Source organism: Oncorhynchus nerka, linkage group LG20 (genome assembly GCF_034236695.1).
Source record: "Oncorhynchus nerka isolate Pitt River linkage group LG20, Oner_Uvic_2.0, whole genome shotgun sequence".
In the NCBI taxonomy this organism is placed as follows: domain Eukaryota; kingdom Metazoa; phylum Chordata; class Actinopteri; order Salmoniformes; family Salmonidae; genus Oncorhynchus; species Oncorhynchus nerka.
In genome coordinates, this window is record NC_088415.1 from 86,362,653 (window position 1) to 86,434,741 (window position 72,089).

Sequence of the window (72,089 nt, forward strand, 5' to 3'; positions counted from 1 at the left end):
TTCGTGTGGCGGTCCTCATGAGAGCCAGTTTCATCAGGGGGCTTGATGGATTTTGCGACTTGAGGAAACTTTCTGCCTTGGCTACTTGGCCAATAAAACAGATAAGGACTTGTCCTTAGTGTGTGGGTCGCTGAGGTGGGTGTCTAAGGTACAGGGTTGGGCACTGCTCCATCACAATAAATCAACTATATTTATAATCTATTATAAAATGTATATATCTCATATCTGCACCAAATTGAAAGTTCTCTCTGTCACAACTCCTGCTCACAGACACATGGGCTCTGGCCGTTTTCCTTTTTCACTCAACTCCACACTTTTCCAAAACACAAAAACACACACCCCACCTTCCATCACAATACACCTACACATACTCACATACTGTGCCTTCTATATCCTCTGCTGTGTTTTCATCTCTACCATGTTGATTCCTACCTCATTTCGGGCTTTTAAATACTTTTGTGTTCCGGTTCCTTATTTTTGAAGATGTATTATTTAAATATTGATCTATGTATAAATACTACGACTAGAAAGTTGAATACTAATTATTTTTCAACATTCCCTTTGTTGAATGTTGTTGTATTTGTAGTTGATTTCATTATCAATTGTTGTATTTTATTGTTTTTCTGTTTTTTTTTATTACAATCCCTACCATGGATAGTGTATTGGGTGTTCCATTATTACAATCCCTACCATGCATAGTGTATTGAGTGTTCCATTATTACCATCCCTACCATGGATAGTGTATTGGGTGTTGCATTATTACAATCCCTACCATGGATAGTGTATTGGGTGTTCCATTATTACAATCCCTACAATGCATAGTGTATTGGGTGTTCCATTATTACAATCCCTACCATGGATAGTTTATTGGGTGTTCCATTATTACAATCCCTACCATGGATAGTGTATTGGGTGTTCCGTTATTACAACCCCTACCATGAATACTATTGGGTGTTCCATTATTACAATCCCTACCATGGATAGTGTATTGGGTGTTCCATTATTACAATCCCTACCATGGGTAGTGTATTGGGTGTTCCATTATTACAATCCCTACCATGGATACTATTGGGTGTTCCATTATTGCAATGCCTACCATGGGTAGTGTATTGGGTGTTCCATTATTACAATCCCTACCATGGATAGTGTATTGGGTGTTCCATTATTACAATCCCTACCATGGGTAGTGTATTGGGTGTTCCATTATTACAATCCCTACCATGGATACTATTGGGTGTTCCATTATTACAATCCCTACCATGGTAACTATTGGGTGTTCCATTATTACAATCCCTACCATGGATACTATTGGGTGTTCCATTATTCCATCCCTACCATGGATAGTATTGGGTGTTCCATTATTCCATCACTACCATGGATAGTACTGGGTGTTCCATTATTCAAACCCTACCATGGATAGTATTGGGTGTTCCATTATTCAAACCCTACCATGGATAGTATTGGGTGTTACATTATTCAAACCCTACCATGGATAGTATTGGGTGTTCCATTATTCCATCCCTACCGTGGATAGTATTGGGTGTTCCATTATTCCAACCCTACCATGGATAGTGTACTGGGTGTTCCATTATTCTAGCTCTACCATGGATAGTATTGGGTGTTCCATTATCAAACCCTACCATGGATAGTATTGGGTGTTCCATTATTCTAACCCTACCATGGATAGTGTATTGGGTGTTCCATTATTCCATCCCTACCATGGATACTATTGGATGTTCCATTATTCAATCCCTACCATGGATAGTATTGGGTGTTCCATTATTCCAACCCTACCATGGATAGTACTGGGTGTTCCATTATTCCATCCCTACCATGGATACTATTGGGTGTTCCATTATTCAATCCCTACCATGGATAGTATTGGGTGTTCCATTATTCCATCCCTACCATGGATAGTATTGGGTGTTCCATTATTCCATCCCTACCGTGGATAGTATTGGGTGTTCCATTATTCCATCCCTACCATGGATAGTATTGGGTGTTCCATTATCAAACCCTACCATGGATAGTATTGGGTGTTCCATTATTCCAACCCTACCATGGATAGTGTATTGGGTGTTCCATTATTCCATCCCTACCATGGATACTATTGGGTGTTCCATTATTCAATCCCTACCATGGATAGTATTGGGTGTTCCATTATTCCAACCCTACCATGGATAGTGTATTGGGTGTTCCATCATTACAAACCCTACCATGGATAGTATTGGGTGTTCCATTATTCCAACCCTACCATGGATAGTGTATTGGGTGTTCCATTATTCCATCCCTACCATGGATACTATTGGGTGTTCCATTATTCAATCCCTACCATGGATAGTATTTGGTATTCCATTATTCAATCCCTACCATGGATAGTATTGGGTGTTCCATTATTCCAACCCTACCATGGATAGTATTGGGTGTTCCATTATTCCATCCCTACCATGGATAGTGTACTGGGTGTTCCATTATCAAACCCTACCATGGATAGTATTGGGTGTTCCATTATTCCAACCCTACCATGGATAGTGTATTGGGTGTTCCATTATTCCATCCCTACCATGGATAGTGTATTGGGTGTTCCATTATTCAATCCCTACCATGGATAGTATTGGGTGTTCCATTATTCGACTCCTCTATGGGAACTATGCATTATTTAGAATAGCCACGTAGTAGTCTTGAAACCATTCTAATGATGACACAAATGCATTGTCACAGACATATTTTTGAAGTGTAATTTTTCTTATCTTTTGTATGTCAAATGATGACATTTCTGAAATGTTCAAAGTAGAAAAAGCATTGACAGCTGCGACACATTTATCTTTGCAAATTTTGGTACTTCAATTTTTTTAAATTTTGAGTACTGGGAAAACACACCCTAACAGTTCACAGAAGATTCAACATGCATTGTTTCACCAACACAAGTCTCTTAATATCTCTATTAAAATAAAAATGCCTTTTAACCTTTGAATCCAATTCAAGGTTTGGGCAATTTTGGAACATTCTAACAAATACTTACACACCAAGACAGACATAATTGATTCTATGTATTCCATTTGATGTAAAAATGACTTGTCAATCAATTATTTTCATTGTGAAATATACTTATATCTCCTGGGCAACACGCTCAACCAAATTAACATTTTAGACAAACTGTACAACACATTTCCAAAAAGTGTTAGATGCAGATATTGATCAAGATAAAAACTCTATACTTCTTTTACGGAATTACCCCCAAAAGGGTCTTTGTGGAGTATAATTACTGTACAATCAGTTGTGAAAATGTATTTCTCAATCCCAAAAGACAGATGAACTACCATTTCCATCAAAAAAATAGTTTTAGATTCAGAGTCAGATTGAAGATTCGGTTGAGACATGTAGAATGTCCTTAGATACACCTAGGTCCTTTGCGGTCTTGCCTGGCTGTAAGCATGACAATCAGTCTATTTCCTCATGAAGAAGACACTCAGCCATTTTCATCCGCAGACCAAACAACAGTGCAATACAGAGTTTATGACTTAATAGACATTCGTTAGGACCATGGTCAGAGTTCAGAGGTTAGAGATTGTCCATGGTGATCATTGACCACTCACCTCCAAATGTACATCTCTTCCATATGTTTATATACAGTTGAAGTCGGAAGTTTACACTTAGGTTGGAGTCATTAAAACTTGTTATTCAACCACTCCACACATTTCTTGTTAACAAACGATAGTTTTGGCAAGTCGGTTAGGACATCTACTTTGTGCATGACACAAGTCATTTTTCCAACAATCGTTTACAGACGGATTATTTCACTTATAATTCACTGCTTCACAATTCCAGTGGGTCAGACGTTTACATACACTAAGTTGACTGTGCCTTTAAGCAGCTTGGAAAATTCCAGAAAATTATGTCATGGCTTTAGAAGCTTCTGATGGGCTAATTGACATAATTTGAGTCAATTGGAGGTGTAGCTGTGGATGTATTTCAAGGCCTACCTTTAAACTCGGTGCCTCTTTGCTTGACATCATGGGAAAATCAAATGAAATCAGTCATGACCTCAGAAAAAAAATTGTAGACTTCCACAAGTTTGGTTCATCCTTGGGAGCAATTTCCAAACGCCTGAAGGTACCATGTTCATCTGTACAAACAATAGTAAGCAAGTATAAACACCATGGGAACACGCAGCCGTCATAACGCTCAGGAAGGAGACTCATTCTGTCTCCTAGAGATGAACGTACTTTGGTGTGAAAAGTGTAAATCAATCCCAGAACAACAGCAAAGGACCTTGTGAAGATGCTGGAGGAAACAGGTACAAAAGTATCTATATCCACAGTAAAACACGTCCTATATCGATACAACTTGAAAGGCCACTCAGCAAGGAAGGAGCCACTGCTCGAAAAACACCATAAAAAAAGCCAGACTACAGTTTGCAACTACACATGGGGGGGACAAAGATCGTACTTTTTGGAGAAATGTCCTCTGGTCTGATGAAACAAAAATAGAACTGTTTGGCCATAATGACCATTGTTATGTTTGGAGGAGAAAGGGGGAGGCTTGCAAGCCGAAGAACACCACCCCAACAGTGAAGCATGGGGGTGGCAGCATCATATTGTGGGGGTGTTTTGCTCCAGGAGGGACTGGTGCACTTCACAAAATAGATGGCATCATGAGGGTGGAAAATGACGTGCATATATTGAAGCAACATTTCAAGACATCAGTTAAAGCTTGGTCGCAAATTGGTTTTCCAAATTGACAATGATCCCCAAGTATACTTCCAAAGTTGTGGCAAAATGGCTTAAGGACAACAAAGTCAAGGTATTGGAGTGGCCATCACAAAGCCCTGACCTCAATCCTGAAAAAGCACTGGTGAGCAAGGAGGCCTACAAACCTGACTCAGTTACACCAGCTCTGTCAGGAGGAATGGGCCAAAATTCACCCAACTTATTGTGGGAAGCTTGTGGAAGGCTACCAGAAACGTTTGACCCAAGTTAAACAATTTAAAGGCAATGCTACCAAATACTAACTGAGTGTATGTAAACTTCTGACCCACTGGGAATGTGAATAAATAAATAAAAGCTGAAATAAATTATTCTCTCTACTATTATTCTGACATTTCACATTCTTAAAATAAAGTGGTGATCCTAAGTGACCTAAAACAGGGATTTTGTACTAAGATTAAATGTCAGGAATTGTGAAAAACTGAGTTTAAATGTATTTGGCTAAGGTGTATGTAAACTTCCGACTTCAACTGTACAGTATGTGTGATTGACAGGTTGAAAAGGATCCTTTTTTGTGATTCATTGGTCCTTTAACACACTCATTCCAAAACAAGTGAACATCTAGCCCCCTTATAAGGGGTCCTTCCAAGTGCTCCTAAGAAGGGCCCTCCATGTTGACAGTTGTGACGGTTGCCATGAAGCACTTCTGGAACAGTCTCTCAGGGTCGGGAGGCTGGTTGTCACAGTCCAGCTTCCGGCTGAGGAAGTTCTTCCTGAAGCCCTGGGGACCACTGGGAGGCCGCGCACCGGAGTGACTGCTGGGTTCCTCACTGGGAATGGGAACCACTCCTGGAATTACACACACACACACACACACACACACACACACACACACACACACACACACACACACACACACACACACACACACACACACAAACATACAGTACACACACACACACACACACGAGCACACGCTCACAAAAAGCAGGCAGACACGCAGGGATGGACACACACACAAACATACAGTACACACACACACACAGTGTTGAATATTTTCCCAGTAATTTACAAATGTTCCATCTCACGAATAAATCACTTTTCTCCCGGGTAACCCGGTATTTCCCACCCAAACCGGAAATGGCATTCTACAGCATATAAAGAATATTTAAAAAATAATAAGAATTTGATGAGTGCTTTGATCAGCATTAAACATTCAAACCTGATGCTACCTGAGCCTGACAACCCATGCATTAAAGACATTTGATGAGCCCTACATTAAATCAAATCAAATCAAATTTATTTATATAGCCCTTCGTACATCAGCTGATATCTCAAAGTGCTGTACAGAAACCCAGCCTAAAACCCCAAACAGCAAGCAATGCAGGTGTAAAAGCACGGTGGCTAGGAAAAACTCCCTAGAAAGGCCAAAACTTAGGAAGAAACCTAGAGAGGAACCAGGCTATGTGGGGAGGCCAGTCCTCTTCTGGCTGTGCCGGGTAGAGATTATAACAGAACATGGCCAAGATGTTCAAATGTTCATAAATGACCAGCATGGTCAAATAATAATAAGGCAGAACAGTTGAAACGAGCAGCAGCACAGTCAGGTGGACTGGGGACAGCAAGGAGTCATCATGTCAGGTAGTCCTGGGGCACGGTCCTAGGGCTCAGGTCCTCCGAGAGAGAGAAAGAAAGAGAGAATTAGAGAGAGCATATGTGGGGTGGCCAGTCCTCTTCTGGCTGTGCCGGGTGGAGATTATAACAGAACGTGGCCAAGATGTTCAAATGTTCATAAATGACCAGCATGGTCGAATAATAGTAAGGCAGAACAGTTGAAACTGGAGCAGCAGCATGGCCAGGTGGACTGGGGACAGCAAGGAGTCATCATGTCAGGTAGTCCTGGGGCATGGTCCTAGGGCTCAGGTCCTCCGAGAGAGAGAAAGAAAGAGAGAAGGAGAGAATTAGAGAACGCACACTTAGATTCACACAGGACACCGAATAGGACAGGAGAAGTACTCCAGATATAACAAACTGACCCTAGCCCCCCCGACACATAAACTACTGCAGCATAAATACTGGAGGCTGAGACAGGAGGGGTCAGGAGACACTGTGGCCCCATCCGAGGACACCCCCGGACAGGAAGGATATGACCCCACCCACTTTGCCAAAGCACAGCCCCCACACCACTAGAGGGATATCTTCAACCACCAACTTACCATCCTGAGACAAGGCCGAGTATAGCCCACAAAGATCTCCGCCACGTCACAACCCAAGGGGGGGGCGCCAACCCAGACAGGCTGACCACAACAGTGAATCAACCCACTCAGGTGACGCACCCCCCGCAGGGACGGCATGAGAGAGCCCCAGTAAGCCAGTGACTCAGCCCCTGTAACAGGGTTAGAGGCAGAGAATCCCAGTGGAAAGAGGGGAACCGGCCAGGCAGAGACAGCAAGGGCGGTTCGTTGCTCCAGAGCCTTTCCGTTCACCTTCCCACTCCTGGGCCAGACTACACTCAATCATATGACCCACTGAAGAGATGAGTCTTCAGTAAAGACTTAAAGGTTGAGACCGAGTTTGCGTCTCTGACATGGGTAGGCAGACCGTTCCATAAAAATGGAGCTCTATAGGAGAAAGCCCTGCCTCCAGCTGTTTGCTTAGAAATTCTAGGGACAATTAGGAGGCCTGCGTCTTGTGACCGTAGCGTACGTGTAGGTATGTACGGCAGGACCAAATCAGAGAGATAGGTAGGAGCAAGTCCATGTAATGCTTTGTAGGTTAGCAGTAAAACCTTGAAATCAGCCCTTGCTTTGACAGGAAGCCAGTGTAGAGAGGCTAGCACTGGAGTAATATGATCAAATTTTTTGGTTCTAGTCAGGATTCTAGCAGCCGTATTTAGCACTAACTGAAGTTTATTTACTGCTTTATCCGGGTAGCCGGAAAATAGAGCATTGCAGTAGTCTAACCTAGAAGTGACAAAAGCATGGATACATTTTTCTGCATCATTTTTGGACAGAAAGTTTCTGATTTTTGCAATGTTACGTAGATGGAAAAAAGCTGTCCTCGAAATGGTCTTGATATGTTCTTCAAAAGAGAGATCAGGGTCCAGAGTAACGCCGAGGTCCTTCACAGTTTTATTTGAGACAACTGTACAACCATGAAGATTAATTGTCAGATTCAACAGAAGATCTCTTTGTTTCTTGGGACCTAGAACAAGCATCTCTGTTTTGTCCGAGTTTAAAAGTAGAAAGTTTGCAGCCATCCACATTTGATGAGCCCAACCCCAAATGATTGTGCAGTTATCCTATACATAGCCTATGATATAGGCAATCTCACATTACACACAACAGAAAAACAAAAAAGCCCATAGATGTAGCAATATCTTTTTGGTAGAAAATGATTAAACATGCTTTAGCAGGCTAATCTTTTTGAGTGTGGACTGTATTATACTGTATTACTGGACTGTATTATACTGTATTAGTGGACTGTATTATACTGTATTACTGTACTGTATTATACTGTATTACTGGACTGTATTATACTGTATTACTGGAAAGTATTTTACTGTATTATACTGTATTACTGGACTGTATTATACTGTATTACTGGACTGTATTATACTGTATTACTGGACTGTATTATACTGTATTACTGGACTGTATTTTACTGTATTACTGGACTGTATTATACTGTATTACTGTACTGTATTATACTGTATTATACTGTATTACTGGACTGTATTTTACTGTATTACTGGACTGTATTATACTGTATTACTGGACTGTATTATACTGTATTACTGGACTGTATTATACTGTATTACTGGACTGTATTGTACTGTATTACTGGACTGTATTATACTGTATTACTGGACTGTATTGTACTGTATTACTGGACTGTATTATACTGTATTACTGGACTGTATTGTACTGTATTACTGGACTATATTATACTGTATTACTGGATGGAATTATACTGTATTACTGGACTGTATTGTACTGTATTACTGGACTGTATTATACTGTATTACTGGATGGAATTATACTGTATTACTGGACTGTATTATACTGTATTACTGAACTGTATTATACTGTATTACTGGACTGTATTATACTGTATTACTGCACTGTATTGTACTGTATTACTGGACTGTATTATACTGTATTACTGGACTGTATTATACTGTATTACTGGACTGTATTGTACTGTATTACTGGACTGTATTATATTGTATTACTGGACTGTATTGTACTGTATTACTGGACTGTATTATACTGTATTACTGGACTGTATTGTACTGTATTACTGGACTGTATTATATTGTATTACTGAACTGTATTGTACTGTATTACTGGACTGTATTGTACTGTATTACTGGACTGTATTGTACTGTATTACTGGACTGTATTATACTGTATTACACGGACTGGAATTACGCCCCTCGTCCTGCACCAGCATGTATGCGGGTGCAGGACACGCGGCCTACCAAGTTACAATAATAGGCTAGAGAATTTGAATTCTGAAATATACAGTATATACAGTAATAGGCCTATTTATCATTTCTTATAGGCTGATTAGTAGGTTGACTAATTCGTTTTCAGAATATTTCCCTAATGTTGTGCGATGTGCTTATTAGCCTACATTAGCTGCTCCTAAACTATGGGTTGCTTCCCAAACTCGCCTGATATGAAAGCAGGGTGGGCTGGAGAATTTCCAAAATCCAGATTTTTTTTATATATATATATATTATATATATATATATATATATAATATCGTCTTTTTTTCTCAAAAGCATTGTAATGTGGTTAAACTTAAAAATCGAATTGAAAATTATTCAAATCTAAAAGACAAAATTCAACCAGAGAGCGCCATTAGATCCTGGGATAAGGCCGCACTTGAATCATTCCCACAATGAAATGCTCGGCCTCCTAAACTCTGAAACCACACACTATTGCAGAGACTTTGATATCACCGGCTGCAATTGATATGGTGAAAACAATGTGAAAACAAGGCAGCAGAGGCAGGACCAAGTCACTATATGAGTCCCAGGTAGAAACGGGTCCAGACTCGACTCAAGTCCAAGTCGTACGTTCTAAGAGCAAGTCGAGTTGAGTCACAAGTTTTCAAGTCAAGTAAAAAAAAATCTATACCTGTAACACCTTGTTCAACTACAAATCTGTGTCTACTTATTGAGGCTACTAGACAGGCCATTTTTATTACTTTGTCTGCAACAGACTTTTTGATTAGACCTTGCAGCAGTCACATGAAATCAGCAGAAGGCAAGGCAGGTGGACGTGCTCAGAGTGTAGAGGTATTTACAGGTCTTGGTGATCCAAAGGTGAAAGCGTCACATCATACAAAATATACATGTAGAATGTACAAATATACACTGGCAACAGCCCTAAAGACAGGCTTGACCTGTCCTATCTGAACGGACACTGGTAGAGGGCAAGACAGTACAGCCTCGCCTTGAATCTGTCTAACAGGTGCTCAAACACATAGAGGCCTACATAATATAAGCACTAGGCCCCCATACAAATGACCAAATTGTCAATTACAACCAATAAACTGGTTCTACAATGTAAAAGGCAATTTTCACATCCATTGTTACATTCGTCTCAATCAGACTTAATGATTATGAATGATATTTCAACACAATGCATTCATGGAACATTAATTTGTTCACGCAGAACAAAAATGACATACTGTAGGACACACACACACACCTCCGACATAACCCGGGCAATATGAACCAAGGGAACCATACAATGATTTAAATAAACAGAACTTCTACCTCATGAGTCTTGCGAAGGTTAATGTGCACTATCGTTCTAAACATACCTCCAACTCAGAGCAGAGTAAGAAGTGGTTGGCTAAATGAAAAGGTATCATAGGCATATCAGACATTTAACAAATCAAATCACATTTATTTATATAGCCCTTCGTACATCAGCTGATATTTCAAAGTGCTGTACAGAAACCCAGCCTAAAACCCCAAACAGCAAGCAATGCAGGTGTAGAAGCACGGGTTGCGATAAACGGTACTGGGATGGAATGATGAAAAGCTAGCAATTATTGGAGTATTCGATTGAATATAGATTTACCACATAGGGCCTATGTATTTAAACGTCTGAAAGCAACAGCAAACATTTAAACAATAGAAGAAGAAAACAAATCGCTCTCCATTGGCTGCGGTTTGGAGCGCGCGAGTGGTGCATCTTCGCCACATTAATAATTCATTCGAACAACAAATTCCAAATGCAAGCTTCATAAATAGATGATCAATTTCAAGCATTTGTTACATACTAAAATACCAGTGCTAGTAATGGTTGCCACCTTGCTGGTGAGTTTACAAAGTAAAAAGTTAATATTCTCGATCCCCAAACAAGTTGTATTATTATGACAATCCTCTCATCCTACAATTTGACATTTGCGCTGTAAAACAAATCAGCAAGGTCACAGATAGAACAATGACAACACTAGAACACTAGAAGATCTTTGGCAATGTCTTTGCTGACTCACCCTTAGCCAATCTGTTGCAGTCTTTTGTTGCTTGGGCGATGCTGCGGACTGTCTCTGGCTACAATATGTGTAGAGTAATCAATCCACGTTTATACTCTGTGACAAAACATTACAAAACCTGGCCAGATCATTTCAAGTCATCAGTCTCAAGTCAATGACGAGTCCCGAGTCTTGAGGCTCCAAGTTAAGTCTCAAGTTGTTTTCTTTTCTGTCAAGTCGCGTGTCGTCAACAAAGTTGTGATTTCAAATCAAATCAAATCAAATTTTATTTGTCACATACACATGGTTAGCAGATGTTAATGCGAGTGTGGCGAAATGCTTGTGCTTCTAGTTCCGACAATGCAGTAATAACCAACAAGTAATCTAGCTAACAATTCCAAAACTACTATCTTATAGACACAAGTGTAAGGGGATAAAGAATATGTACATAAAGATATATGAATGAGTGATGGTACAGAGCAACATAGGCAAGATACAGTAGATGGTATCGAGTACAGTATATACATATGAGATGAGTATGTAAACAAAGTGGCATAGTTAAAGTGGCTAGTGATACATGTATTACATAAAGATGCAGTAGATGATATATAGTACAGTATATACATGTACATATGAGATGAATAATGTAGGGTATGTAAACATTATATTAGGTAGCATTGTTTAAAGTGGCTAGTGATATATTTTACATCATTTCCCATCAATTCCCATTGTTAAAGTGGCTGGAGTTGAGTCAGTGTGTTGGCAGCAGACTGTTTAACAGTCTGATGGCCTTGAGATAGAAGCTGTTTTTCAGTCTCTCGGTCCCAGCTTTGATGCACCTGTACTGACCTCGCCTTCTGGATGATAGCGGGGTGAACAGGCAGTGGCTCGGGTGGTTGTTGTCCTTGATGATCTTTATGGCCTGTGACATCGGGTGGTGTAGGTGTCCTGGAGGGCAGGTAGTTTGCCCCCGGTGATGCGTTGTGCAGACCTCACTACCCTCTGGAGAGCCTTACGGTTGTGGGCGGAGCAGTTGCCGTACCAGGCGGTAATACAGCCCGACAGGATGCTCTCGATTGTGCATCTGTAGAAGTTTGTGAGTGCTTTTGGTGACAAGCCAAATTTCTTCAGCCTCCTGAGGTTGAAGAGGCGCTGCTGCGCCTTCTTCACGATGCTGTCTGTGTGGGTGGACCAATTCAGTTTGTCTGTGATGTGTACGCCGAGGAACTTAAAACTTACTACCCACAGTCAGACTCGAGTTTAAGTCATGTGACTTGAGTCCACAACTTTGGGAGGCAGAGGCACAGAAACACCTTTGTCAGATAACACTTTTAAACAAAGAATTTATGCTATTGCTAGCAATCAATGGGAAACTAACTGAACTACCCACATTCAGGGGTCACCACAGAGGAGATTTGATTCCTCATGTCTGTCGCCCACTGAGCATTAATGCCGCGTTCAAAACATCTGGGATCTCGGAACTGGGTACTCGGAAATCTGGGTTCAGACTTCAGTGTATTCAAGACAACTGGGAACTCTGAAAAAACGAGCTCAGAATGGGAAAAATATTTTTGAACGGTCATCCAACTCGGAATTCCAACTCGGGAACTCGGGTCTCGTTATAGAGCTCCACATTTCCGATCTGAAGACCACAGATGTCAAGATTTGACCTCGTATTTTGTGTAAAGCTGTTCAGTGCATTCGTCTGCATTCAAACCAAAAAGAGATGAGGTGCGCACTATCGACCACGCACCCTGAATTGAGAAGCTCCTAGGCAACATGCATCAAACACATCCATCTCATTCGTGGTGAGATAAGGGAAATCATGTCAGACTAACTGGCAATTGACTGTCATAGCCCCACATTAAAAGTCAGTGATGGTGAGTTAAGAAGACAATCAGAAATACTGTTAGAATGTTTTTCAATTGACTACCATATTACCAAATAAAAAAAGTCAACATTGGCTGTTAATTACATACTCTTTTCACATTAATTTTCAGATATCATAATGGGGTAGTGGGCCAAAAAGGTTTGGGAATCCCTGGCCTACGTCTTCTCTCTCTATTGTTGCTTCATCCCTTCAACATTGAAATGAAATACGTTTTGTTGTCCTAATCTTCATCATTGTAATGACATGCTTAAAATGCAGACGGCATTCAGTTCTCTTCACGAATGGTTATGGTTTGGAACACATCACTGCTTTAAACTCCCCGTGAGTTCTACTGGCTACTGTATATAACATTCAGCAAACAAGAGCTTGCATCCTCTTCGAATAGTCTATTAGCCCAAGAAATGCAACAAAAAAAGCTATTACAGTCTAGCTTTTCCTGGGACTCCTATATGCGTGTTTTAAGGAGAGAGACCAGGGGAGCACAGGAGTGTACTGCGCAAGAGACAGAGGCTAGAAGCATATTAATAAAACTGGTTGTAGGCTAGAAGTGTATTTATAAAACGGGTTGTAGGCTAGAAGTGTATTTATTAAACTGGTTGTAGGCTAGAAGTGTATTTATTAAACCGGTTGTAGGCTAGAAGTGTATTTATTAAACCGGTTGTAGGCTAGAAGTGTATTTATTAAACCGGTTGTAGGCTAGAAGTGTATTTATAAAACTGGTTGTAGGCTAGAAGTGTATTTATTAAACCGGTTGTAGGCTAGAAGTGTATTTATAAAACTGGTTGTAGGCTAGAAGTGTATTTATAAAACTGGTTGTAGGCTAGAAGTGTATTTTTAAAACTGGTTGTAGGCTAGAAGTGTATTTATTAAACTGGTTGTAGGCTAGAAGTGTATTTATTAAACTGGTTGTAGGCTAGAAGTGTATTTATTAAACTGGTTGTAGGCTAGACGTGTATTTATACAACTGGTTGTAGGCTAGAAGTGTATTTATTAAACTGGTTGTAGGCTAGAAGTGTATTTATAAAACTGGTTGTAGGCTAGAAGTGTATTTATTAAACCGGTTGTGGGCTAGAAGTGTATTTATAAAACTGGTTGTAGGCTAGAAGTGTATTTATTAAACTGGTTGTAGGCTAGAAGTGTATTTATTAAACTGGTTGTAGGCTAGAAGTGTATTTATTAAACTGGTTGTAGGCTAGAAGTTATTTATAAAACTGGTTGTAGGCTAGAAGTGTATTTATTAAACCGGTTGTAGGCTAGAAGTGTATTTATAAAACCGGTTGTAGGCTAGAAGTGTATTTATTAAACTGGTTGTAGGCTAGAAGTGTATTTATTAAACTGGTTGTAGGCTAGAAGTGTATTTATACAACTGGTTGTAGGCTAGAAGTGTATTTATAAAACTGGTTGTAGGCTAGAAGTGTATTTATTAAACCGGTTGTAGGCTAGAAGTGTATTTATAAAACCGGTTGTAGGCTAGAAGTGTATTTATTAAACTGGTTGTAGGCTAGAAGTGTATTTATTAAACCGGTTGTAGGCTAGAAGTGTATTTATTAAACTGGTTGTAGGCTAGAAGTGTATTTATTAAACTGGTTGTAGGCTAGAAGTGTATTTATTAAACTGTTTTTTGTGTCGAGACTCTATCTTGTGTCGAGACTATATCTTGTGGAAGGATGAAATAGTATGAATAAATTCATAAAAATAACGTTTTTAATGAAAATATGTCAATTATTATTTGAATATATTGGTAACCCCATGTTTAACAGTGATAATGTTCTCGAAGCCAGTGCTTGGAGGATACATCGGCACAGTCGTTGCTCCCTGATGTTTCCACTTCACAATAACAGCACTTACAGTTGACCGGGGAAGCTCTAGCAGGGCAGACATTTTACCAAATAACTTGTTGGAAAGGTGGCATCCTATGACGGTACCCAGCGATGGAAAAGTACCCAGTTGTCATACTTGAATAAAAGTATAGATACCGTTACAAACGATGCATTTGTGTTTAGTAAGTCAGCCAGATCAGAAGCAGTAGGGATGACCATATGTTGTCTTGATAAGATTGTGAATTGGACCATTTTCCTGTCCTGCTAAGAATTCAAAATGTACTTTTGTACTTTTGGGTGTCAAGGAAAATGTATGAAGTAAAAAGTACATTATTATCTTTAGGAATGTAGTGAGGTAAAAGTTGTCAAAAATATCAATAGTAAAGTAAAGTGCAGATACCCCCCAAAAAACGACTTCAGTAGTTGTTTAAAGTATTTTTGCCTAAGTACTTTACATTGAAAGTCACTGAGCTCTTGAGTATGGGCCATTCTACTGCCAATGTTTGTCTATGGAGATTGCATGGCTGTGTGCTCGATTTCATACAACCGTCAGCTACAGGTGTGGTTGAAATAGCTGAATCCACTAATTGGCCGTGTAGTGTATATTTGTAAGGGATAATCAACAAGGACCAATATGTTCTATGGAAAATAAGGAACGACGTTGAAGGTGTGTTCCATGAAGCACTAGCGAAGTGAGCCCTGAGTTGATTATCTCTTCTATACCATCGCTATAATAATAAGGCACGAGGGGGTGTGGTAAATAGCCAATATACCACGACTAAGGGTTGTTCTGATGCACGAAGCAACGCGGAGTACCTGGATACAGCCCTTAGCCGTGGTGTTGGCCATATACCACAAACCCCCAAGGTGCCTTATAGCTATTATAAACTGGTTACCAACTTAATTAGAACACTTTTTGTTGTTGTTGTCTTACCCTTGATATGTGGCCTAACATACCATGGCTTTCAGCCAATCAGCATCCAGGAGCCAAACTACCTGGTTTATATGGTGTTTGTATAAACACCTTCTGGTGTAAAAACCATGGAACCTCTTAAGGATCCGACCCTTTCTTTCAATTTTCACCTAAAATGACATACTCAAATCTAACTGCCTGTACAAGGATAACAAGCATATGGATATTATTGATACCATTTGAAAGGAAACACTTTGAAGTTTGTGGAAATGTTAAATTAATGTAAGAGAATATAACACATTAGATCTGGTAAAATATTATACAAACAAAAATACAATACATTTTTTCATCATCTTTGAAATTCAAGAGAAAGGCCAAACTTTCAGATTGGAGACTAGGTGTAATTTAGATTTTGGCCACCAGACGGCAGCAGTGGGTGTGCAAAGTTTCACACCGATCCAGTGAAGAATTTCATGACTGCACAATATTTTGTATCAAGTCTGCCAGGAGTTTGCCCAAATGTGTCGAATTGGTCAATTGATACATACATAAATGATATGGTAATAAAACAATTATGTTTACACACTCCCAGGAATGTCATAAATTATAGATCATTAGCTTATACACTAACTTTCACACATCTAGGTGGCCGGGCGTGGTGGGTGTGGAGCCAGAGACAGCAGTGGGGTCAAACTGTAGACCCCATTTCCTACATTTGGACATAAACATTTATTTTATCAAACAAACCTATGCTACATTTTATCTCTGGGACCCTCAGGATGACAAATCAGAGCAAGATTACCGAATGTAAGTACATTATTTACCTTCAGAGGTGAATGTATCAAACCAGTTGCAGTGATTAAGTGTTTTGAGGTTGTGCACTCTCCTCAAACAATAGCATGGTATTTTTTCACCGTAATAACTACTATTATTTGGACACTACAGTTAGTTTAACAAGAATTTAATATTTTCTGTTCAGGAATGTTGGCTGTGGTATACAACGTCGTTCTAGTCACATTAGTGCACGTTAGCAACAACCGTCCCAGTTTAGGGACATCCATCCTGAAGAGGGTTATATAGTAGCCAGGTGTCTGGAGCCGAAAAAAAAGAAAGGAAATTTATATGAGCATCATAATGCGTAAAGTACAGTAAAAGTACACAATAATGACAAATGGCAACAGAAATAATGTAGTTATTAGTATTTATTTAATATTAATATACTTTCCGAATGTACTGTAGGTGCTATTGTACAATGTACTGTGTGCATATGAATAAGCAAGCGGAAGTCGTTTGTCAGCTCCACGTGGGTCAGCTTGACAAAACGTCTTTTCTTCTCAAATGATAGAAAGTGGCTCCTGAAAAGGAGGGACATTTACAACCTGTGCAATTTATCGTGTGCATAGAGATGGCGTGCATCTGGCGGATGAGGGCAGCGACGTCTTCCTAGAGAGATTGAGAGTTGGTCTTTCCACCGTTCTCTCCTCCTCCATAGGCGCACACTAGTACTAATACACACTCACTCTCCCCTCCCACTCAGCCCAACGAACCCCAAGTGTCTTTTAAAGGACACCTAATAAATTCAAATGTGCACACATGGTGAGTGCCGGTGTGTGTGTCTGTCAGGAAAGGGGGGAGGGGGTGAGCAAAAACTGTACAAGACAGAGAATGGTCAAAATATTCCCTCTGGTAAGCAAACCCAGGACCTTCAAATCCCAGGGTGGTGATGTAGCGCACTGGGCATTTACTAGTCCTGTATCAGCTGACCAATATAACCGTCAGTATCGCAGGCAGAAATGTTTTTCAAGTCAATCTGACCTCAGACGTGTTACATGTATATGATGCTATTTTCCAGAAATAAATCTGTTAAAATGATGAAATTGTAATCCAGTAGCACTTGAGCTTTCTCTCGATGTGATTAGCCAAACCAAGGGAACTCTAGCTATGTAAGTGTGCTGATTGGCCGACTTCTTTACATTTTCTTGACATTTGGCTGCATTGATTTGCTCTGGTATATAACATTGCCTTTATGTAACAGCATAACTTTAGACCATCCCCTCGCCCATACCCGGGCGCGAACCAGGTACCCTCTGCACACATCAACAACTGACACCCACGAAGCATCGTTACCCATCGCTCCACAAAAGCGAGTGACGTCACAGATTGAAACGCTATTAACGCGTTAACTAAACTAGCCGTTTCACATCCGTTACACCTATAATGCTTGTCATTACGCAACTGTTATTGGATTACAGTTGACCAATTTGGTCCCACTTTAAATGAAGTGCAGCTTTTAAAGGCTTCATAAAGCCTTCATAAGCACTACACAAATCCATCACAAATCATCTATAACTGCCTTGTATACTGTTGTTCAGGTTAGTTATAATTGTTTTAGTTCACAATGGAGCCCCTAGACCCACTCTGCATACCCCTGTTACCTCCTTTGTCCCACCTCCCACACATGCGGTGACCTCAGCCATTACAACCAGCATGTCCAGAGATACAACCTGTCTCTGGTAAGCCTGGGCTTACCTCCGCTGTACCCGCACCCCACCATACCCCTGTCTGCGCATTATGCCCTGAATATATTCTACCATGCCCAGAAACCTGCTCCTCTTATCCTCTGCCCCCAACGCTCTAGGCGACCAGTTTTGATAGCCTTTAGCCGCACCCTCATACTACTCCTTCTCTGTTCCGCGGGTGATGTGGAGGTAAACCCAGGCCCTGCATGTCCCCAGGTACCCTCATTTGTTGACTTCTGTGATCGAAAAAGCCTTGGTTTTATGCATGTCAACATCAGAAGCCTCCTCCCTAAGTTTGTTTTACTCACTGCTTTAGCACACTCTGCTAACCCTGATGTCCTTGCCGTGTCTGAATCCTGGCTCAGGAAGGCCACCAAAATTCAGAGATTTCCATACCCAACTATAACATCTTCCGTCAAGATAGAACTACCAAAAGGGGGCGGAGTTGCAGTCTACTGCAGAGATAGCCTGCAAAGTAATGTCATACTTTCCAGGTCCATACCCAAACAGTTCGAACTACTAATTTTGAAAATTACCCTCTCCAGAAATAAGTCTCTCACTGTTGCCGCCTGCTACCGGCCACCCTCAGCTCCCAGCTGTGCCCTGGACACCATTTGTGAATTGATCGCCCCCCATCTAGCTTCAGAGTTTGTTCTGTTAGGTGACCTAAACTGGGATATGCTTAACACCCCGGCAGTCCTACAATGTAAGCTAGATGCCCTCAATCTCACTCAAATCATCAAGGAACCCACCAGGTACAACCCTAACTCTGTAAACAAGGGCACCCTCATAGACGTCATCCTGACCAACTGGCCCTCCAAATACACCTCCGCTGTCTTCAACCAGGATCTCAGCGATCACTGCCTCATTGCCTGTATCCGCCACGGAGCCGCAGTCAAACGACCACCCTCATCACTGTCAAACGCTCCCTAAAACACTTCTGTGAGCAGGCCTTTCTAATCGACCTGGCCCGGGTATCCTGGAAGGACATTGACCTCATCCCGTCAGTTGAGGATGCCTGGTCATTCTTTAAAAGTAACTTCCTCACCATTTTAGATAAGCATGCTCGGTTCAAAAATGCAGAACCAAGAACAGATACAGCCCTTGGTTCACTCCAGACCTGACTGCCCTCGACCAGCACAAAAACATCCTGTGGCGGACTGCAATAGCATCGAATAGCCCCGTGATATGCAACTGTTCAGGGAAGTCAGGAACCAATACACGCAGTCAGTCAGGAAAGCTAAGGCCAGCTTCTTCAGGCAGAAGTTTGCATCCTGTAGCTCCAACTCCAAAAAGTTCTGGGACACTGTGAAGTCCATGGAGAACAAGAGCACCTCCTCCCAGCTGCCCACTGCACTGAGGCTAGGTAACACGGTCTCCACCGATAAATCCACGGTTATCGAAAGCTTCAATAAGCACTTCTCAACGGCTGGCCATGCCTTCCGCCTGGCTACTCCAACCTCGGCCAACAGCCCGCCCCCCCGCAGCTCCTCGCCCAAGCCTCCAGGTTCTCCTTACCCAAATCCAGATAGCAGATGTTCTGAAAGAGCTGCAAAACCTAGACCCGTACAAATCAGCTGGGCTTGACAATCTGGACCCTCTATTTCTGAAACTATCTGCCGCCATTGTCGCAACCCCTATTACCAGCCTGTTCAACCTCTCTTTCATATCGTCTGAGATCCCCAAGGATTGAAAGCTGCCGCAGTCATCCCCTCTTCAAAGGGGGAGACACCCTGGACCCAAACTGCTATAGACCTATATCCATCCTGCCCTGCCTATCTAAGGTCTTCGAAAGCCAAGTCAACAAACAGGTCACTGACCATCCCGAATCCCACCGTACCTTCTCCGCTGTGCAATCTGGTTTCCGAGCCGGTCACGGGTGCACCTCAGCCACGCTCAAGGTACTAAACGATATCATAACCGCCATCGATAAAAGACAGTACTGTGCAGCCGTCTTCATCGACCTCGCCAAGGCTTTCGACTCTGTCAATCACCATATTCTTATCGGCAGACTCAATAGCCTCGGTTTCTCGGATGACTGCCTTGCCTGGTTCACCAATTACTTTGCAGACAGAGTTCAGTGTGTCAAATCGGAGGGCATGCTGTCCGGTCCTCTGGCAGTCTCTATGGGGGTGCCACAGGGTTCAATTCTCGGGCCGACTCTTTCTCTGTATATATCAATGATGTTGCTCTTGCTGCGGGCGATTCCCTGATCCACCTCTACGCAGACGACACCATTCTATATACTTTGGGCCCGTCATTGGACACTGTGCTATCTAACCTCCAAACGAGCTTCAATGCCATACAGCACTCCTTCCGTGGCCTCCAACTGCTCTTAAACGCGAGTAAAACCAAATGCATGCTTTTCAACCGATCGCTGCCTGCACCCGCATGCCCGACTAGCATCACCACCCTGGATGGTTCCGACCTTGAATATGTGGACATCTATAAGTACCTAGGTGTCTGGCTAGACTGCAAACTCTCCTTCCAGACTCACATCAAACATCTCCAATCGAAAATCAAATCAAGAGTCGGCTTTCTATTCCGCAACAAAGCCTCCTTCACTCACGCCGCCAAGCTTACCCTAGTAAAACTGACTATCCTACCGATCCTCGATTTTGGCGATGTCATCTACAAAATGGCTTCCAACACTCTACTCAGCAAACTGGATGCAGCTATCATAGTGCCATCCGTTTTGTCACCAAAGCACCTTATACCACCCACCACTGCGACTTGTATGCTCTAGTCGGCTGGCCCTCGCTACATATTCGTCGCCAGACCCACTGGCTCCAGGTCATCTACAAGTCCATGCTAGGTAAAGCTCCGCCTTATCTCAGTTCACTGGTCACGATGGCAACACCCATCCGTAGCACACGCTCCAGCAGGTGTATCTCACTGATCATCCCTAAAGCCAACACCTCATTTGGCCGCCTTTCGTTCCAGTACTCTGCTGCCTGTGACTGGAACGAACTGCAAAAATCGCTGAAGTTGGAGACTTTTATCTCCTCACCAACTTCAAACATCAGCTATCCGAGCAGCTAACCGATCGCTGCAGCTGTACATAGTCTATTGGTAAATAGCCCACCCATTTTCACCTACCTCATTCCCATACTGTTTTTATACTGTTTTTTTTATTTATTTATTTACTTTTCTGCTCTTTTGCACACCAATATCTCTACCTGTACATGACCATCTGATCATTTATCACCCCAGTGTTAATCTGCAAAATTGTATTATTCGCCTACCTCCTCATGCCTTTTGCACACATTGTATATAGACTGCCCATTTTTTTTTCTACTGTGTTATTGACTTGTTAATTGTTTACTCCATGTGTAACTCTGTGTTGTCTGTTCACACTGCTATGCTTTATCTTGGCCAGGTCGCAGTTGCAAATGAGAACTTGTTCTCAACTAGCCTACCTGGTTAAATAAAGGTGAAATAAAAAAAATAAAAAAAATAACTGTATGTCATGCTCTATAAAGGGTTCATAAAATGTGGCATAACTGTGTGACATAACAACCTAAGTCAAATGTGACATAACCCACTATATAAAATATGACATAAACCTGTGCTTTGTAAAAGGTGACATAAGCACTACTTAATAAAGGCTTTATAAATCATATTAAATCGAGGCTTCACAAGCATCTATAACTTTGTCATGCATGTTGTTAGAGCGTTGCAAGGCCAGGATAGTGGGTTCGATTCCTGGGACCACCCATAAGTAAAAGTGTATGTGTAAACATATTGCTTTACGTTCCTCTCCTTGCCCCCAACATGGGCTCTAACCAAGGACCCTCTGAACACATCGACAACAGTCACCCACGAAGCCACAAGGAAACAACGACTTCAAGTTCTCAGGGCGAGCGATCTTCTCACCCGTTACATATGCACTTGCTTTGGACAAAAGTGTCTGCTAAATGGCATATATTATATTATATTACTAAGCTGTCATTGTAAATGAGAATTAGTTCTTAAACTGACTTGACTAGTTAAATAAAGGTTCAATGAAAAAAATACAAAAAGACAACTAAAAATCCATCTTAGGTGTATAGCCAATATGGGGCGTGACCTCAACTTTCCTCAAAGATGCTGTGCTGCAGGATGACACACACTCTAAAGTGCAGTCACGCACACCAAAACATGATGGTAGGGCCCTTTAATAAAATTACATTTCCTGTTTTTGTTTTTCCAGGTGTCTGATCTCCTCAATTTTTTTCTGGATTTCGGTCTGAAAAATCACAACATTCTTAAAAGAAAAAACACAGAATTGGATGTTCTATGATCACAACAATGCTTAAACCACATCAGGGGACCACTTTTGAGGTGTTGATTTTTGAGAAAAACAGTAGCGAGGCTATATACAGTAGCGAGGCTATAAAAGTAGTGAGGATACATACAGACACCGGTTAGTCAGGCTGATTGAGGTAGTATGTACATGTAGATATGGTTAGAGTGACTATGCATATATGATGAACAGAGAGTAGCAGTAGCGTAAAAGAGGGGTTGGCGGGTGGTGGGTGGCGGGTGGCTGGACACAATGCAGATTGCCCGGTTAGCCAATGTGCGGGAGCACTGGTTGGTCGGCCCAATTGAGCCAGTATGTACATATGTACATGAATATATAGTTAAAGTGACTGTGCATATTTGATAAACAGAGAGTAGCAGCAGCGTAAAAGAGGGGTTTGGGGAGGCACACAATGCAAATAGTCCGGGAAGCCATTTGATTACCTGTTCAGGAGTCTTATGGCTTGGGGGTAAAAACTGTTGAGAAGCCTTTTTATCCGAGACTTGGCACTCCGGTACCGCTTGCCATGCGGTAAAAGAGAGAACAGTCTATGACTGGGGTGGCTGGGGTCTTTAACAATTTTTAGGGCCTTCTTCTGACACTGCCTGGTGTAGAGGTCCTGGATGGCAGGCAGCTTAGCCCCAGTGATGTACTGGGCTGTACACACTACCCTCTGGAGTGCCTTGTGGTCAGAAGCCGAGCAATTGCTGTACCAGGCAGTGATGCAACCAAAATGCTCTCGATGTTGCAGCTGTATAACTTTTTGAGGATCTCAGGACCCATGCCAAATCTTTTTAGTTTCCTGGGGGGGGAATAGGCTTTGTCATGCCCTCTTCACAACTGTCTTGGTGTGTTTGGATTATTCTAGTTTGTTGGTAATGTGGACACGTGATGGAGTTTGCAAATCAAATGCCCAGTTGTGGTGCCACTGGACAGGGATAAACTGATAAATTTAACTTTATTTATATTAATTTAAATGTAAATTATTTATCTAGATTACATGGATACCTCAATCGTTATTTCAAATAATTTTGCTAACTTCACTGCAACTGCTGTGATAGATAGCTAGTTAATGTTAGCATAATAAATTTTGGTAGCTAACTAGCAGGCTCAGATAAAAACAAATACCCCTAGATACTTTACTACATTTACATTTACATTTAAGTCATTTAGCAGACGCTCTTATCCAGAGCGACTTACTACAGCATATCTCATAGCCGCGTGCTTGAGATGTCCTCCTCTACCTCATCCCATTTGTCAACAACTTCATCCCCAGACTGCTGCACCGGTTAGATCAGACAGAGACCTGTCATTTAAGATGTTTAATAACGTAATGGTTTAAGTTTATTTTTGAGCATCCATCTCTTTTACTCTTGGAGATAGTTTAAAAATATGTATCTTTTGTGTTTCTTCAGGGGTGACCAGTGACGGCATGGGATCAGACGTGAGTTGTCAGTCTTCCATTGGAGGAGAAGAGGGCAAGTGACCTGGCAGAGGATGGCTGAAACACTTCTAATGGTAAGACAACCTGAAAAATATACCAGGCTGATGATAATTCTGCTGTTGACATCATATGTTATTTGTTCCAAAGTAGTTTGACATAATGGCTTGATCCAATACATTTTCCTGATCACATCAGGATGGGTCATGTGAGTACCTATGCGATGTTTCAGCTTTTGTGCTGCGTGTTTTGTGCACAGGTATCGTCCCGTGTCTTTCTACGAGGTTTACCTCGCTCTTTTGTTTCCCTTCCTGTTCGGGTGGTGCTCGGCGGTCGTCGTCACCGGTCTACTAGCTGCCACCGAAGGTGGCTCCCCTTCCTGTTCGGGTGGCGCTCGGCGGTCGTCGCCGGTCTACTAGCTGCCACCGATCCCTTTTCCTTTTCGTTTGGTTTTGTCTAATTGTTTTCACCTGTTCCTTGTTGGGGTTTTGGGATGGGTGTTATTTAAGTTAGTTTTGCCCGCTGGTGTTTGTGCTGGTTTATTGTTATTGTTACGTTTGTGGTTATCGTTGTCTTTTGGGTTTTCGCTGTCTGGGTTTTGTAACTAAGGTTTTGGGTTTGTTTGCACCTGTTCCTTGTTGGGGTTTTGGGATGGGTGTTATTTAAGTTAGTTTTGCCCGCTGGTGTTTGTGCTGGTTTATTGTTATTGTTACGTTTGTGGTTATCGTTGTCTTTTGGGTTTTCGCTGTCTGGGTTTTGTAACTAAGGTTTTGGGTTTGTTTGCACCTGTGTTTAGGGCTTCACTCATGTTTGGACCGGTTACTTTGTAGAGGACATTAAAGCGTTTTTCCCCGTTTACTTTTGCTCTCTGCGTCTGACTCCACACCCATCACTCACCCACCGTTACATGTTGTTTGGGGTGTATTAAAAAAAAAAAAAAGTATTTCTGTGACACTACTTACAATAAGTCGTTTTTTGGGGGGGTATCTGTACTTTACTATTTATATTTTTGACAACTTTTACTTTTACTTCACTACATTCCTAAAGAAAATTATATACGTTTTACTCCATACATTTTCCCCGACACCAAAAAGTACTCGTTACATTTTTACAGAAATGGTCCAATTCACACACTTATCAAGAGAACATCCCTGGTCATCTCTACTACCTCTGATCTGACTTACTAAACAGCTCAAGTTTGAGTGTGCCCCTGGCTATCTAATAATTAGAAAAACACAATTGTGCCTTCTGGTTTGCTTAATATAACGAATTTCAAATTATTTATACTTTTACTTTTGATACTAAAGTACATTTTTGCAATTACATTTACTTTTGATACTTAAGTATATTTAAAACCAAATACTTTTAGACTTTTACTCAAGTAATATTTTCCAGGGTGACTTTCACTTTTACTTGAGTCATTTCCTATCATGGCATCTGTACTTTTACTACAGTATGAGAATGTGGTACTTTTTCCACCACTGACAATGCAGCCAACCTGTCATATCAGTGCAGCACAGAAATGCCTTTATCCAACCTGTCATATCAGTGCAGCACAGAAATGCCTTTATCCAACCTGTCATATCAGTGCAGCACAGAAATGCCTTTATCCAACCTGTCATATCAGTGCAGCACAGAAATGCCTTTATCCAACCTGTCATATCAGTGCAGCACAGAAATGCCTTTATCCAACCTGTCATATCAGTGCAGCACAGAAATGCCTTTATCCAACCTGTCATATCAGTGCAGCACAGAAATGCCTTTATCCAACCTGTCATATCAGTGCAGCACAGAAATGCCTTTATCCAACCTGTCATATCAGTGCAGCACAGAAATGCCTTTATCCAGCGAATGTAACAGACTTATAAAAAAACTGCTACCTTTGTTACTTTTAAGGTTGAAACCAACATGCTGTGCCTCCAGCAATCAGAGAGACCAGAACCGTTTGTCGACCAGCTCAGGGACAAGCTACACTGTTCACAACCCTGTATAATGTTCAGTGTAATTTGCATTGCTGGATAAAATAAAAAAACTTCCTGTATTTGTATTGTTTTAAGGTTTTAATTTGACATACCATGTGTTAGGAATAGGGAGGGCGATCAGTATGAATGAGAAGGGGTTTCAAATGTACAAAATAAAAAGAGATGTTTAAACTTGTCTTGAACGTTTATTTGTTTTAGCTGACAGTGATAATTTCTTAAGCGTTAACTACATTTGCCTCATTTATATGTACGTGTTGTGAAACAAATATAAACACTATCAAGTGTCAATAAACAGCTTATAAATGTTCTGCCGGTTTCTGAAGGTTCTGATGATCCACAGGTTACCGTAGGACAGGGCTGCCCAACCCTCTTCCTGGAGATCCACAGGTTACCGTAGGACAGGGCTGCCCAACCCTCTTCCTGGAGATCCACAGGTTACCGTAGGACAGGGCTGTCCAACCCTCTTCCTGGAGATCCACAGGTTACCGTAGGACAGGGCTGCCCAACCCTCTTCCTGGAGATCCACAGGTTACCGTAGGACAGGGCTGCCCAACCCTCTTCCTGGAGATCCACAGGTTACCGTAGGACAGGGCTGCCCAACCCTCTTCCTGGAGATCCACAGGTTACCGTAGGACAGGGCTGCCCAACCCTCTTCCTGGAGATCTACTGTCCTGTAGGTTTTCAGCCCAACCCTCTTCCTGGAGATCCACAGGTTACAGTAGGACAGGGCTGTCCAACCCTCTTCCTGGAGATCTACTGTCCTGTAGGTTTTCAGCCCAACCCTCTTCCTGGAGATCCACAGGTTACCGTAGGACAGGGCTGTCCAACCCTCTTCCTGGAGATCCACAGGTTACAGTAGGACAGGGCTGCCCAACCCTCTTCCTGGAGATCCACAGGTTACCGTAGGACAGGGCTGCCCAACCCTCTTCCTGGAGATCTACTGTCCTGTAGGTTTTCAGCCCAACCCTCTTCCTGGAGATCCACAGGTTACAGTAGGACAGGGCTGCCCAACCCTCTTCCTGGAGATCCACAGGTTACAGTAGGACAGGGCTGTCCAACCCTCTTCCTGGAGATCCACAGGTTACAGTAGGACAGGGCTGTCCAACCCTCTTCCTGGAGATCCACAGGTTACCGTAGGACAGGGCTGCCCAACCCTCTTCCTGGAGATCCACAGGTTACAGTAGGACAGGGCTGTCCAACCTTCTTCCTGGAGATCCACAGGTTACAGTAGGACAGGGCTGCCCAACCCTCTTCCTGGAGATCCACAGGTTACCGTAGGACAGGGCTGCCCAACCCTCTTCCTGGAGATCCACAGGTTACAGTAGGACAGGGCTGTCCAACCCTCTTCCTGGAGATCCACAGGTTACAGTAGGACAGGGCTGTCCAACCCTCTTCCTGGAGATCCACAGGTTACAGTAGGACAGGGCTGCCCAACCCTCTTCCTGGAGATCCACAGGTTACAGTAGGACAGGGCTGCCCAACCCTCTTCCTGGAGATCCACAGGTTACAGTAGGAAAGGGCTGTCCAACCCTCTTCTTGGAGATCTACTGTCCTGTAGGTTTTCAGTCCAACCCTCTTCCTGGAGATCTACTGTCCTGTAAGTTTTCAGTCTAACCCTCTTCCTTGAGATCTACTGTCCTGTAGGTTTTCAGTCCAACCCTCTTCTTGGAGGTCTACTGTCCTGTAGGTTTTCAGTGCAACCCTCTTCCTGGAGATCTACTGTCCTGTAGGTTTTGAGTCCAACCCTCTTCCTGGAGATCTATCTCCAACTTGTCCTGTTTTCAGTCCAACCCTCTTTTGAGTCTAACTCTCTTCCTGGAGATCTACTGTCCTGTAGGTTTTCAGTCCAACCCTCTTCTTGGAGATCTTCTGTCCTGTAGGTTTTGAGTCCAACTCTCTTCCTGGAGAACTACTGTCCTTTAGGTTTTCAGGCCAACCCTCTTCCTGGAGATCTACTGTCCTTTAGGTTTTCAGTCCAACCCTCTTCCTGGAGATATTACTGTCCTGTAGGTTTTCAGTCCAACCCTCTTCCTGGAGATCTACTGTCCTTTAGGTTTTCAGGCCAACCCTCTTCCTGGAGATCTACTGTCCTGTAGGTTTTCAGTCCAACTCTCTTCCTGGAGATCTACTGTCCTTTAGGTTTTCAGGCCAACCCTCTTCCTGGAGATCTACTGTCCTTTAGGTTTTCAGTCCAACCCTCTTCCTGGAGATATACTGTCCTGTAGGTTTTCAGCCCAACCCTCTTCCTGGAGATCTACTGTCCTTTAGGTTTTCAGCCCAACCCTAAGTCAGCATATCTGATACAGCTAGTTAAGGTCTTGTTGAGCAGCTAATTAGTAGAATCAGTTGTGTTAAATGAAGGTTGGACTGAAAACCCACAGGAAGTTAGATCTCCAGGAAGAGGGTTGGGAAGCCCTGCTGTAGGGTGTGACAGGTATTTGGATAAGTTGATGGACATGAAATGCTTTCGTTGTCAGAGCCAAGTTTTTTTTTTGTATTCCTACCTGAGACTACCTAGCCACCAGGTATTCATCCTCTGTTCCCATGCTGGAGACCAGGGCTTGATTACAACCTGTTACAATGGTGCCAACATTTTGTGGGTGATGTTTCAGTGGGGGAATGGGTGAATGTGTCAAAAACCTGACTGAGCCCAGCAATGCATGGCATGGCTCATTATATTATTGTGTGTTTGTGTACTGAGGAACATTGATTCCAGAAGAAAGACACTTTCAATTTCCTGATGTTGGGGGCTGTCATCAAGGTGCCTGGTGTGATAAGGGTCAACAGACTTGTATCCGCGATAGCACGATAGCCCTAAAATGAGTTTTATTTGGTATTTTCTATACAATATCCCATTTATAGTGCCTTCGGAAAGTATTCAGACCCCTTGACTTTTTCCACATTTTGTTACGTAACAGGCTTATTCTAAAATTGATTCAATAATTTTTCCCTCAGCAATCTACACACAATACCACATAATGACAAAGCAAAACCAGGTTTTTAGAAATGTTTGCTAGTTTACTCAAAATAAAAACTGAAATATCAAATTTACATAAGTATTCAGACCCTTTGCATATTTGGCAGCGATTACAGTATCGAGTCTTCTTGGGTATGACGCTACAAGTTTCTCGCATTCTTCTCTGCAGATCCTCTCAAGCTCTGTCAGGTTGGATGGGGAGCGTTGCTGCACAGCTATTTTCAGGTCTCTCCAGAGATGTTAGATCGGGTTCAAGTCCGTGCTCTGGCTGGGCCACTCAAGGACAGTCAGAGACTTGTCCTAAAGCCACTCCTGCGTTGTCTTTGCTGGGTCGTTGTCCTGTTGGAAGGTGAACCTTCGCCCCAGTCTGAGGTCCTGAGCAGGTTTCCATCAATGATTTCTCTGTACTTTGTTTTCTATACATTTGCAAAAATGTGTCAAAACCTATTTTTGCTTTGTCATTACGGGGTATTGTGTGTAGACTGCTGAGAAAACATATTTAATCCATTTTAGAATAAGGCTGTAACATAACAAAATGTAGAAAAAGTCAAGGGGTCTGAATACTTTCCGAATGCACTGTATGTATCCTACCCAACATCTTTAGATGATGTGTCAAGACCTTAGCCCGGCTCTATGTATCCCATCACATACCTTTAGATTATGTGTCAAGACCTTAGCCCACCCCAGAAGTGTTACCCACCTGGTGTTCTGAGTGGCAGGCCGTTGTCAAGGCGACTGGGCTTGGTGGCGATGAAGAGGTAGCAGAGGACACAGACTGTGATGAGGAAGGCCAGCAGGACCACTGCTGCTATGGACAGACCTATCAGGGCCCCGACGCTAAGAGATTAAGAAATAAGGGGAAGAGAAAGAGGATGGCGAGTAGGGGGAAAGGGACGGGGAGGGACGGGGAGAGACAGGGAGGGACGGGGAGGGACAGGGAGGGACAGGGAGGGACGGGGAGGGACAGGGAGGGACGGGGAGGGACGGGGAGAGACGGGGAGGGACAGGGAGGGACGGGGAGAGACGGGGAGGGACAGGGAGGGACAGGGAGGAACAGGGAGGGACAGGGAGGGACGGGGAGGGACAGGGAGGGACGGGGGGACGGGGGGACACGGGGAGGGACAGGGGGACGGGGAGGGACAGGGAGGGACGGGGAGAGACGGGGGGGGAGGGACAGGGAGAGACGGGGAGGGACAGGGAGGGACGGGGAGGGACGGGGAGGGGGGAGGGACGGGGAGGGACAGGGGAGACGGGAGGGACGGGGAGGGACGGGGAGAGACGGGGAGGGACAGGGAGGGACGGGGAGGGACAGGGAGGGACGGGGAGAGACGGGGAGGGACAGGGAGGGACGGGGAGGGACAGGGAGGGACGGGGAGGACGGGGAGGGACGGGGAGGGACAGGGAGGACGGGGAGAGACGGGGAGGGACGGGGAGAGACGGGGAGGGACAGGGAGGGACGGGGAGAGACGGGGGAGGGACAGGGAGGGACGGGGGAGAGACAGGGAGGGACGGGGAGAGACAGGGAGGGACGGGAGAGACGGGGAGGGACGGGGAGAGACAGGGAGGGACGGGGAGAGACGGGGAGGGACGGGGAGAGACAGGGAGGGACGGGGAGAGACAGGGAGGGACGGGGAGGGAAAGAGATGAAGAAAGAGACAGAGACAGATGGGGACAGGAGAGAAAGAGATGAAGAAAGAGACAGATGGGGAAAGGAGAGAAAGAGATGAAGAAAGAGACAGAGACAGATGGGGACAGGAGAGAAAGAGATGAAGAAAGAGACAGAGACAGATGGGGACGGGGAGGGAAAGAGACGAAGAAAGAGACAGACAGATGGGGAAAGGAGAGGGAAAGAGACGAAGAAAGAGACAGAGACAGATGAAGAAAGGAGAGGGAAAGAGATGAAGAAAGAGAAAGAGACAGAGACAGATGGGGACAGGAGAGAAAGAGATGAAGAAAGAGACAGAGACAGATGGGGACGGGGAGGGAAAGAGATGAAGAAAGAGACAGAGACAGATGGTGAAAGGAGAGAAAGAGATTAGGGGAAGGCCGGGAGAAAGCAATGGACATAGAAGGTGAGAGAAAGGGGGAGCGAGGTAGAGAAGACGAGAGAATGTCATAAATGTGTGACAGAGCGGGAAAGGCAGGGGAGTGCAGAGAGGTGATGGGGAAGACAGGGAGGGAAAGGCAGGGGGGTGCAGAGAGGTGATGGGAAAGACAGGGAGGGAAAGACAGGGGAGAGCAGAGAAAGAAGTGATGGGGAAGACAGGGAGGGAAAGGCAGGGGGAGCAGAGAGAGGTGATGGGGAAGACAGGGAGGGAAAGGCAGGGGAGAGCAGAGAAAGAAGTGATGGGGAAGACAGGGAGGGAAAGGCAGGGGAGAGCAGAGAGAGGTGATGGGGAAGACAGGGAGGGAAAGGCAGGGGAGAGCAGAGAGAGAGGTGATGGGGAAGACAGGGAGGGAAAGGCAGGGGAGAGCAGAGAGAGAGGTGATGGGGAAGACAGGGAGGGAAAGGCAGGGAGAGCAGAGAGAGAGGTGATGGGGAAGACAGGGAGGGAAAGGCAGGGGAGAGCAGAGAGAGGTGATGGGGAAGACAGGGAGGGAAAGGCAGGGGAGAGCAGAGAAAGAAGTGATGGGGAAGACAGGGAGGGAAAGGCAGGGGAGAGCAGAGAGAGAGGTGATGGGGAAGACAGGGAGGGAAAGGCAGGGGAGAGCAGAGAGAGAGGTGATGGGGAAGACAGGGAGGGAAAGGCAGGGGAGAGCAGAGAGAGAGGTGATGGGGAAGACAGGGAGGGAAAGGCAGGGGGAGCAGAGAGAGAAGTGATGGGGAAGACAGGGAGGGAAAGGCAGGGGGAGCAGAGAGAGAGAGGTGATGGGGAAGACAGGGAGGGAAAGGCAGGGGAGAGCAGAGAGAGAGAGGTGATGGGGAAGACAGGGAGGGAAAGGCAGGGGAGAGCAGAGAAAGAAGTGATGGGGAAGACAGGGAGGGAAAGGCAGGGGGAGCAGAGAGAGGTGATGGGGAAGACAGGGAGGGAAAGGCAGGGGAGAGCAGAGAGAGAGGTGATGGGGAAGACAGGGAGGGAAAGGCAGGGGAGAGCAGAGAGAGAGGTGATGGGGAAGACAGGGAGGGAAAGGCAGGGGAGAGCAGAGAGAGAGGTGATGGGGAAGACAGGGAGGGAAAGGCAGGGGAGAGCAGAGAGAGAGGTGATGGGGAAGACAGGGAGGGAAAGGCAGGGGGAGCAGAGAGAGAAGTGATGGGGAAGACAGGGAGGGAAAGGCAGGGGGAGCAGCGAGAGGTGATGGGGAAGACAGGGAGGGAAAGGCAGGGGAGAGCAGAGAGAGAGGTGATGGGGAAGACAGGGAGGGAAAGGCAGGGGGAGCAGAGAGAGGTGATGGGGAAGACAGATAATAGATTGCACTCTTTCTGAGAGTGATACATTTAGGGGCGGACTGGCCATCCAGCATTTCGGGCTAATGTCAGATGGGCTGGTCCATCTGAGTGGTGCAGTGTTCTAAGGCACTGCATCTCAGTGCAAGAGGCATCACTACAGTCCCTGGTTTGAATCCAGGCTGTATTACATCTGGCAGTGATTGGGAGTCCCATAGGGCGGCGCACAATTGGCCCAGTGTTGCCCGGGTTTGGCTGGGGTAGGCTGTCATTGTAAATAAGAATTTTTGTTAACTGACTTGCCAAGTTAAAGAAAAGTTAAATAAAATATATATCGTTTGGCTAATAATGGGGTTATCGAGGAAAAACATGGGCCAGTGTGTTAGAAATACCAGGGACAAATTCTGGTCCCAGTCTGCCCCTGGATACAGTATTGTACACTTTTTCAGTTTTTATTTTCACTTTTAATTTAGGTACTTTTCTCCTTGCATCAGCTTCCCTCGTTATACAGTAGCCTACTGTAACCTATAATAGGTGTACATCATCACAATATCAAACATTATGCAAACTTAAAAGTCCAGCAGTGAATGAAAACACTGTATATATATATATATATATATATATATAATATGACATTTGTAATGTCTTTATTGTTTTGAAACTTCTGTATGTGTAATGTTTACTGTTCATTTGTATTGTTTATTTCACTTTATATATTCACTTTATATATTATCTACCTCACATGCTTTGGCAATGTTAACACATGTTTCCCATGCCAATAAAGCCCTTCAATTGAATGAGATTTCCCCAAGATAGGGTAAGGCTATATAGGAAAAACAAAACGGATGAATTGGTATAACATCAAATCAAAGATGTGTAAAAAAGTCCTTACCTAAGCCACCACATGTATGCATACTCGTAGGGGAAAAAACTGTTGGGGTCATCACAGCAATACTTGATATCGTTAAATCCGCAGCAGAATACCGCGTGGGCACCGCTTCCCGCTTTAGGGCACAAAAAGCCATTCACAAAAGCATTTTCTGCGCTGTAGTAGCTTGTGCAATTCGCAGTCATGCTGGTAAGAAAAAAAGAAAGCTCTGTCGAGGATAATGAGGCAATTTCCTTAGCTGTGTAAGGGTTTTATTGCAATGTCGCGCACAATGTGTCCTTGCTGAACATAATAGGCTTCACATTTCCGAGCATGACAGAGAAATGTGGAAAAACTGCATCCCGATGTACCATATTGAATTCTGGAGTCCCCCCACAACACCTCCTTCCATCCACATCTCTGTCTCTCTCTCTCTCTCTCTTTCTCGGATACAACACCCTACAATGGGTATAAATGAATAAACAACTTTAATTAGATGGGGACATAAGAGACACTAATTGCTCTGCTTGATAGCCCGTTTGGATTGCTGATCCTCTTGTGTGGGTTAGTCTATTGTAATACACAGTAGCCATTTGTCTGAATCTATATTGAACAAAAATATGAACACAACATGCAACAATTTCACAGATTTGGCTAAGTTACTATTCATATAAGGAAATCAAACAATTTAAATACATTCATTAGGCCCTAATCTATGTTTTTCACAGGGCTGGGAAGAGGTCCAGCCATGGGTGGTCCAGCCAATCAAAATGAGTTTTTCCCCACAAAAGGACTCCTCAGTACCTCCCCCCTCTGACGATCCCATAGGTGGAGAAGCCGGAGGTGGAGGTTCTGGATTGACGTCATGTACCGATGCGCACTTGGCTGCAGTAAGAAACCATCGCCATCTGCGCCCACTCAACATAGCCTAGATTTGCATTTTTATTACTTCTAAACAAAATAACTTTTTGGGGGTTTCTCATACACTTACAATGATGTTTTGAGTTTTGCTTGAAAAATTCCTAAGATTATATTTGGTAGTGATCTTTGCAATATAACTATTTTGGATGCGCAAATTGTTAGCTAGAATGCTAATGCTCATTAATATAGTCTGTTACGAAAGCTAGCCAAAAAGCCATTTTACTGGTTGAAGTTAATGCAGTATAATGCATTGACAAAAACATTATATTAAGAAGGACATTCATATGAGGCTTAAAATCCAATTAAATCCAAAAGCACTCAAAAGCAACATTTAAATAGAGGCTTTTTTTGCTGGCGTTCTATAAGAACTCCCTATTGTTCTGTGACCAACTTGCTCGCATCGCCCTCGTGCGGCAATGTTTGCAAACACAGGAAGGGGTCTGTACAGATTTGTTAAAAGGTTTGTCAACACATGATAAACATGATTGATGAAAATATACTAAAATGGGTTCAAAGCAGCCTGCATTGAGGACCAGATAGAAGATACTCCATGTTAGAAAATATACTGTAGCCTAGATCTATTGCAAACCAGGTTACGGCCCATTGTAATACAGCCTGGAATCAAACCAGGGTCTATAGTGACGCCTCTAGCACTGAGATGCAGTACCTTAGACCTCTGCGCCACTCGAGAGCCCCAGTCATTGGTTGTATGAGTGTAGGATGGAACTGCGAATACAGTCATGCCCACACACTCTCTCACTTCCTATAGTCACTGACACCTTTCATTCAATGGGCTTTGCACATAGGCCTAATGAGTCCACACTTTCACAGGAGCTGCATGGGCAAAAATAATGTCCAATATTAAGAAAAAACAGGAATGTCTGTTTTGCTGTCTATGATAGTTTAATTAGACATTGGTTGTTGGCTACTGTGAGCCTCCACTGGCAGAAAAATAACCAATTGTGTTATAGATCACCAGCAGCCTGCTTGAAATTGGCCAAGAAGGCGATATCTCTGTGATGAAATCTCTGTGACGATATCCCTGTAACAATATCTCAGATATCGCTGCAACGATATCTCTCTAACGATAGCTCTGCGACAATATCTCTGTAACAATATCTCAGATATCTCTGCGATGATATCTCTCTAACGATAGCTCTGCGACAATATCTCTGTAACAATATCTCAGATATCGCTGCGACGATATCTCTCTAACGATAGCTCTATGACTCTTAGACAAAACTGTCTATCAACCAAAGAACATTCTCAAATCTCCATTGTTAATGTAATTCCCTCCACCTAGATAATAGACTATGTTCCAGTACACGACACACTGACGTCATGTACAGATGCTCGCGACTCTTGGCTGCAGTAAGAAAGCCATCGTGATTTGGGCCCATTCAGCATAGCCTAGATTTGCATTTCTGTTACTTCCCAACAAAAAAACTATTTGGGGTTCTCATATGCTTACAATTATTTTTGCTTGAACAGTAGCTAAGATTATATTTGGTAGTTATGTTTGCAAAGTAACTATTTTGCATGCAGCAGTTGCTAGCTAGAATGCTAACGCTCATTGATATAGGCTGTAGCGAAAGCTAGCCAAAGAGCCATTTACTGGTTAAAGTTGAAATCTTTTCTATGTATAATGCAGTTGATTTGCGATGATGACACAAACATTATAATGAGCAGGACATTCATACGAGTCTTTACAATCCAATGAAAATCCAAAGTAGTGTGAAATGCACTCATAAGCAACATTTAAATAGAGACTCCCCATTGTTCTGTGACCAACTTGCGCGCATCGCCCTCATGCGGAAATGTTTGCAAACGCAGGAAGGGGTCTGTACAGATTTGTTAAAAGGTTTGTCAACACATGATAAACATGATTGATGAAAAGATACTAAAATGGGTTCAAAGAAGCCTGCATTGAGGACCAGATAGAAGATACTCCATGTTAGAAAAGATACTAGAATGGGTTCAAAGCAGCCTGCATTGAGGACCAGATAGAAGATACTCCATGTTAGAAAAGATACTAAAATGGGTTCAAAGCAGCCTGCATTGAGGACCAGATAGAAGATACTCCATGTTAGAAAAGATACTAAAATGGGTTCAAAGCAGCCTGCATTGAGGACCAGATAGAAGATACCCCATGTTAGAAAATATACTAAAATGGGTTCAAAGCAGCCTGCATTGAGGACCAGATAGAAGATACTCCATGTTAGAAGACAATATATACTGTATTTTTATTTATTTATTTTATTTAACCTTTATTTAACGAGGCAAGTCAGTTAAGAACTCTTTCTTATTTACAATGACGGCCTACCAAAAGGCTAAAGGTCTCCTGCGGGGATGAGGGCCTGGGATTAAAAATATAAATACAATACAATGTAAATATTGGACAAAACACACATCACGACAAGAAAGACAACACAACACTACATAAAGAGAGACCTAAGACAACAACATAGCATGGCAGCAACACATGACAACACAGCATGGTAGCAACACAACATGACAACAACATGGTAGCAGCACACAACAGGGTACACACATTATTGGGCACAGTCAACAGCACAACGGTCAAGAAGGTAGAGGCAACAATACATCACACAAAGCAGCCACAACTGTCAGTGGGACTGTCCATGAGTGAGTCTTTGAATGAAGAGATTGAGATAAAACTGTCCAGTTTGAGTGTTTGTTGCAGCTCGTTCCAGTCGCTAGCTGCAGCGACCTGAAAAGAGGAGCGACCCAGGGATGTGTGTGCTTTGGGGACCTTTAACAGAATGTGACTGGCAGAACGGGTGTTGTATGTGGAGGATGAGGGCTGCAGTAGATATCTCAGATATGGGGGAGTGAGGCCCAGTAGGGTTTTATAAATAAGCATCAACCAGTGGGTCTTGCGACGGGTATACAGAGATGACCAGTTTACAGAGGAGTATAGAGTGCAGTGATGTGTCCTATAAGGAGCATTGGTGGGAAATCTGATAGCCAAATGGTAAAGAACATCTAGCCACTTGAGAGCACCCTGACCTGCCGATCTATAAATTACGTCTCCGTAATCTAGCATGGGTAGGATGGTCATCTGAATCAGGGTTAGTTTGGCAGCTGTGGTGAAAGAGGAGCAATTACGATAGAGGAAACCAAGTCTAGATTTAACTTTAGCCTGCAGCTTTGATATGTGCTGAGAGAAGGACAGTGTAACGTCTAGCTGGATGATTACATTCTTAATTAAACTATCATGAACAATAAAACCGACATTGTCATTTTTTCTTTATATTGGAGATGATTTTTGCCCATGCAGCATCTGTGAAAGTGTGGACTCATTAGGCCTATGTGCAAAGCCCATTGAATGAACGGTGTCAGTGACTGTAGGAAGTGAGAGAGTGTGTGGGCGTGACTGTATTCACAGTTCCATCCTACACTAAATACAGCCAATGATAAATCAGTGTTACGCATTAAAAACTGTGTGTACTGTATGCAGGCGGATCAATTTGTTTGAACGGTTCAGATTGTCTCGTCAAAGCTCTATCCTGTAGATCAGAGGTGGGAGGTACAAAGGAACATTAAGTAACTTGGAACATTAGATTTCCTTCGTGTCGATCCATTAGGAGGTGTGTTCCAATGGATCTCTTCTACTGCATAATGATGGCCTCACATCATTTACTCTGGCAGTATGTATGCAAGTATACGTATATTCATCATGCATTCAACATATTCTGCCTCATTCAATGAATGGGTGGCTTTCCCAGTAATGCTTGCAAATGTCCTTAACTCTTATGTCAGGTTGAGAGTTAACCATGGATGAATAGCAAAGAAATGCTGAAGAGATTGAAGCCAAACGGATTTCAGATGTAAGATAATCATGGTGATTGCTATCTGACATCTACTATTCAGTGTCGACCTGTGAACATCAATAAAGACCATGGCATGAAGTTGGATAATTACACTATTAGAAACAAGGTGCTATCTAGAACCTAAAAGGGGTCTTCGGGTGTCCCCATAGGAGAGCCCTTTGAAGAACCCTTTTTGGTTCCAGGTAGAAACCTTTTGGTTCTAGGTAGAACTCTTTTGGTTCTAGGTAGAACTCTTTTGGTTCTAGGTAGAACTCTTTTGAGTTCCAAGTACACAGAGAGTTCCTTTACACAGAGGGTTCTACCTGGAACCCTGGGGTCAGGGTTGGAAAATAGCAGAGTGCTGACTTTTACAAATTGAAATTGCCAAAGAGCACTAGCACCTCAATGCCAGCCTTTGCATTTTGTTACACCAGAAGTAAATTCATTTCCAATGGAACGCTGCATTTGTCTTGCAGCATTGCGTTGCAGAGGCAGTTGCAGTGCGTTCTGTGTGGTGCATACATTTGATTTAACGGGGCGGCAGGGTAGCCTAGTGGTTAGAGCGTTGGGCTAGTAACCGGAAGGTTGCAAGTTCAAATCCCCGAGCTGACAAGGTACAAATCTGTTGTTCTGCCCTGAACAGGCAGTTAACCCACTGTTCCTAGGCCGTCATTGAAAATAAGAATTTGTTCTTAACTGACTTGCCTAGTAAAATAAAGGTAAAATAAATAAATAAAAATAAAATATTAACCCCTGACCCCCTCCAGAACCCTTAGATCACCCACGGTGGTCACCCTACAGAGAGAGCCTACAGGCAGGAAGAGAAGTTCATTAACCCCTGACTACTAACCCCTCTACAACTGCCAGGTCACCCTACATAAAAACACTACAGGCAGGGAGCAGAGAAGTCATTAACCCTGACATTAAGTCCTAACACATGTCTGTCAATGTGTATGTTATTAAAAGTCATGTTTCCTCTCTGGTACTGTTGATATTTAACCAGCAGCCCTAAACTATCCTATCCATAAAAAAGCAGGATACAGAATGTGACCCTGAATAGCACGCCTTCATAAGACACTTCGGGTTTCGTTTTTCTTGAAAATAGTTACTGTCACTTTCACATCCCTCAGTCCCCCCTCTCTCCTTCTCATCTTCCTATTCCCGTTCCTCCTCCTCCCTACTCCCTCTTCTGAGAGCGTGAAAAGAGGGTCAAATGCGTGTCTCATGGTCAATGAGTGAGATTTGGCAGCTCTGCTCTTTTCCCCCTCCCCACTTTCCTCCACCCTTATCCCCTCTCCCTCTGCCTTCTCTCTTCTCCTGCCCCTTCTCACTCTCCCTCCCCCTCTGCCTTCTCTCTTCTCCTGCCCCTTCTCACTCTCCCTTTCCCTTGCCTGAGACCTGAATATTCCGTTAGTTCCCTGAGATTATTTCCTAGAGTTTAGCTCTGCGGTCTAACACAGTCTTGCGGTGTGCAGACGAGCCAGGTTCAAACCCAGAAGGACACGCTTGCTTGAGGGCGTAATACAGACTTAGGACGGAGACAGGAGACTGTTGCTTTCTACTTCCACTGGCTGTCAGAGAATGCCATGAATTTGGACACTTGTGCCAGTGAAATGTTTGAAAGCTGAAAAAAAAAAATATATATATTGTGCAAGAAAACACAGAAAATATAAACAATATGGCTTCCCTTCAGCACTTTACTGATCATAACATCAAAATGCTCTAACAATGTGTTTTTATACAAGTGGAAATGAAAGAATGGTTTTTGGATGGTTTTCATATTCAACAATACAAAACATGAGCTTCTCAGCCATTTAAAATAGTTTGATCAATAACTAGCTACCCTTTACTTCACTATATACTATATACATTATATCCTGAGGAGCAAATGTGTCTTTTACAGAGTTTAAAACGTTAGAGCATGTTTCCCCAGGCCCAGATTAAGCCTTCTCCGGGACTCCATAACACTGTCATTAGAGATTCTCCATCTGGAATGTTGTTGATCCAGGAGGAGGTGGAGCACGAGTTAATCTGAGTCTCAGGAGAAACCAGACCCGAGTTCAGTTCTTACCTGGCAGACAAGAGAGGAGGAGGAAGGCGAAGAAGAGTAGAGGAGTCATCATGTTCCAGACTGTGACTATGTGAGTCTATGGCGCTGTGACAAGTGGTTCATCAACAAAACCCGTTTCCTAAAACAACCCGTTCCCTAGCTTTCACTTCCTGCTGGTCACATGACCTACAGATGTTACAGATGTTTTGTTTAACCGTTTCAGTTCTCTGTTGTTTTAGTTCCTATCACCAATGATGATTACTAATAAGCTATTTTATGTAGTGTTTCTTTATCACAACATGAAAAATGTTGTTTTTCCTTTTTTGTTTTGCAACATGAAGCCCAAAATTGTACAATTGTATAATTTAATCTCTTGTTGAAGTCTCATACTTAGCATTTAAAATGCATCAAACGTTTTGCTGCACATAAAGAATTGGTGTGTGTTAGAGTTGTAGTGAGGCTCTTTATGTCAACCCTGTTTTCACATGTCTGTCCGTCCGTCCGTCCCACAGCTGCCCAGCTCACACCTACAGTGTCATTGCGCAAAACTGTACGCATTATCATCTGGATATATGTGCAAATAAAGTTCAACATTCACCTTCTGCTACCATTTCTGTCAAACCGTCTACACATACAGTTTGACGCATACGTTCGACAAATCCAACATACAGTATGCACCACACAGAACACACTGCAACTGCCTCTGCAACGGAGATGGCCCCTCATCAATAACCTCTCAAGATATTTTAAATAAATTATGTAGCCTACTAACTTTGATTAAAAACATTATTACGTTTTTATGAGAAGGAAATAACTTATTAAACGTTCTTTATTTCCCGTAATGTAACCTGCAAGTAATGATGGGCCTTGCTGTCCGTGATGTATAATGTAACCTGCAAGTAATGATGGGCCTTGCCGTCCGTGATGTATAATGTAACCTGCAAGTAATGATGGGCCTTGCCGTCCGTGATGTATAATGTAACCCGTGATGTATAATGTAACCTGCAAGTAATGATGGGCCTTGCCGTCCGTGATGTATAATGTAACCTGCAAGTAATGATGGGCCTTGCCGTCCGTGATGTATAATGTAACCTGCAAGTAATGATGGGCCTTGCTGTCCGTGATGTATAATGTAACCTGCAAGTAATGATGGGCTTTGCCGTCCGTGATGTATAATGTAACCTAACCTGCAAGTAATGATGGGCCTTGCCGTCCGTGATGTATAATGTAACCTGCAAGTAATGATGGGCCTTGCCGTCCGTGATGTATAATGTAACCTGCAAGTAATGATGGGCCTTGCCGTCCGTGATGTATAATGTAACCTGCAAGTAATGATGGGCCTTGCCGTCCGTGATGTATAATGTAACCTGCAAGTAATGATGGGCCTTGCCGTCCGTGATGTATAATGTAACCTGCAAGTAATGATGGGCCTTGCCGTCCGTGATGTATAATGTAACCTGCAAGTAATGATGGGCCTTGCCGTCCGTGATGTATAATGTAACCTGCAAGTAATGATGGGCCTTGCCGTCCGTGATGTATAATGTAACCTGCAAGTAATGATGGGCCTTGCCGTCCGTGATGTATAATGTAACCTGCAAGTAATGATGGGCCTTGCCGTCCGTGATGTATAATGTAACCTGCAAGTAATGATGGGCCTTGCCGTCCGTGATGTATAATGTAACCTGCAAGTAATGATGGGCCTTGCCGTCCGTGATGTATAATGTAACCTGCAAGTAATGATGGGCCTTGCCGTCCGTGATGTATAATGTAACCTGCAAGTAATGATGGGCCTTGCCGTCCGTGATGTATAATGTAACCTGCAAGTAATGATGGGCCTTGCCGTCCGTGATGTATAATGTAACCTGCAAGTAATGATGGGCCTTGCCGTCCGTGATGTATAATGTAACCTGCAAGTAATGATGGGCCTTGCCGTCCGTGATGTATAATGTAACCTGCAAGTAATGATGGGAATTGCTGTCCGTGATGTTCACTCATCGTACCTGCTTCTCTAATCCAGCGTCAGTTCTTACAGAACGCTGGGTTTTCAGTTGGTGGTGATGTCGGGTCTGGGGGCCTTAGCTGGATCGTCGATCTTCCACACCCCGGGTCACTCGTCAGGGGCCCATCCCACGTCAGGCCTCATATGGATCGTCAGGCGTCTACGCCTGAGCCAGCTTATCAGGCTCCCACTTCCCAGTTCCTGTCCTGTTTTATGGCTGTGCTATATTAAATGTTCACTCTCCGTACTGCTTCTCATCTTCAGCGTTGGTTCTTACAGATGCATGTTGTTCTTTCTCTGTTCAGGATTTGTTTATAAAGGTGATGTTTGGTGCACAGGAGGATGGTGGCACCTTAATTGGGGAGAACGGCTCGTGGTAATGGCCGGAGCGGAATCAGGGGAATGGTATCAAATACATCAAACACATGGTTTCCATGGTTTCCATGTGTTTTATGCCATTCCATTTGCTCTGTTCCGGCCTCCTCAGCAGCCTCCTGTGGTTTGGAGACATACTGTAACACACATATAATCTTTGTATATGATCCAAGAAGTTTGCACCAACATGTTTACAGTACATTGCACCTGTGAAAATATATATTTCAAAAGTAACTTGAACATTTAAAATGACACCAATTATAGAATATATTCTGCATGTTGGGTTATTTTACTGTAATCTTATAGCATCCTTTAAGATTGAACCATATACAGTAGGATAGAAGCCCATTGGAGCCCAATAGGACTGGTTCCCGAAATCTGATAGGATTTTTCTATTGGATTCTAATTGGATCCTTGTGTTGGAATCCTATTGGGTCATCAACTTGGTTATACACTATAGTTACCTTGGTTATGCACTATAGTTAACTTGGTTATACACTATAGTTACCTTGGTTATACACTATAGTTAACCTGGTTATACACTATAGTTACCTTGGTTATGCACTATAGTTAACTTGGTTGTACACTATAGTTAACTTGGTTTTACACTATAGTTAACTTGGTTATACACTCTAGTTAACTTGGTTATACACTATAGTTAACTTGGTTGTACACTCTAGTTAACTTGGTTATACACTATAGTTAACCTGGTTATACATGATAGTTAACTTGGTTATACATGATAGTTAACTTGGTTTTACACTATAGTTAACGTGGTTGTACACTATAGTTAACTTGGTTATACACTATAGTTAACGTGGTTGTACACTCTAGTTAACTTGGTTATACACTATAGTTAACCTGGTTATACATGATAGTTAACTTGGTTATACATGATAGTTAACTTGGTTATACACTATAGTTACCTTGGTTATGCACTATAGTTAACTTGGTTATACACTATAGTTAACCTGGTTATACACTATAGTTAACTTGGTTATACACTATAGTTAACCTGGTTATGCACTATAGTTAACTTGGTTATACACTATAGTTAACCTGGTTATACATTATAGTTAACTTGGTTATACACTATAGTTAACTTGGTTATACACTATAGTTAACCTGGTTATACATGATAGTTAACTTGGTTATACACTATAGTTAACTTGGTTATACACTATAGTTAACTTGGTTATACACTATAGTTAACTTGGTTGTACACTATAGTTAACTTGGTTATACACTATAGTTAACTTGGTTATGCACTATAGTTAACTTGGTTGTACACTATAGTTAACTTGGTTATACACTATAGTTACCTTGGTTATACACTATAGTTACCTTGGTTATGCACTATAGTTACCTTGGTTATGTACTATAGTTAACTATAGTTAACTTGGTTATACACTATAGTTTATACACTATAGTTACCTTGGTTATACACTATAGTTACCTTGGTTATACACTATAGTTACCTTGGTTATACACTATAGTTACCTTGGTTATGCACTATAGTTAACTTGGTTGTACACTATAGTTACCTTGGTTATGCACTATAGTTAACTTGGTTATACACTATAGTTAACTTGGCTGATTAGCATATGGAGCACCCACCCTCCAAACATCTTAGACAGTTACCTATAAAGGTGGACAATGGCCACATGTGAAATATAATAACATCACAAGCAAACCATATTGAACTGCCACCCTTGCCACTTGAGATGGTGACCCTGGGGAACCGTCGGCAATGTCCCCCCAGTAGCTATCTTTTGACAGCCCCAAATCCCCAGAGGTCCAAGGGACCAACGTGAGTAAACAGTTGCATCTGGTCTGATTATCTTTAGGTTTCTCTTTTCCTCTCCCTAACGTAAAGAGGGTCAAATAAAAAGTTGTTTTGTATTATGTATAGCTGACTATTATATATGAAATTAAAGCAATGCTCATATCTTTGTGTTACTCTACCTATAAATGTATTTTCCTTGTACTTTTTATTTGCATATAAGGTGAACCACCCCTCCCCCCCAAAACTTGTGTTATTGTAACATTGTATATACGTAGTATTGTATGTTTTATTGTGATGTCTAATTCGAAGACAAGAAGTTGTATGAATAAGAATCAAATCAGAGTGAGTGTTTTGTTGAAAAAGGTGTACTGTACTGGTGGACATGAACTTGCAGACTTTAATCAATCCCATATTGTAGTGGTGAATAAAACCAAAATGAATATAGAACAGTTGTTTCCTATCAAAGAAAATGCTGTAATTAATGTTGTTGTATTGCACTGGAACAAATGACAAGAAACTCTAATTTATTGGGTTTAATTTAAGAACAAAAGTTTTTAAAAGGATTCTGATTGGTGTGACAAAATCCTACAAGACGTATAGGATCCAATCGCATTGATTTTCAATAGGTAAATCGGATTCGGATAGAGGTGACACAAAATCTTATAGAATGTTGAGAATCCTACAGGATACATTACGATTACATTTGATTTTCAATGGGGAAAATGTAGTCCAATAGGATTCCATTAGGATTCTGATAGAGGTGACATCATCCTATAGGGCTGTGATTTTAAAATGAATTAAATTGAGATGTTGTGTCACTGATCTACACACAATACCTCATAATGGCAAAGTGTAATTTTGTTAGAAGATTTTGTTTTTAATTTAATAAAAACATGTAAAGCAGGATATGTTCATTATAGGCCATTAAATACGAGTTAGACTAGACATGAGTCATTATACCGAAATTATCCTACAACTATAAAAGTTGTAGAGAGCGGTCATGCATCCTGGTGGGCTATACATCACGGACGGCAAGGCCCATCATTACTTGCAGGTTACATTATACATCACGGACGGCAAGGCCCATCATTACTTGCAGGTTACATTATACATCACGGACGGCAAGGCCCATCATTACTTGCAGGTTACATTATACATCACGGACGGCAAGGCCCATCATTACTTGCAGGTACATCACGGACAGCAAGGCCCATCAGGTTTACGGACAGCAAGGCCCATCATTACTTGCAGGTTACATCACGGACAGCAAGGCCCATCATTACTTGCAGGTTACATCACGGACAGCAAGGCCATCATTCAGGTTACATTGCAAGGCCCATCATTTACATCACGGACGGCAAGGCCCATCAGCAAGGCCCATCATTACTTGCAGGTTACATACATCACGGACGGCAAGGCCCATCATTACTTGCAGGTTACATTTACATCACGGACAGCAAGGCCCATCATTACTTGCAGGTTACATTATACATCACGGACAGCAAGGCCCATCATTACTTGCAGGTTACATTATACATCACGGACAACAAGGCCCATCATTACTTGCAGGTTACATTATACATCACGGACAGCAAGGCCCATCATTACTTGCAGGTTACATTTCACGGACAGCAACATCACGGTTACATTATACATCACGGCAAGGCCCATCATTACTTGCAGGTTACATTATACATCACGGACAGCAAGGCCCATCATTACTTGCAGGTTACATCACGGACAGCAAGGCCCATCATTACTTGCAGGTTGCAGGTTACATCACGGACAGCAAGGCCCATCATTACTTGCAGGTTACATCACGGACAGCAAGGCCCATCATTACTTGCAGGTTACATTATACATCACGGACGGCAAGGCCCATCATTACTTGCAGGTTACATCACGGACGGCAATACATCACGGCAGGCATCACGGAGGCCCATCATTACTTGCAGGTTACATTATACATCACGGACAGCAAGGCCCATCATTACTTGCAGGTTACATTCACGGACAGCAAGGCCCATCATTACTTGCAGGTTACATCACGGACAGCAAGGCCCATCATTACTTGCAGGTTACATTACGGACAGCAAGGCCCATCATTACTTGCAGGTTACATCACGGACAGCAAGGCCCATCATTACTTGCAGGTTACATCACGGACAGCAAGGCCCATCATTACTTGCAGGTTACATCACGGACGGCAAGGCCCATCATTACTTGCAGGTTTACATCACGGACGGCAAGGCCCATCATTACTTGCAGGTTACATTGCAGGCCCATCATTTAGGCCCATCATTGCAGGTTACATTATACATCACGGACAGCAAGGCCCATCATTACTTGCAGGTTACATTATACATCACGGACAGCAAGGCCATCATCATTACTTGCAGGTTATCATTAGGTTACATCACGGACAGCAAGGCCCATCATTACTTGCAGGTTACATTATACATCACGGACAGCAAGGCCCATCATTACTTGCAGGTTACATTTACATCACGGACAGCAAGGCCCATCATTACTTGCAGGTTACATTATACATCACGGACAGCAAGGCCCATCATTACTTGCAGGTTACATTATACATCACGGACGGCAAGGCCCATCATTACTTGCAGGTTACATTATACATCACGGACAGCAAGGCCCATCATTACTTGCCATTATACATCACGGACGGCAAGGCCCATCATTACTTGCAGGTTACATTATACATCACGGACGGCCCATCAAGGTTACATTCATTACTTGCAGGTTACATTATACATCACGGACGGCAACATTATACATCACGGACAGCAAGGCCCATCATTACTTGCAGGTTACATTATACATCACGGACGGCAAGGCCCATCATTACGGTTACATTATACATCACGGACAAGGCCCATCATTACTTGCAGGTTACATTATACATCACGGACAGCAAGGCCCATCATTACTTGCAGGTTACATTATACATCACGGACGGCAAGGCCCATCATTACTTGCAGGTTACATTATACATCACGGACAGCAAGGCCCATCATTACTTGCAGGTTACATTATACATCACGGACAGCAAGGACCATCATTACTTGCAGGTTACATTATACATCACGGAAGGCAAGGCCCATCATTACTTGCAGGTTACATTTACATCACGGACAGCAAGGCCCATCATTACTTGCAGGTTACATCACGGACAGCAAGGCCCATCATTACTTGCAGGTTACATTATACATCACGGACGGCAAGGCCCATCATTACTTGCAGGTTACATTATACATCACGGACAGCAAGGCCCATCATTACTTGCAGGTTACATCACGGACAGCAAGGCCCATCATTACTTGCAGGTTACATCACGGACAGCAAGGCCCATCATTACTTGCAGGTTACATCACGGACGGCAAGGCCCATCATTACTTGCAGGTTACATTATACATCACGGACGGCAAGGCCCATCATTACTTGCAGGTTACATTATACATCACGGACGGCAAGGCCCATCATTACTTGCAGGTTACATTATACATCACGGACAGCAAGGCCCATCATTACTTGCAGGTTACATTACGGACAGCAAGGCCCATCATTACTTGCAGGTTACATCACGGACAGCAAGGCACATCATTACTTGCAGGTTACATTACGGACAGCAAGGCCCATCATTACTTGCAGGTTACATCACGGACAGCAAGGCACATCATTACTTGCAGGTTACATCACGGACGGCAAGGCCCATCATTACTTGCAGGTTACATCACGGACGGCAAGGCCCATCATTACTTGCAGGTTACATCACGGATGGCAAGGCCCATCATTACTTGCAGGTTACATTATACATCACGGACAGCAAGGCCCATCATTACTTGCAGGTTACATTATACATCACGGACAGCAAGGCCCATCATTACTTGCAGGTTACATTATACATCACGGACAACAAGGCCCATCATTACTTGCAGGTTACATTATACATCACGGACAGCAAGGCCCATCATTACTTGCAGGTTACATTATACATCACGGACAGCAAGGCCCATCATTACTTGCGGGTTACATTATACATCACGGACAGCAAGGCCCATCATTACTTGCAGGTTACATTATACATCACGGACGGCAAGGCACATCATTACTTGCAGGTTACATTATACATCACGGACAGCAAGGCCCATCATTACTTGCAGGTTACATTATACATCACGGACGGCAAGGCCCATCATTACTTGCAGGTTACATTATACATCACGGACGGCAAGGCCCATCATTACTTGCGGGTTACATTATACATCACGGACAGCAAGGCCCATCATTACTTGCAGGTTACATTATACATCACGGACGGCAAGGCACATCATTACTTGCAGGTTACATTATACATCACGGACAGCAAGGCCCATCATTACTTGCAGGTTACATCACGGACAGCAAGGCCCATCATTACTTGCAGGTTACATCACGGACGGCAAGGCACATCATTACTTGCAGGTTACATTATACATCACGGACGGCAAGGCCCATCATTACTTGCAGGTTACATTATACATCACGGACGGCAAGGCCCATCATTACTTGCAGGTTACATTATACATCACGGACAGCAAGGCCCATCATTACTTGCAGGTTACATTATACATCACGGACGGCAAGGCACATCATTACTTGCAGGTTACATTATACATCACGGACAGCAAGGCCCATCATTACTTGCAGGTTACATCACGGACAGCAAGGCCCATCATTACTTGCAGGTTACATCACGGACGGCAAGGCACATCATTACTTGCAGGTTACATTATACATCACGGACAGCAAGGCCCATCATTACTTGCAGGTTACATTATACATCACGGACAGCAAGGCCCATCATTACTTGCAGGTTACATTATACATCACGGACAGCAAGGCCCATCATTACTTGCAGGTTACATTATACATCACGGACGGCAAGGCCCATCATTACTTGCAGGTTACATCACGGACGGCAAGGCACATCATTACTTGCAGGTTACATTATACATCACGGACGGCAAGACCCATCATTACTTGCAGGTTACATTATACATCACGGACGGCAAGGCCCATCATTACTTGCAGGTTACATGATACATCACGGACGGCAAAGGCCCATCATTACTTGCAGGTTACATTATACATCACGGACGGCAAGGCCCATCATTACTTGCAGGTTACATTATACATCACGGACGGCAAGGCCCATCATTACTTGCAGGTTACATTATACATCACGGACGGCAAGGCCCATCATTACTTGCAGGTTACATAATACATCACGGACAGCAAGGCCCATCATTACTTGCAGGTTACATTATACATCACGGACAGCAAGGCACATAATTACTTGCAGGTTACATTATACATCACGGACAGCAAGGCCCATCATTACTTGCAGGTTACATTATACATCACGGACAGCAAGGCACATAATTACTTGCAGGTTACATTATACATCACGGACAGCAAGGCCCATCATTACTTGCAGGTTACATTATACATCACGGACGGCAAGGCCCATCATTACTTGCAGGTTACATCACGGACGGCAAGGCCCATCATTACTTGCAGGTTACATCACGGATGGCAAGGCCCATCATTACTTGCAGGTTACATTATACATCACGGACAGCAAGGCCCATCATTACTTGCAGGTTACATTATACATCACGGACAGCAAGGCCCATCATTACTTGCAGGTTACATTATACATCACGGACAACAAGGCCCATCATTACTTGCAGGTTACATTATACATCACGGACAGCAAGGCCCATCATTACTTGCAGGTTACATTATACATCACGGACAGCAAGGCCCATCATTACTTGCGGGTTACATTATACATCACGGACAGCAAGGCCCATCATTACTTGCAGGTTACATTATACATCACGGACGGCAAGGCACATCATTACTTGCAGGTTACATTATACATCACGGACAGCAAGGCCCATCATTACTTGCAGGTTACATTATACATCACGGACGGCAAGGCCCATCATTACTTGCAGGTTACATTATACATCACGGACGGCAAGGCCCATCATTACTTGCAGGTTACATTATACATCACGGACAGCAAGGCCCATCATTACTTGCAGGTTACATTATACATCACGGACGGCAAGGCACATCATTACTTGCAGGTTACATTATACATCACGGACAGCAAGGCCCATCATTACTTGCAGGTTACATCACGGACAGCAAGGCCCATCATTACTTGCAGGTTACATCACGGACGGCAAGGCACATCATTACTTGCAGGTTACATTATACATCACGGACGGCAAGGCCCATCATTACTTGCAGGTTACATTATACATCACGGACGGCAAGGCCCATCATTACTTGCAGGTTACATTATACATCACGGACAGCAAGGCCCATCATTACTTGCAGGTTACATTATACATCACGGACAGCAAGGCCCATCATTACTTGCAGGTTACATTATACATCACGGACAGCAAGGCCCATCATTACTTGCAGGTTACATCACGGACAGCAAGGCCCATCATTACTTGCAGGTTACATCACGGACGGCAAGGCACATCATTACTTGCAGGTTACATTATACATCACGGACAGCAAGGCCCATCATTACTTGCAGGTTACATTATACATCACGGACAGCAAGGCCCATCATTACTTGCAGGTTACATTATACATCACGGACAGCAAGGCCCATCATTACTTGCAGGTTACATTATACATCACGGACGGCAAGGCCCATCATTACTTGCAGGTTACATCACGGAGGCAAGGCCATCATTACTTGCAGGTTACATTATACATCACGGACGGCAAGACCCATCATTACTTGCAGGTTACATTATACATCACGGACGGCAAGGCCCATCATTACTTGCAGGTTACATTATACATCACGGACGGCAAGGCCCATCATTACTTGCAGGTTACATTATACATCACGGACGGCAAGGCCCATCATTACTTGCAGGTTACATTATACATCACGGACGGCAAGGCCCATCATTACTTGCAGGTTACATTATACATCACGGACGGCAAGGCCCATCATTACTTGCAGGTTACATCACGGACAGCAAGGCCCATCATTACTTGCAGGTTACATCACGGACGGCAAGGCACATCATTACTTGCAGGTTACATTATACATCACGGACAGCAAGGCCCATCATTACTTGCAGGTTACATTATACATCACGGACGGCAAGGCCCATCATTACTTGCAGGTTACATTATACATCACGGACAGCAAGGCCCATCATTACTTGCAGGTTACATTATACATCACGGACGGCAAGGCCCATCATTACTTGCAGGTTACATTATACATCACGGACGGCAAGGCCCATCATTACTTGCAGGTTACATAATACATCACGGACAGCAAGGCACATAATTACTTGCAGGTTACATTATACATCACGGACGGCAAGGCCCATCATTACTTGCAGGTTACATTATACATCACGGACAGCAAGGCCCATGATTACTTGCAGGTTACATTATACATCACGGACAGCAAGGCCCATCATTACTTGCAGGTTACATTATACATCACGGACGGCAAGGCCCATCATTACTTGCAGGTTACATTATACATCACGGACGGCAAGACCCATCATTACTTGCAGGTTACATTATACATCACGGACGGCAAGGCCCATCATTACTTGCAGGTTACATGATACATCACGGACGGCAAAGGCCCATCATTACTTGCAGGTTACATTATACATCACGGACGGCAAGGCCCATCATTACTTGCAGGTTACATTATACATCACGGACGGCAAGGCCCATCATTACTTGCAGGTTACATTATACATCACGGACGGCAAGGCCCATCATTACTTGCAGGTTACATAATACATCACGGACAGCAAGGCCCATCATTACTTGCAGGTTACATTATACATCACGGACAGCAAGGCCCATAATTACTTGCAGGTTACATTATACATCACGGACAGCAAGGCCCATCATTACTTGCAGGTTACATTATACATCACGGACAGCAAGGCCCATCATTACTTGCAGGTTACATTATACATCACGGACGGCAAGGCCCATCATTACTTGCAGGTTACCTCACGGACAGCAAGGCCCATCATTACTTGCAGGTTACATCACGGACGGCAAGGCCCATCATTACTTGCAGGTTACATTATACATCACGGACGGCAAGGCCCATCATTACTTGCAGGTTACATTATACATCACGGACGGCAAGGCCCATCATTACTTGCAGGTTACATTGTACATCACGGACAGCAAGGCCCATCATTACTTGCAGGTTACATCACGGACAGCAAGGCCCATCATTACTTGCAGGTTACATCACGGACAGCAAGGCCCATCATTACTTGCAGGTTACATCACGGACGGCAAGGCACATCATTACTTGCAGGTTACATTATACATCACGGACGGCAAGGCCCATCATTACTTGCAGGTTACATTATACATCACGGACGGCAAGGCCCATCATTACTTGCAGGTTACATTATACATCACGGACAGCAAGGCCCATCATTACTTGCAGGTTACATTATACATCACGGACGGCAAGGCCCATCATTACTTGCAGGTTACATTATACATCACGGACGGCAAGGCCCATCATTACTTGCAGGTTACATAATACATCACGGACAGCAAGGCACATAATTACTTGCAGGTTACATTATACATCACGGACGGCAAGGCCCATCATTACTTGCAGGTTACATTATACATCACGGACAGCAAGGCCCATGATTACTTGCAGGTTACATTATACATCACGGACAGCAAGGCCCATCATTACTTGCAGGTTACATTATACATCACGGACGGCAAGGCCCATCATTACTTGCAGGTTACATGATACATCACGGACGGCAAAGGCCCATCATTACTTGCAGGTTACATTATACATCACGGACGGCAAGGCCCATCATTACTTGCAGGTTACATTATACATCACGGACGGCAAGGCCCATCATTACTTGCAGGTTACATTATACATCACGGACGGCAAGGCCCATCATTACTTGCAGGTTACATTATACATCACGGACAGCAAGGCCCATCATTACTTGCAGGTTACATTATACATCACGGACAGCAAGGCACATAATTACTTGCAGGTTACATTATACATCACGGACAGCAAGGCCCATCATTACTTGCAGGTTACATTATACATCACGGACAGCAAGGCCCATCATTACTTGCAGGTTACATTATACATCACGGACGGCAAGGCCCATCATTACTTGCAGGTTACCTCACGGACAGCAAGGCCCATCATTACTTGCAGGTTACATCACGGACGGCAAGGCCCATCATTACTTGCAGGTTACATTATACATCACGGACGGCAAGGCCCATCATTACTTGCAGGTTACATTATACATCACGGACGGCAAGGCCCATGATTACTTGCAGGTTACATTATACATCACGGACAGCAAGGCCCATCATTACTTGCAGGTTACATTATACATCACGGACGGCAAGGCCCATCATTACTTGCAGGTTACATGATACATCACGGACGGCAAAGGCCCATCATTACTTGCAGGTTACCTCACGGACAGCAAGGCCCATCATTACTTGCAGGTTACATCACGGACGGCAAGGCCCATCATTACTTGCAGGTTACATTATACATCACGGACGGCAAGGCCCATCATTACTTGCAGGTTACATTATACATCACGGACAGCAAGGCCCATGATTACTTGCAGGTTACATTATACATCACGGACAGCAAGGCCCATCATTACTTGCAGGTTACATTATACATCACGGACGGCAAGGCCCATCATTACTTGCAGGTTACATGATACATCACGGACGGCAAAGGCCCATCATTACTTGCAGGTTACATTATACATCACGGACGGCAAGGCCCATCATTACTTGCAGGTTACATTATACATCACGGACGGCAAGGCCCATCATTACTTGCAGGTTACATTATACATCACGGACGGCAAGGCCCATCATTACTTGCAGGTTACATAATACATCACGGACAGCAAGGCCCATCATTACTTGCAGGTTACATTATACATCACGGACAGCAAGGCACATAATTACTTGCAGGTTACATTATACATCACGGACAGCAAGGCCCATCATTACTTGCAGGTTACATTATACATCACGGACAGCAAGGCCCATCATTACTTGCAGGTTACATTATACATCACGGACGGCAAGGCCCATCATTACTTGCAGGTTACCTCACGGACAGCAAGGCCCATCATTACTTGCAGGTTACATCACGGACGGCAAGGCCCATCATTACTTGCAGGTTACATTATACATCACGGACGGCAAGGCCCATCATTACTTGCAGGTTACATTATACATCACGGACGGCAAGGCCCATCATTACTTGCAGGTTACATTGTACATCACGGACAGCAAGGCCCATCATTACTTGCAGGTTACATCACGGACAGCAAGGCCCATCATTACTTGCAGGTTACATCACGGACAGCAAGGCCCATCATTACTTGCAGGTTACATCACGGACGGCAAGGCACATCATTACTTGCAGGTTACATTATACATCACGGACGGCAAGGCCCATCATTACTTGCAGGTTACATTATACATCACGGACGGCAAGGCCCATCATTACTTGCAGGTTACATTATACATCACGGACAGCAAGGCCCATCATTACTTGCAGGTTACATTATACATCACGGACGGCAAGGCCCATCATTACTTGCAGGTTACATTATACATCACGGACGGCAAGGCCCATCATTACTTGCAGGTTACATAATACATCACGGACAGCAAGGCACATAATTACTTGCAGGTTACATTATACATCACGGACGGCAAGGCCCATCATTACTTGCAGGTTACATTATACATCACGGACAGCAAGGCCCATGATTACTTGCAGGTTACATTATACATCACGGACAGCAAGGCCCATCATTACTTGCAGGTTACATTATACATCACGGACGGCAAGGCCCATCATTACTTGCAGGTTACATTATACATCACGGACAGCAAGGCCCATCATTACTTGCAGGTTACATCACGGACAGCAAGGCCCATCATTACTTGCAGGTTACATCACGGACGGCAAGGCCCATCATTACTTGCAGGTTACATTATACATCACGGACGGCAAGGCCCATCATTACTTGCAGGTTACATTATACATCACGGACGGCAAGGCCCATCATTACTTGCAGGTTACATTATACATCACGGACGGCAAGGCCCATCATTACTTGCAGGTTACATTATACATCACGGACAGCAAGGCCCATCATTACTTGCAGGTTACATCACGGACGGCAAGGCCCATCATTACTTGCAGGTTACATCACGGACGGCAAGGCACATCATTACTTGCAGGTTACATTATACATCACGGACGGCAAGGCCCATCATTACTTGCAGGTTACATTATACATCACGGACAGCAAGGCCCATCATTACTTGCAGGTTACATTATACATCACGGACAGCAAGGCCCATCATTACTTGCAGGTTACATTATACATCACGGACAGCAAGGCCCATCATTACTTGCAGGTTACATTACGGACAGCAAGGCCCATCATTACTTGCAGGTTACATCACGGACAGCAAGGCACATCATTACTTGCAGGTTACATCACGGACGGCAAGGCCCATCGTTACTTGCAGGTTACATCACGGACAGCAAGGCCCATCATTACTTGCAGGTTACATCACGGACAGCAAGGCCCATCATTACTTGCAGGTTACATTATACATCACGGACGGCAAGGCCCATCATTACTTGCAGGTTACATTATACATCACGGACGGCAAGGCCCATCATTACTTGCAGGTTACATTATACATCACGGACAGCAAGGCCCATCATTACTAGCAGGTTACATTATACATCACGGACGGCAAGGCCCATCATTACTTGCAGGTTACATTATACATCACGGACGGCAAGGCCCATCATTACTTGCAGGTTACATTGTACATCACGGACAGCAAGGCCCATCATTACTTGCAGGTTACATCACGGACAGCAAGGCCCATCATTACTTGCAGGTTACATCACGGACAGCAAGGCCCATCATTACTTGCAGGTTACATCACGGACGGCAAGGCACATCATTACTTGCAGGTTACATTATACATCACGGACGGCAAGGCCCATCATTACTTGCAGGTTACATTATACATCACGGACGGCAAGGCCCATCATTACTTGCAGGTTACATTATACATCACGGACAGCAAGGCCCATCATTACTTGCAGGTTACATTATACATCACGGACGGCAAGGCCCATCAATACTTGCAGGTTACATTATACATCACGGACGGCAAGGCCCATCATTACTTGCAGGTTACATAATACATCACGGACAGCAAGGCACATAATTACTTGCAGGTTACATTATACATCACGGACGGCAAGGCCCATCATTACTTGCAGGTTACATTATACATCACGGACAGCAAGGCCCATGATTACTTGCAGGTTACATTATACATCACGGACAGCAAGGCCCATCATTACTTGCAGGTTACATTATACATCACGGACGGCAAGGCCCATCATTACTTGCAGGTTACATTATACATCACGGACAGCAAGGCCCATCATTACTTGCAGGTTACATCACGGACAGCAAGGCCCATCATTACTTGCAGGTTACATCACGGACGGCAAGGCCCATCATTACTTGCAGGTTACATTATACATCACGGACGGCAAGGCCCATCATTACTTGCAGGTTACATTATACATCACGGACGGCAAGGCCCATCATTACTTGCAGGTTACATTATACATCACGGACGGCAAGGCCCATCATTACTTGCAGGTTACATTATACATCACGGACGGCAAGGCCCATCATTACTTGCAGGTTACATTGTACATCACGGACAGCAAGGCCCATCATTACTTGCAGGTTACATCACGGACGGCAAGGCCCATCATTACTTGCAGGTTACATCACGGACGGCAAGGCACATCATTACTTGCAGGTTACATTATACATCACGGACGGCAAGGCCCATCATTACTTGCAGGTTACATTATACATCACGGACGGCAAGGCCCATCATTACTTGCAGGTTACATTATACATCACGGACGGCAAGGCCCATCATTACTTGCAGGTTACATTATACATCACGGACAGCAAGGCCCATCATTACTTGCAAGTTACATTATACATCACGGACAGCAAGGCCCATCATTACTTGCAGGTTACATTATACATCACGGACAGCAAGGCCCATCATTACTTGCAGGTTACATTACGGACAGCAAGGCCCATCATTACTTGCAGGTTACATCACGGACAGCAAGGCACATCATTACTTGCAGGTTACATCACGGACGGCAAGGCCCATCGTTACTTGCAGGTTACATCACGGACAGCAAGGCCCATCATTACTTGCAGGTTACATCACGGACAGCAAGGCCCATCATTACTTGCAGGTTACATTATACATCACGGACGGCAAGGCCCATCATTACTTGCAGGTTACATTATACATCACGGACGGCAAGGCCCATCATTACTTGCAGGTTACATTATACATCACGGACAGCAAGGCCCATCATTACTAGCAGGTTACATTATACATCACGGACGGCAAGGCCCATCATTACTTGCAGGTTACATTATACATCACGGACAGCAAGGCCCATCATTACTTGCAGGTTACATTATACATCACGGACAGCAAGGCCCATCATTACTTGCAGGTTACATTATACATCACGGACAGCAAGGCCCATCATTACTTGCAGGTTACATTATACATCACGGACAGCAAGGCCCATCATTACTTTCAGGTTACATTACGGAGAGCAAGGCCCATCATTACTTGCAGGTTACATCACGGACAGCAAGGCACATCATTACTTGCAGGTTACATCACGGACGGCAAGGCCCATCATTACTTGCAGGTTACATCACGGGCAGCAAGGCCCATCATTACTTGCAGGTTACATCACAGACAGCAAGGCCCATCATTACTTGCAGGTTACATTATACATCAAGGACAGCAAGGCCCATCATTAATTGCAGGTTAGATTATACATCACGGACGGCAAGGCCCATCATTACTTGCAGGTTACATTATACATCACGGACGGCAAGGCCCATCATTACTTGCAGGTTACATTATACATCACGGACAGCAAGGCCCATCATTACTTGCAGGTTTCATTATACATCACGGAAAGCAAGGCCCATCATTACTTGCAGGTTAAATTATATATCAAGGACGGCAAGACCCATCATTAATTGCAGGTTACATTATACATCACGGACGGCAAGGCTCATCATTACTTGCAGGTTACATTATACATCACGGAAGGCAAGGCCCATCATTACTTGCAGGTTACATAATACATCACGGACAGCAAGGCCCATCAGTACTTGCAGGTTACATTATACATCACGGACAGCAAGGCACATAATTACTTGCAGGTTACATTATACATCACGGACGGCAAGGCCCATCATTACTTGCAGGTTACATTATACATCACGGACAGCAAGGCCCATCATTACTTGCAGGTTACATTATACATCACGGACAGCAAGGCCCATCATTACTTGCAGGTTACATTATACATCACGGACGGCAAGGCCCATCATTACTTGCAGGTTACATTATACATCACGGACAGCAAGGCCCATCATTACTTGCAGGTTACATCACGGACAGCAAGGCCCATCATTACTTGCAGGTTACATCACGGACAGCAAGGCCCATCATTACTTGCAGGTTACATCACGGACGGCAAGGCCCATCATTACTTGCAGGTTACATCACGGATGGCAAGGCCCATCATTACTTGCAGGTTACATTATACATCACGGACAGCAAGGCACATAATTACTTGCAGGTTACATTATACATCACGGACAGCAAGGCCCATCATTACTTGCAGGTTACATTATACATCACGGACAGCAAGGCCCATCATTACTTGCAGGTTACATTATACATCACGGACGGCAAGGCCCATCATTACTTGCAGGTTACCTCACGGACAGCAAGGCCCATCATTACTTGCAGGTTACATCACGGACGGCAAGGCCCATCATTACTTGCAGGTTACATTATACATCACGGACGGCAAGGCCCATCATTACTTGCAGGTTACATTATACATCACGGACGGCAAGGCCCATCATTACTTGCAGGTTACATTATACATCACGGACAGCAAGGCCCATCATTACTTGCAGGTTACATCACGGACAGCAAGGCCCATCATTACTTGCAGGTTACATCACGGACAGCAAGGCCCATCATTACTTGCAGGTTACATCACGGACGGCAAGGCACATCATTACTTGCAGGTTACATTATACATCACGGACGGCAAGGCCCATCATTACTTGCAGGTTACATTATACATCACGGACAGCAAGGCCCATCATTACTTGCAGGTTACATTATACATCACGGACAGCAAGGCCCATCATTACTTGCAGGTTACATTATACATCACGGACGGCAAGGCCCATCATTACTTGCAGGTTACATTATACATCACGGACAGCAAGGCCCATCATTACTTGCAGGTTACATAATACATCACGGACAGCAAGGCCCATCATTACTTGCAGGTTACATTATACATCACGGACGGCAAGGCCCATCATTACTTGCAGGTTACATTATACATCACGGACAGCAAGGCCCATCATTACTTGCAGGTTACATTATACATCACGGACAGCAAGGCCCATCATTACTTGCAGGTTACATTATACATCACGGACGGCAAGGCCCATCATTACTTGCAGGTTACATTATACATCACGGACAGCAAGGCCCATCATTACTTGCAGGTTACATCACGGACAGCAAGGCCCATCATTACTTGCAGGTTACATCACGGACGGCAAGGCCCATCATTACTTGCAGGTTACATTATACATCACGGACGGCAAGGCCCATCATTACTTGCAGGTTACATTATACATCACGGACGGCAAGGCCCATCATTACTTGCAGGTTACATTATACATCACGGACGGCAAGGCCCATCATTACTTGCAGGTTACATTATACATCACGGACGGCAAGGCCCATCATTACTTGCAGGTTACATTATACATCACGGACAGCAAGGCCCATCATTACTTGCAGGTTACATCACGGACAGCAAGGCCCATCATTACTTGCAGGTTACATCACGGACGGCAAGGCACATCATTACTTGCAGGTTACATTATACATCACGGACGGCAAGGCCCATCATTACTTGCAGGTTACATTATACATCACGGACAGCAAGGCCCATCATTACTTGCAGGTTACATTATACATCACGGACAGCAAGGCCCATCATTACTTGCAGGTTACATTATACATCACGGACAGCAAGGCCCATCATTACTTGCAGGTTACATCACGGACAGCAAGGCCCATCATTACTTGCAGGTTACATCACGGACAGCAAGGCACATACTTGCAGGTTACACGGACAGCAAGGCCCATCATTACTTGCAGGTTACATCACGGACAGCAAGGCCCATCATTACATCATCACGGACAGCAAGGCCCATCATTACTTGCAGGTTACATTATACATCACGGACGGCAAGGCCCATCATTACTTGCAGGTTACATTATACATCACGGACGGCAAAGGCCCATCATTACTTGCAGGTTACATTATACATCACGGACAGCAAGGCCCATCATTACTTGCAGGTTACATTATACATCACGGACGGCAAGGCCCATCATTACTTGCAGGTTACATTATACATCACGGACGGCAAGGCCCATCATTACTTGCAGGTTACATTATACATCACGGACAGCAAGGCCCATCAGGTTACATTACTTGCAGGTTATCATTGCAGGTTACATCACGGACAGCAAGGCCCATCATTACTTGCAGGTTACATCACGGACGGCAAGGCACATCATTACTTGCAGGTTACATTATACATCACGGACGGCAAGGCCCATCATTACTTGCAGGTTACATTATACATCACGGACGGCAAGGCCCATCATTACTTGCAGGTTACATTATACATCACGGACAGCAAGGCCCATCATTACTTGCAGGTTACATTATACATCACGGACGGCAAGGCCCATCATTACTTGCAGGTTACATTATACATCACGGACGGCAAGGCCCATCATTACTTGCAGGTTACATTATACATCACGGACAGCAAGGCACATAATTACTTGCAGGTTACATTATACATCACGGACGGCAAGGCCCATCATTACTTGCAGGTTACATTATACATCACGGACAGCAAGGCCCATCATTACTTGCAGGTTACATTATACATCACGGACAGCAAGGCCCATCATTACTTGCAGGTTACATTATACATCACGGACGGCAAGGCCCATCATTACTTGCAGGTTACATTATACATCACGGTTATCATTACTTGCAGGTTACATCACGGACAGCAAGGCCCATCATTACTTGCAGGTTACATCACGGACGGCAAGGCCCATCATTACTTGCAGGTTACATTATACATCACGGACGGCAAGGCCCATCATTACTTGCAGGTTACATTATACATCACGGACGGCAAGGCCCATCATTACTTGCAGGTTACATTATACATCACGGACGGCAAGGCCCATCATTACTTGCAGGTTACATTATACATCACGGACGGCAAGGCCCATCATTACTTGCAGGTTACATTGTACATCACGGACAGCAAGGCCCATCATTACTTGCAGGTTACATCACGGACAGCAAGGCCCATCATTACTTGCAGGTTACATCACGGACGGCAAGGCCATCATTACTTGCAGGTTACATTATACATCACGGACGGCAAGGCCCATCATTACTTGCAGGTTACATTATACATCACGGACGGCAAGGCCCATCATTACTTGCAGGTTACATTATACATCACGGACGGCAAGGCCCATCATTACTTGCAGGTTACATTATACATCACGGACAGCAAGGCCCATCATTACTTGCAGGTTACATTATACATCACGGACAGCAAGGCCCATCATTACTTGCAGGTTACATTATACATCACGGACAGCAAGGCCCATCATTACTTGCAGGTTACATTCACGGACAGCAAGGCCCATCATTACTTGCAGGTTACATCACGGACAGCAAGGCACATCATTACTTGCAGGTTACATCACGGAGGCAAGGCCCATCAGGTTACATCACGGACAGCAGGTTACTTGCAGGTTACATCACGGACAGCAAGGCCCATCATTACTTGCAGGTTACATTATACATCACGGACGGCAAGGCCCATCATTACTTGCAGGTTACATTATACATCACGGACGGCAAGGCCCATCATTACTTGCAGGTTACATTATACATCACGGACAGCAAGGCCCATCATTACTTGCAGGTTACATTATACATCACGGACGGCAAGGCCCATCATTACTTGCAGGTTACATTATACATCACGGACAGCAAGGCCCATCATTACTTGCAGGTTACATTATACATCACGGACAGCAAGGCCCATCATTACTTGCAGGTTACATTATACATCACGGACAGCAAGGCCCATCATTACTTGCAGGTTACATTATACATCACGGACAGCAAGGCCCATCATTACTTTCAGGTTACATTACGGAGAGCAAGGCCCATCATTACTTGCAGGTTACATCACGGACAGCAAGGCACATCATTACTTGCAGGTTACATCACGGACGGCAAGGCCCATCATTACTTGCAGGTTACATCACGGGCAGCAAGGCCCATCATTACAGGTTACATCACAGACAGCAAGGCCCATCATTACTTGCAGGTTACATTATACATCAAGGACAGCAAGGCCCATCATTAATTGCAGGTTACATTATACATCACGGACGGCAAGGCCCATCATTACTTGCAGGTTACATTATACATCACGGACGGCAAGGCCCATCATTACTTGCAGGTTACATTATACATCACGGACAGCAAGGCCCATCATTACTTGCAGGTTTCATTATACATCACGGAAAGCAAGGCCCATCATTACTTGCAGGTTAAATTATATATCACGGCAAGACCCATCATTAATTGCAGGTTACATTATACATCACGGACGGCAAGGCTCATCATTACTTGCAGGTTACATTATACATCACGGAAGGCAAGGCCCATCATTACTTGCAGGTTACATTATACATCACGGACAGCAAGGCCCATCATTACTTGCAGGTTACATTATACATCACGGACAGCAAGGCCCATCATTACTTGCAGGTTACATTATACATCACGGACGGCAAGGCCCATCATTACTTGCAGGTTACATTATACATCACGGACAGCAAGGCTTGCAGGTTACATACATCACGGACAGCAAGGCCCATCATTACTTGCAGGTTACATTATACATCACGGACGGCAAGGCCCATCATTACTTGCAGGTTACATTATACATCACGGACAGCAAGGCCCATCATTACTTGCAGGTTTCACGGACAGCAAGGCCCATCATTATGCAGGTTACATCACGGACAGCAAGGCCCATCATTACTTGCAGGTTACATCACGGACGGCAAGGCCCATCATTACTTAGGTTACATCACGGATGGCAAGGCCCATCATTACTTGCAGGTTACATTATACATCACGGACAGCAAGGCCCATCATTACTTGCAGGTTACATTATACATCACGGACGGCAAGGCCCATCATTACTTGCAGGTTACATCACGGACGGCAAGGCCCATCATTACTTGCAGGTTACATCACGGACAGCAAGGCCCATCATTACTTGCAGGTTACATCACGGACAGCAAGGCCCATCATTACTTGCAGGTTACATTATACATCACGGACGGCAAGGCCCATCATTACTTGCAGGTTACATTATACATCACGGACAGCAAGGCCCATCATTACTTGCAGGTTACATTATACATCACGGACGGCAAGGCCCATCATTACTTGCAGGTTACATTATACATCACGGACAGCAAGGCCCATCATTACTTGCAGGTTACATCACGGACAGCAAGGCCCATCATTACTTGCAGGTTACATCACGGACAGCAAGGCCCATCATTACTTGCAGGTTACATCACGGACGGCAAGGCCCATCATTACTTGCAGGTTACATTATACATCACGGACGGCAAGGCCCATCATTACTTGCAGGTTACATTATACATCACGGACAGCAAGGCCCATCATTACTTGCAGGTTACATTATACATCACGGACGGCAAGGCCCATCATTACTTGCAGGTTACATTATACATCACGGACGGCAAGGCCCATCATTACTTGCAGGTTACATTATACATCACGGACAGCAAGGCCCATCATTACTTGCAGGTTACATCACGGACAGCAAGGCCCATCTTTACTTGCAGGTTACATCACGGACAGCAAGGCCCATCATTACTTGCAGGTTACATCACGGACGGCAAGGCACATCATTACTTGCAGGTTACATTATACATCACGGACAGCAAGGCCCATCATTACTTGCAGGTTACATTATACATCACGGACAGCAAGGCCCATCATTACTTGCAGGTTACATTATACATCACGGACAGCAAGGCCCATCATTACTTGCAGGTTACATTACGGACAGCAAGGCCCATCATTACTTGCAGGTTACATCACGGACAGCAAGGCACATCATTACTTGCAGGTTACATCACGGACGGCAAGGCCCATCATTACTTGCAGGTTATATCACGGACAGCAAGGCCCATCATTACTTGCAGGTTACATCACGGACAGCAAGGCCCATCATTACTTGCAGGTTACATTATACATCACGGACGGCAAGGCCCATCATTACTTGCAGGTTACATCACGGACGGCAAGGCCCATCATTACTTGCAGGTTACATCACGGACAGCAAGGCCCATCATTACTTGCAGGTTACATCACGGACAGCAAGGCCCATCATTACTTGCAGGTTACATTATACATCACGGACGGCAAGGCCCATCATTACTTGCAGGTTACATTATACATCACGGACAGCAAGGCCCATCATTACTTGCAGGTTACATTATACATCACGGACAGCAAGGCCCATCATTACTTGCAGGTTACATTATACATCACGGACAGCAAGGCCCATCATTACTTGCAGGTCACATTATACATCACGGACGGCAAGGCCCATCATTACTTGCAGGTTACATTACGGACAGCAAGGCCCATCATTACTTGCAGGTTACATCACGGACGGCAAGGCCCATCATTACTTGCAGGTTACATCACGGACAGCAAGGCCCATCATTACTTGCAGGTTACATCACGGACAGCAAGGCCCATCATTACTTGCAGGTTACATTATACATCACGGACAGCAAGGCCCATCATTACTTGCAGGTTACATTATACATCACGGACAGCAAGGCCCATCATTACTTGCAGGTTACATTATACATCACGGACGGCAAGTCCCATCATTACTTGCAGGTTACATTATACATCACGGACGGCAAGGCCCATCATTACTTGCAGGTTACATTATACATCACGGACGGCAAGGCCCATCATTACTTGCAGGTTACATTATACATCACGGACGGCAAGGCCCATCATTACTTGCAGGTTACATTATACATCACGGACGGCAAGGCCCATCATTACTTGCAGGTTACATAATACATCACGGACAGCAAGGCCCATCATTACTTGCAGGTTACATTATACATCACGGACAGCAAGGCACATAATTACTTGCAGGTTACATTATACATCACGGACGGCAAGGCCCATCATTACTTGCAGGTTACATTATACATCACGGACAGCAAGGCCCATCATTACTTGCAGGTTACATTATACATCACGGACAGCAAGGCCCATCATTACTTGCAGGTTACATTATACATCACGGACAGCAAGGCCCATCATTACTTGCAGGTTACATTATACATCACGGACAGCAAGGCCCATCATTACTTGCAGGTTACATCACGGACAGCAAGGCCCATCATTACTTGCAGGTTACATCACGGACGGCAAGGCCCATCATTACTTGCAGGTTACATCACGGACGGCAAGGCCCATCATTACTTGCAGGTTACATTATACATCACGGACGGCAAGGCCCATCATTACTTGCAGGTTACATTATACATCACGGACGGCAAGGCCCATCATTACTTGCAGGTTACATTATACATCACGGACGGCAAGGCCCATCATTACTTGCAGGTTACAATATACATCACGGACGGCAAGGCCCATCATTACTTGCAGGTTACATTATACATCACGGACGGCAAGGCCCATCATTACTTGCAGGTTACATTATACATCACGGACGGCAAGGCCCATCATTACTTGCAGGTTACATCACGGACAGCAAGGCCCATCATTACTTGCAGGTTACATCACGGACAGCAAGGCCCATCATTACTTGCAGGTTACATCACGGACAGCAAGGCCCATCATTACTTGCAGGTTACATCACGGACGGCAAGGCCCATCATTACTTGCAGGTTACATTATACATCACGGACGGCAAGGCCCATCATTACTTGCAGGTTACATTATACATCACGGACGGCAAGGCCCATCATTACTTGCAGGTTACATTATACATCACGGACAGCAAGGCCCATCATTACATGCAGGTTACATTATACATCACGGACAGCAAGGCCCATCATTACTTGCAGGTTACATTATACATCACGGACGGCAAGGCCCATCATTACTTGCAGGTTACATTATACATCACGGACAGCAAGGCCCATCATTACTTGCAGGTTACATCACGGACAGCAAGGCACATCATTACTTGCAGGTTACATCACGGACAGCAAGGCCCATCATTACTTGCAGGTTACATCACGGACAGCAAGGCACATCATTACTTGCAGGTTACATTATACATCACGGACAGCAATTCCCATTATTACTTGCAGGTTACATTATACATCACGGACGGCAAGGCCCATCATTACTTGCAGGTTACATTATACATCACGGACGGCAAGGCCCATCATTTCTTGCAGGTTACATTATACATCACGGACGGCAAGGCCCATCATTACTTGCAGGTTACATTATACATCACGGACAGCAAGGCCCATCATTACTTGCAGGTTACATTATACATCACGGACGGCAAGGCCCATCATTACTTGCAGGTTACATTATACATCACGGACGGCAAGGCCCATCATTACTTGCAGGTTACATTATACATCACGGACGGCAAGGCCCATCATTACTTGCAGGTTACATTATACATCACGGACGGCAAGGCCCATCATTACTTGCAGGTTACATTATACATCACGGACGGCAAGGCCCATCATTACTTGCAGGTTACATTATACATCACGGACAGCAAGGCCCATCATTACTTGCAGGTTACATTATACATCACGGACGGCAAGGCCCATCATTACTTGCAGGTTACATTATACATCACGGACGGCAAGGCCCATCATTACTTGCAGGTTACATTATACATCACGGACGGCAAGGCCCATCATTACTTGCAGGTTACATTATACATCACGGACAGCAAGGCCCATCATTACTTGCAGGTTACATTACGGACAGCAAGGCCCATCATTACTTGCAGGTTACATCACGGACAGCAAGGCACATCATTACTTGCAGGTTACATTGGACGGCAAGGCCCATCATTACTTGCAGGTTATATCACGGACAGCAAGGCCCATCATTACTTGCAGGTTACATCACGGACAGCAAGGCCCATCATTACTTGCAGGTTACATTATACATCACGGACGGCAAGGCCCATCATTACTTGCAGGTTACATCACGGACGGCAAGGCCCATCATTACTTGCAGGTTACATCACGGACAGCAAGGCCCATCATTACTTGCAGGTTACATCACGGACAGCAAGGCCCATCATTACTTGCAGGTTACATTATACATCACGGACAGCAAGGCCCATCATTACTTGCAGGTTACATTATACATCACGGACAGCAAGGCCCATCATTACTTGCAGGTTACATTATACATCACGGACAGCAAGGCCCATCATTACTTGCAGGTTACATTATACATCACGGACAGCAAGGCCCATCATTACTTGCAGGTCACATTATACATCACGGACGGCAAGGCCCATCATTACTTGCAGGTTACATTACGGACAGCAAGGCCCATCATTACTTGCAGGTTACATAATACATCACGGACAGCAAGGCCCATCATTACTTGCAGGTTACATTATACATCACGGACAGCAAGGCACATAATTACTTGCAGGTTACATTATACATCACGGACGGCAAGGCCCATCATTACTTGCAGGTTACATTATACATCACGGACGGCAAGGCCCATCATTACTTGCAGGTTACATTATACATCACGGACAGCAAGGCCCATCATTACTTGCAGGTTACATTACGGACAGCAAGGCCCATCATTACTTGCAGGTTACATCACGGACAGCAAGGCACATCATTACTTGCAGGTTACATCACGGACGGCAAGGCCCATCATTACTTGCAGGTTATATCACGGACAGCAAGGCCCATCATTACTTGCAGGTTACATCACGGACAGCAAGGCCCATCATTACTTGCAGGTTACATTATACATCACGGACGGCAAGGCCCATCATTACTTGCAGGTTACATCACGGACGGCAAGGCCCATCATTACTTGCAGGTTACATCACGGACAGCAAGGCCCATCATTACTTGCAGGTTACATCACGGACAGCAAGGCCCATCATTACTTGCAGGTTACATTATACATCACGGACGGCAAGGCCCATCATTACTTGCAGGTTACATTATACATCACGGACAGCAAGGCCCATCATTACTTGCAGGTTACATTATACATCACGGACAGCAAGGCCCATCATTACTTGCAGGTTACATTATACATCACGGACAGCAAGGCCCATCATTACTTGCAGGTCACATTATACATCACGGACGGCAAGGCCCATCATTACTTGCAGGTTACATTACGGACAGCAAGGCCCATCATTACTTGCAGGTTACATCACGGACGGCAAGGCCCATCATTACTTGCAGGTTACATCACGGACAGCAAGGCCCATCATTACTTGCAGGTTACATCACGGACAGCAAGGCCCATCATTACTTGCAGGTTACATTATACATCACGGACAGCAAGGCCCATCATTACTTGCAGGTTACATTATACATCACGGACGGCAAGTCCCATCATTACTTGCAGGTTACATTATACATCACGGACGGCAAGGCCCATCATTACTTGCAGGTTACATTATACATCACGGACAGCAAGGCCCATCATTACTTGCAGGTTACATTATACATCACGGACGGCAAGGCCCATCATTACTTGCAGGTTACATTATACATCACGGACGGCAAGGCCCATCATTACTTGCAGGTTACATTATACATCACGGACGGCAAGGCCCATCATTACTTGCAGGTTACATTATACATCACGGACAGCAAGGCCCATCATTACTTGCAGGTTACGTTATACATCACGGACAGCAAGGCACATAATTACTTGCAGGTTACATTATACATCACGGACGGCAAGGCCCATCATTACTTGCAGGTTACATTATACATCACGGACAGCAAGGCCCATCATTACTTGCAGGTTACATTATACATCACGGACAGCAAGGCCCATCATTACTTGCAGGTTACATTATACATCACGGACAGCAAGGCCCATCATTACTTGCAGGTTACATTATACATCACGGACAGCAAGGCCCATCATTACTTGCAGGTTACATCACGGACAGCAAGGCCCATCATTACTTGCAGGTTACATCACGGACGGCAAGGCCCATCATTACTTGCAGGTTACATCACGGACGGCAAGGCCCATCATTACTTGCAGGTTACATTATACATCACGGACGGCAAGGCCCATCATTACTTGCAGGTTACATTATACATCACGGACGGCAAGGCCCATCATTACTTGCAGGTTACAATATACATCACGGACGGCAAGGCCCATCATTACTTGCAGGTTACATTATACATCACGGACGGCAAGGCCCATCATTACTTGCAGGTTACATTATACATCACGGACAGCAAGGCCCATCATTACTTGCAGGTTACGTTATACATCACGGACAGCAAGGCACATAATTACTTGCAGGTTACATTATACATCACGGACGGCAAGGCCCATCATTACTTGCAGGTTACATTATACATCACGGACAGCAAGGCCCATCATTACTTGCAGGTTACATTATACATCACGGACAGCAAGGCCCATCATTACTTGCAGGTTACATTATACATCACGGACAGCAAGGCCCATCATTACTTGCAGGTTACATCACGGACAGCAAGGCCCATCATTACTTGCAGGTTACATCACGGACGGCAAGGCCCATCATTACTTGCAGGTTACATCACGGACAGCAAGGCCCATCATTACTTGCAGGTTACATTATACATCACGGACGGCAAGGCCCATCATTACTTGCAGGTTACATTATACATCACGGACGGCAAGGCCCATCATTACTTGCAGGTTACAATATACATCACGGACGGCAAGGCCCATCATTACTTGCAGGTTACATTATACATCACGGACGGCAAGGCCCATCATTACTTGCAGGTTACATTATACATCACGGACGGCAAGGCCCATCATTACTTGCAGGTTACATCACGGACAGCAAGGCCCATCATTACTTGCAGGTTACATCACGGACAGCAAGGCCCATCATTACTTGCAGGTTACATCACGGACAGCAAGGCCCATCATTACTTGCAGGTTACATCACGGACGGCAAGGCCCATCATTACTTGCAGGTTACATTATACATCACGGACGGCAAGGCCCATCATTACTTGCAGGTTACATTATACATCACGGACGGCAAGGCCCATCATTACTTGCAGGTTACATTATACATCACGGACAGCAAGGCCCATCATTACATGCAGGTTACATTATACATCACGGACAGCAAGGCCCATCATTACTTGCAGGTTACATTACGGACAGCAAGGCCCATCATTACTTGCAGGTTACATCACGGACAGCAAGGCCCATCATTACTTGCAGGTTACATCACGGACAGCAAGGCCCATCATTACTTGCAGGTTACATCACGGACAGCAAGGCCCATCATTACTTGCAGGTTACATTATACATCACGGACAGCAATTCCCATTATTACTTGCAGGTTACATTATACATCACGGACGGCAAGGCCCATCATTACTTGCAGGTTACATTACACATCACGGACGGCAAGGCCCATCATTTCTTGCAGGTTACATTATACATCACGGACGGCAAGGCCCATCATTACTTGCAGGTTACATTATACATCACGGACAGCAAGGCCCATCATTACTTGCAGGTTACATTATACATCACGGACGGCAAGGCCCATCATTACTTGCAGGTTACATTATACATCACGGACGGCAAGGCCCATCATTACTTGCAGGTTACATTATACATCACGGACGGCAAGGCCCATCATTACTTGCAGGTTACATTATACATCACGGACAGCAAGGCCCATCATTACTTGCAGGTTACATTATACATCACGGACGGCAAGGCCCATCATTACTTGCAGGTTACATTATACATCACGGACGGCAAGGCCCATCATTACTTGCAGGTTACATTATACATCACGGACGGCAAGGCCCATCATTACTTGCAGGTTACATTATACATCACGGACGGCAAGGCCCATCATTACTTGCAGGTTACATTATACATCACGGACAGCAAGGCCCATCATTACTTGCAGGTTACATCACGGACAGCAAGGCCCATCATTACTTGCAGGTTACATCACGGACGGCAAGGCCCATCATTACTTGCAGGTTACATTATACATCACGGACGGCAAGGCC

General features: G+C 44.2%; 1 protein-coding gene across 4 annotated transcripts; it reads right to left on the bottom strand.

Moving 5' to 3' along the window:
• Nucleotides 1-2,819: 2,819 nt before the first annotated feature.
• LOC115119479 (protein shisa-like-2A) lies at nt 2,820-40,267 on the bottom strand. 4 transcript variants are annotated; one of them, XM_029648300.2, is made up of 4 exons: nt 40,111-40,267; nt 33,310-33,744; nt 29,733-29,869; nt 2,820-5,555 (listed from the first exon to the last, which is right to left on the bottom strand). In XM_029648300.2, exons 2-4 carry the CDS (start codon nt 33,489-33,491, stop codon nt 5,362-5,364), a joined length of 513 nt encoding a protein of 170 aa, XP_029504160.1. In that variant the 5' UTR covers nt 33,492-33,744; nt 40,111-40,267; the 3' UTR covers nt 2,820-5,361. The 4 variants fall into 4 exon arrangements, 1 of the variants encoding a protein (XP_029504160.1); XR_010460262.1 differs by lacking the exons at nt 2,820-5,555; nt 29,733-29,869; nt 33,310-33,744 and adding an exon at nt 5,985-6,632; XR_010460261.1 differs by lacking the exons at nt 2,820-5,555; nt 33,310-33,744 and having other exon boundaries at nt 29,782-29,869.
• Nucleotides 40,268-72,089: the final 31,822 nt, after the last annotated feature.

Coding starts and splice junctions, on each gene's coding strand:
- LOC115119479 (XM_029648300.2), bottom strand. CDS start 33,491: ATGACTGCGAATTGCACAAGCTACTACAGCGCAGAAAATGCTTTTGTG. Junction 29,870..33,309: donor GCATACATGTGGTGGCTTAG/GTAAGGACTTTT, acceptor TTAATCTCTTAG/CGTCGGGGCCCTGATAGGTC. Junction 5,556..29,732: donor CCTGCCACTCAGAACACCAG/GTGGGTAACACT, acceptor GTGTAATTCCAG/GAGTGGTTCCCATTCCCAGT.